We start from the raw sequence: 71,476 nt of genomic DNA on the forward strand, positions 1-71,476 counted from the left end.
ATTTCAAACTGGAACAACAAAAATGTGAAATGTTGAATCTGCCATTAAGAATGAATGGGGAAAAAAATGCCACAAAATCGTGAATTTTGTGAAAACGGAAAATTTTTCGAACAAAAAAAATGTAAGCAGCCGTGTCATGAATATTTGGAATAAGTGAAAAGTGGAACGGAGTGAATCGGTTGAAGTATGTGGAAGGAGTTAAGCGTCAAAAAAGTGAGCGGAATAAGTAGAATAATAATAACTAGAATTTGCAATTCCTGAAGAAATTGCGTGTGAAGGTGAAGAGGTTGAATAAATACTTGGGGAATGTTGCAGAATGATGTTGAAAAGAGTTGAATCGGTTGAAAAATGTAGAAATTACAAGGGAAAAAGGAAATTTGGGAAAATTGGGTGTGAGTTACAAAATTGAAAATTTGGAATTTTGGGTAAGTGGGAAGTTGTGGAATAGGTAGGAAAATGATGAACAGTTGAAAGGTCGAAATGGTTGAATAAGTTGAAAAATGTAGAAATTAGATTAGAAAAACAAAATTGTAGAGAATTTTTGGTAAGTGGGTAGTTGTGGAATAGGAAGGCAAAAGAAGAACAGTTCAAAGTTGGAACAAGTTGAATCGGTTAAAAAATGTAGAAGTTAGAGCAAATCTTGAATCCTAATAGAGAATGAATGGGAATTAAAAGAAAAAAAATTGCACCAAAATTTTTTGAAATTTGGAACAAAAGGAAAAAAAACAGCTTTAGGAGGTTCACTTTTGGGGTTAAAATGTTGAAATGGGTTTAATCGGGCAAAATTTGCAAAAGTTAGCGCAAATGTAGGTATTTAGGGCACTTAATGTTGAAATATGGTCACTTCCGGTTTGATTTGGGTCACTTCCGGTCTATTTGGGTCACTTCCGGTTTGATTAGAGGCACTTCCGGTCTAGCTGAGGTCACTTCCGGTTTATTTGGGGTCACTTCCGGTTTGATTTGGGGTCACTTCCGGTTTGATTTGGGGTCACTTCCGGTTTACCTGAGGTCACTTCCGGTTCATTTGGGGTCAATTCCGGTTTGATTTGGGGCACTTCCAGTTCATTCCGGGTTCATTGGGGCACTTCAGGGTCAATCCAAGATGGCCGCCACTCTGGAAGTGGGGGTCAAGGGTTGAATTGTGGAAGTGGGGGTGAAGGGGGTGAATATGGTAAGCATAAGGTGAACAAAGTGAATAAAGTTGGAATGGGTTGAATCGGTTGAAAAATGTAGAAATTAGAAGGGAAAAACTAAATTTTGGGAAAATTTGGTGTGAATTTCAAAATTGAAAATTTGGAAATTTTGCTAAGTGGGAAGGTGTGGAATAGGTAGGCAAAAGATGAACAGTTGAAAGTTGGAACGAGTTGAATCGGTGGAAAAATGTAGAAACTAGAAGTGAAAAACTAAATTTTGTGAAATTTTGCAAAATTTTGTGCAAATTTTAAAAGTGAAAACGTGAAATTTTTGAATTTGGCAAGTTTGGGAATGTCCCCAATGTGATTTGAATGTGTTGAAATAAGTGAATTTCAAACTGGAACAACAAAAATGTGAAATGTTGAATCTGCCATTAAGAATGAATGGGGAAAAAAATGCCACAAAATCGTGAATTTTGTGAAAACGGAAAATTTTTCGAACAAAAAAAATGTAAGCAGCCGTGTCATGAATATTTGGAATAAGTGAAAAGTGGAACGGAGTGAATCGGTTGAAGTATGTGGAAGGAGTTAAGCGTCAAAAAAGTGAGCGGAATAAGTAGAATAATAATAATAACTAGAATTTGCAATTCCTGAAGAAATTGCGTGTGAAGGTGAAGAGGTTGAATAAATACTTGGGGAATGTTGCAGAATGATGTTGAAAAGAGTTGAATCGGTTGAAAAATGTAGAAATTACAAGGGAAAAAGGAAATTTGGGAAAATTGGGTGTGAATTTCAAAATTGAAAATTTGGAATTTTGGGTAAGTGGGAAGTTGTGGAATAGGTAGGAAAATGATGAACAGTTGAAAGGTGGAATGGGTTGAATAAGTTGAAAATGTAGAAATTAGAGTAGAAAAACAAAATTGTAGAGAATTTTTGGTAAGTGGGAAGTTGTGGAATAGGAAGGCAAAAGAGGAACAGTTGAAAGTTGGAACGAGTTGAATCGGTTAAAAAATGTAGAAGTTAGAGCAAATCTTGAATCCTAATAGAGAATGAATGGGAATTAATAGAAAAAAAAATGCACCAAAAGTTTCTGAAATTTGGAACAAAAGGAAAGAAACGGCTTCAGGAGGTTCACTTTTGGGGTTAAAATGTTGAAATGGGTTTAATCGGGCAAAATTTGCAAAAGTTAGCGCAAATGTAGGTATTTAGGGCACTTAATGTTGAAATATGGTCATTTCCGGTTTGATTTGGGTCACTTCCGGTTTGATTAGAGGCACTTCCGGTCCAGCTGAGGTCACTTCCGGTTTATTTGGGGTCACTTCCGGTTGAAAAAGGTCACTTCCGGTTGAAAAAGGTCACTTCCGGTTTGATTTGGGGTCACTTCCGGTTTGATTTGGGGTCACTTCCGGTTTACCTGAGGTCACTTCCGGTTCATTTGGGGTCAATTCCGGTTTGATTTGGGGCACTTCCAGTTCATTCCGGGTTCATTGGGGCACTTCAGGGTCAATCCAAGATGGCCGCCACTCTGGAAGTGGGGGTCAAGGGTTGAATTGTGGAAGTGGGGGTGAAGGGGGTGAATATGGTAAGCATAAGGTGAACAAAGTGAATAAAGTTGGAATGGGTTGAATCGGTTGAAAAATGTAGAAATTAGAAGGGAAAAACTAAATTTTGGGAAAATTTGGTGTGAATTTCAAAATTGAAAATTTGGAAATTTTGCTAAGTGGGAAGGTGTGGAATAGGTAGGCAAAAGATGAACAGTTGAAAGTTGGAACGAGTTGAATCGGTGGAAAAATGTAGAAACTAGAAGTGAAAAACTAAATTTTGTGAAATTTTGCAAAATTTTGTGCAAATTTTAAAAGTGAAAACGTGAAATTTTTGAATTTGGCAAGTTTGGGAATGTCCCCAATGTGATTTGAATGTGTTGAAATAAGTGAATTTCAAACTGGAACAACAAAAATGTGAAATGTTGAATCTGCCATTAAGAATGAATGGGGAAAAAAATGCCACAAAATCGTGAATTTTGTGAAAACGGAAAATTTTTCGAACAAAAAAAATGTAAGCAGCCGTGTCATGAATATTTGGAATAAGTGAAAAGTGGAACGGAGTGAATCGGTTGAAGTATGTGGAAGGAGTTAAGCGTCAAAAAAGTGAGCGGAATAAGTAGAATAATAATAATAATAATAATAATAATAATAAAGGACAGCAATAACAATAGTGTGAAGGTCTTCACCTTCACACTAACTAGAATTTGCAATTCCTGAAGAAATTGCATGTGAAGGTGAAGAGGTTGAATAAATACTTGGGGAATGTTGCAGAATGATGTTGAAAAGAGTTGAATCGGTCGAAAATGTAGAAATTACAAGGGAAAAAGGAAATTTGGGAAAATTGGGTGTGAATTTCAAAATTGAAAATTTGGAATTTTGGGTAAGTGGGAAGTTGTGGAATAGGTAGGAAAATGATGAACAGTTGAAAGGTGGAATGGGTTGAATAAGTTGAAAATGTAGAAATTAGAGTAGAAAAACAAAATTGTAGAGAATTTTTGGTAAGTGGGAAGTTGTGGAATAGGAAGGCAAAAGAGGAACAGTTGAAAGTTGGAACGAGTTGAATCGGTTAAAACATGTAGAAGTTAGAGCAAATCTTGAATCCTAATGGAGAATGAATGGGAATTAAAAGAAAAAAAAATTGCACCAAAAGTTTCTGAAATTTGGAACAAAAGGAAAGAAACGGCTTCAGGAGGTTCACTTTTGGGGTTAAAATGTTGAAATGGGTTTAATCGGGCAAAATTTGCAAAAGTTAGCGCAAATGTAGGTAATTAGGGCACTTAATGTTGAAATATGGTCATTTCCGGTTTGATTTGGGTCACTTCCGGTTTGATTAGAGGCACTTCCGGTCTAGCTCAGGTCACTTCCGGTTTATTTGGGGTCACTTCCGGTTTAAAAAGGTCACTTCCGGTTGAAAAAGGTCACTTCCGGTTTGATTTGGGGTCACTTCCGGTTTGATTTGGGGTCACTTCCGGTTTACCTGAGGTCACTTCCGGTTCATTTGGGGTCAATTCCGGTTTGATTTGGGGCACTTCCAGTTCATTCCGGGTTCATTGGGGCACTTCAGGGTCAATCCAAGATGGCCGCCACTCTGGAAGTGGGGGTCAAGGGTTGAATTGTGGAAGTGGGGGTGAAGGGGGTGAATATGGTAAGCATAAGGTGAACAAAGTGAATAAAGTTGGAATGGGTTGAATCGGTTGAAAAATGTAGAAATTAGAAGGGAAAAAACTAAATTTTGGGAAAATTTGGTGTGAATTTCAAAATTGAAAATTTGGAAATTTTGCTAAGTGGGAAGGTGTGGAATAGGTAGGCAAAAGATGAACAGTTGAAAGTTGGAACGAGTTGAATCGGTGGAAAAATGTAGAAACTAGAAGTGAAAAACTAAATTTTGTGAAATTTTGCAAAATTTTGTGCAAATTTTAAAAGTGAAAACGTGAAATTTTTGAATTTGGCAAGTTTGGGAATGTCCCCAATGTGATTTGAATGTGTTGAAATAAGTGAATTTCAAACTGGAACAACAAAAATGTGAAATGTTGAATCTGCCATTAAGAATGAATGGGGAAAAAAATGCCACAAAATCGTGAATTTTGTGAAAACGGAAAATGTTTCGAACAAAAAAAATGTAAGCAGCCGTGTCATGAATATTTGGAATAAGTGAAAAGTGGAACGGAGTGAATCGGTTGAAGTATGTGGAAGGAGTTAAGCGTCAAAAAAGTGAGCGGAATAAGTAGAATAATAATAATAATAACTAGAATTTGCAATTCCTGAAGAAATTGCGTGTGAAGGTGAAGAGGTTGAATAAATACTTGGGGAATGTTGCAGAATGATGTTGAAAAGAGTTGAATCGGTTGAAAAATGTAGAAATTACAAGGGAAAAAGGAAATTTGGGAAAATTGGGTGTGAATTTCAAAATTGAAAATTTGGAATTTTGGGTAAGTGGGAAGTTGTGGAATAGGTAGGAAAATGATGAACAGTTGAAAGGTGGAATGGGTTGAATAAGTTGAAAATGTAGAAATTAGAGTAGAAAAACAAAATTGTAGAGAATTTTTGGTAAGTGGGAAGTTGTGGAATAGGAAGGCAAAAGAGGAACAGTTGAACGTTGGAACGAGTTGAATCGGTTAAAAAATGTAGAAGTTAGAGCAAATCTTGAATCCTAATAGAGAATGAATGGGAATTAAAAGAAAAAAAAATTGCACCAAAAGTTTCTGAAATTTGGAACAAAAGGAAAGAAACGGCTTCAGGAGGTTCACTTTCGGGGTTAAAATGTTGAAATGGGTTTAATCGGGCAAAATTTGCAAAAGTTAGCGCAAATGTAGGTATTTAGGGCACTTAATGTTGAAATATGGTCATTTCCGGTTTGATTTGGGTCACTTCCGGTTTGATTAGAGGCACTTCCGGTCCAGCTGAGGTCACTTCCGGTGTATTTGGGGTCACTTCCGGTTGAAAAAGGTCACTTCCGGTTGAAAAAGGTCACTTCCGGTTTGATTTGGGGGCACTTCCGGTTTGATTTGGGGTCACTTCCGGTTTACCTGAGGTCACTTCCGGTTCATTTGGGGTCAATTCCGGTTTGATTTGGGGCACTTCCAGTTCATTCCGGGTTCATTGGGGCACTTCAGGGTCAATCCAAGATGGCCGCCACTCTGGAAGTGGGGGTCAAGGGTTGAATTGTGGAAGTGGGGGTGAAGGGGGTGAATATGGTAAGCATAAGGTGAACAAAGTGAATAAAGTTGGAATGGGTTGAATCGGTTGAAAAATGTAGAAATTAGAAGGGAAAAACTAAATTTTGGGAAAATTTGGTGTGAATTTCAAAATTGAAAATTTGGCAATTTTGCTAAGTGGGAAGGTGTGGAATAGGTAGGCAAAAGATGAACAGTTGAAAGTTGGAACGAGTTGAATCGGTGGAAAAATGTAGAAACTAGAAGTGAAAAACTAAATTTTGTGAAATTTTGCAAAATTTTGTGCAAATTTTAAAAGTGAAAACGTGAAATTTTTGAATTTGGCAAGTTTGGGAATGTCCCCAATGTGATTTGAATGTGTTGAAATAAGTGAATTTCAAACTGGAACAACAAAAATGTGAAATGTTGAATCTGCCATTAAGAATGAATGGGGAAAAAAATGCCACAAAATCGTGAATTTTGTGAAAACGGAAAATTTTTCGAACAAAAAAAATGTAAGCAGCCGTGTCATGAATATTTGGAATAAGTGAAAAGTGGAACGGAGTGAATCGGTTGAAGTATGTGGAAGGAGTTAAGCGTCAAAAAAGTGAGCGGAATAAGTAGAATAATAATAATAACAAGAAAGCTATTTTTATACTTAACAAAAACCTCTTTGCTGTGTCCCAACAGGGTATCAATACCAAATGCAAAAATAAATATTTCAAGAAAGCAACGTTGCCGTTTACCTTAGCTGGTTAAAGGGGTTAGCATATGGAGCTAAAAGCTTAAGTGTAACCGGAAACCAACAAACAGCACGACACAAATAAAAATAATACATACCTAAATAAAACCACAAGGTATACTTAAGAGGCCCCCAGTTCGATCAAAAAATCAAACGGGATTCAGCAGAAAAAGTACAAGATTTGCTGGTCAGTATCCACAGCCACTTCCGATATAATGTTTTCAAAATAAAGGAGCTTGTACGACCACCCAGAAACAGCAAATTGTGAAAATTATTGTCTAAAAGTAAATAAATATTGACAAATTGTTGATAATTTTCACCAAAAGTATATTTCAGATATCTTTTTATATTTCTTGTTCTTTACAAATTTATGAGACTCCAAAGAAACATCCCCAGGTGTCAAACATACCTTAAAACATGGAGTAATTTTAAAAAAATGGCTTTGTGAATGTTAAGTTTCCCTAATAGAATAAAGAGACCAACAATGTTGAAACAAAAAGTATTTAATTGTATATAGAAGTATTTTTTTTTACCTTCACTCTGTGAAGAGTAGTTGTGAAGAAGTGAGTTTATTTTGTGTTTATTTTTACTGTTATATATATTTAGTTGTTTTTATTTCCATGTATTTCTTAAATTACATTGTCAATTATATTTTTAGATTAGTTTTATTTTTGATTTTGGAAATTTTGCTCTTGCAAAGTAGAAGGAAATTTTATTCAAAAGAGAGGGCAGTCCTAAGTGTGTCTTGGGTTAAACTAATCGCCTATGTTCATGCAGCCGTTATTACTTACTCTTCGCTTAATAGCAATGTTATACTAGAATTTGCAATTCCTGAAGAAATTGCGTGTGAAGGTGAAGAGGTTGAATAAATACTTGGGGAATGCTGCAGAATGATGTTGAAAAGAGTTGAATCGGTTGAAAAATGTAGAAATTACAAGGGAAAAGGAAATTTGGGAAAATTGGGTGTGAATTTCAAAACTGAAAATTTGGAATTTTGGGTAAGTGGGAAGTTGTGGAATAGGTAGGAAAATGATGAACAGTTGAAAGGTGGAATGGGTTGAATAAGTTGAATGGGTTGAATAAGTTGAAAAAAGTAGAAATTAGAGTAGAAAACCAAAATTGAACGGTTGAAAGTTGGAACGAGTTGAATCGGTTAAAAAATGTAGAAGTTAGAGCAAATCTTGAATCCTAATAAAGAATGAATGGGAATTAAAAGAAAAAAAAATTGCGCCAAAATCTTTTGAAATTTGGAACAAAAGGAAAAAAACGGCTTCAGGAGGTTCACTTTTGGGGTTAAAATGTAGAAACGGGTTTAATCGGTCAAAATTTGCAAAAGTTAGCGCAAATGTAGGTATTTTGGGCACTTAATGTTGAAATATGGTCACTTCCGGTTTGATTTGGGTCACTTCCGGTCTATTTGAGTCACTTCCGGTTTGAATAGAGGCACTTCCGGTCTAGCTGAGGTCACTTCCGGTTTATTTATGGTCACTTCTGGTTTAAACAGGGCACTTCCGGTTTAAAAAGGTCACTTCCGGTTTGATTTGGGGTCACTTCCGGTTTACCTGAGGTCACTTCCGGTTCATTCGGGGTCACTTCCGGTTTGATTTGGGTCACTTCCGGTCTATTTAGGTCACTTCCGGTTTGATTAGAGGCACTTCCGGTCTATTTGGGTCACTTCCGGTTTGATTAGAGGCACTTCCGGTCTAGCTGAGGTCACTTCCGGTTTATTTGGGGTCACTTCCGGTTTAAAAAGGTCACTTCCGGTTTGATTTGGGGTCACTTCCGGTTTGATTTGGGGTCACTTCCGGTTTACCTGAGGTCACTTCCGGTTCATTTGGGGTCAATTCCGGTTTGATTTGGGGCACTTCCAGTTCATTCCGGGTTCATTGGGGCACTTCAGGGTCAATCCAAGATGGCCGCCACTCTGGAAGTGGGGGTCAAGGGTTGAATTGTGGAAGTGGGGGTGAAGGGGGTGAATATGGTAAGCATAAGGTGAACAAAGTGAATAAAGTTGGAATGGGTTGAATCGGTTGAAAAATGTAGAAATTAGAAGGGAAAAACTAAATTTTGGGAAAATTTGGTGTGAATTTCAAAATTGAAAATTTGGAAATTTTGCTAAGTGGGAAGGTGTGGAATAGGTAGGCAAAAGATGAACAGTTGAAAGTTGGAACGAGTTGAATCGGTGGAAAAATGTAGAAACTAGAAGTGAAAAACTAAATTTTGTGAAATTTTGCAAAATTTTGTGCAAATTTTAAAAGTGAAAATGTGAAATTTTTGAATTTGGCAAGTTTGGGAATGTCCCCAATGTGATTTGAATGTGTTGAAATAAGTGAATTTCAAACTGGAACAACAAAAATGTGAAATGTTGAATCTGCCATTAAGAATGAATGGGGAAAAAAATGCCACAAAATCGTGAATTTTGTGAAAACGGAAAATTTTTCGAACAAAAAAAATGTAAGCAGCCGTGTCATGAATATTTGGAATAAGTGAAAAGTGGAACGGAGTGAATCGGTTGAAGTATGTGGAAGGAGTTAAGCGTCAAAAAAGTGAGCGGAATAAGTAGAATAATAATAATAATAATAATAATAATAATAAAGGACAGCAATAACAATAGTGTGAAGGTCTTCACCTTCACACTAATAATAATAATAATAATAAAGGACAGCAATAACAATAGTGTGAAGGTCTTCACCTTCACACTAATAATAATAAAGGACAGCAATAACAATAGTGTGAAGGTCTTCACCTTCACACTAATAATAATAATAATAATAATAAAGGACAGCAATAACAATAGTGTGAAGGTCTTCACCTTCACACTAATAATAATAATAATAATAATAAAGGACAGCAATAACAATAGTGTGAAGGTCTTCACCTTCACACTAACTAGAATTTGCAATTCCTGAAGAAATTGCGTGTGAAGGTGAAGAGGTTGAATAAATACTTGGGGAATGTTGCAGAATGATGTTGAAAAGAGTTGAATCGGTTGAAAAATGTAGAAATTACAAGGGAAAAAGGAAATTTGGGAAAATTGGGTGTGAGTAACAAAATTGAAAATTTGGAATTTTGGGTAAGTGGGAAGTTGTGGAATAGGTAGGAAAATGATGAACAGTTGAAAGGTCGAATGGGTTGAATAAGTTGAAAAATGTAGAAATTAGATTAGAAAAACAAAATTGTAGAGAATTTTTGGTAAGTGGGTAGTTGTGGAATAGGAAGGCAAAAGAAGAACAGTTCAAAGTTGGAAACAGTTGAATCGGTTAAAAAATGTAGAAGTTAGAGCAAATCTTGAATCCTAATAGAGAATGAATGGGAATTAAAAGAAAAAAAATTGCACCAAAATTTTTTGAAATTTGGAACAAAAGGAAAAAAACAGCTTTAGGAGGTTCACTTTTGGGGTTAAAATGTTGAAATGGGTTTAATCGGGCAAAATTTGCAAAAGTTAGCGCAAATGTAGGTATTTAGGGCACTTAATGTTGAAATATGGTCACTTCCGGTTTGATTTGGGTCACTTCCGGTCTATTTGGGTCACTTCCGGTTTGATTAGAGGCACTTCCGGTCTAGCTGAGGTCACTTCCGGTTTATTTTGGGTCACTTCCGGTTTAAAAAGGTCACTTCCGGTTTGATTTGGGGTCACTTCCGGTTTGATTTGGGGTCACTTCCGGTTTACCTGAGGTCACTTCCGGTTCATTTGGGGTCAATTCCGGTTTGATTTGGGGCACTTCCAGTTCATTCCGGGTTCATTGGGGCACTTCAGGGTCAATCCAAGATGGCCGCCACTCTGGAAGTGGGGGTCAAGGGTTGAATTGTGGAAGTGGGGGTGAAGGGGGTGAATATGGTAAGCATAAGGTGAACAAAGTGAATAAAGTTGGAATGGGTTGAATCGGTTGAAAAATGTAGAAATTAGAAGGGAAAAACTACATTTTGGGAAAATTTGGTGTGAATTTCAAAATTGAAAATTTGGAAATTTTGCTAAGTGGGAAGGTGTGGAATAGGTAGGCAAAAGATGAACAGTTGAAAGTTGGAACGAGTTGAATCGGTGGAAAAATGTAGAAACTAGAAGTGAAAAACTAAATTTTGTGAAATTTTGCAAAATTTTGTGCAAATTTTAAAAGTGAAAACGTGAAATTTTTGAATTTGGCAAGTTTGGGAATGTCCCCAATGTGATTTGAATGTGTTGAAATAAGTGAATTTCAAACTGGAACAACAAAAATGTGAAATGTTGAATCTGCCATTAAGAATGAATGGGGAAAAAAATGCCACAAAATCGTGAATTTTGTGAAAACGGAAAATTTTTCGAACAAAAAAAATGTAAGCAGCCGTGTCATGAATATTTGGAATAAGTGAAAAGTGGAACGGAGTGAATCGGTTGAAGTATGTGGAAGGAGTTAAGCGTCAAAAAAGTGAGCGGAATAAGTAGAATAATAATAATAACTAGAATTTGCAATTCCTGAAGAAATTGCGTGTGAAGGTGAAGAGGTAGAATAAATACTTGGGGAATGTTGCAGAATGATGTTGAAAAGAGTTGAATCGGTTGAAAAATTTAGAAATTACAAGGGAAAAAAATTTGGGAAAATTGGGTGTGAATTCTAAAATTGAAAATTTGGAATTTTGGGTAAGTGGGAAGTTGTGGAATAGGTAGGAAAATGATGAACAGTTGAAAGGTGTAATGGGTTGAATAAGTTGAAAAATGTAGAAATTAGAGTAGAAAAACAAAATTGTAGAGAATTTTTGGTAAGTGGGAAGTTGTGGAATAGGAAGGCAAAAGAGGAACAGTTGAAAGTTGGAACGAGTTGAATCGGTTAAAAAAAGTAGAAGTTAGAGCAAATCTTGAATCCTAATAGAGAATGAATGGGAATTAAAAGAAAAAAAAATGCACCAAAATTTATTGAAATTTGGAACAAAAGGAAAAAAAACAGCTTTAGGAGTTTCACTTTTGGGGTTAAAATGTTGAAATGGGTTTAATCGGGCAAAATTTGCAAAAGTTAGCGCAAATGTAGGTATTTAGGGCACTTAATGTTGAAATACGGTCACTTCCGGTTTGATTTGGGTCACTTCCGGTCTATTTGGGTCACTTCCGGTTTGATTAGAGGCACTTCCGGTCTAGCTGAGGTCACTTCCGGTTTATTTGGGGTCACTTCCGGTTTAAAAAGGTCACTTCCGGTTTGATTTGGGGTCACTTCCGGTTTGATTTGGGGTCACTTCCGGTTTGCCTGAGGTCACTTCCGGTTCATTTGGGGTCAATTCCGGTTTGATTTGGGGCACTTCCAGTTCATTCCGGGTTCATTGGGGCACTTCAGGGTCAATCCAAGATGGCCGCCACTCTGGAAGTGGGGGTCAAGGGTTGAATTGTGGAAGTGGGGGTGAAGGGGGTGAATATGGTAAGCATAAGGTGAACAAAGTGAATAAAGTTGGAATGGGTTGAATCGGTTGAAAAATGTAGAAATTAGAAGGGAAAAACTAAATTTTGGGAAAATTTGGTGTGAATTTCAAAATTGAAAATTTGGAAATTTTGCTAAGTGGGAAGGTGTGGAATAGGTAGGCAAAAGATGAACAGTTGAAAGTTGGAACGAGTTGAATCGGTGGAAAAATGTAGAAACTAGAAGTGAAAAACTAAATTTTGTGAAATTTTGCAAAATTTTGTGCAAATTTTAAAAGTGAAAACGTGAAATTTTTGAATTTGGCAAGTTTGGGAATGTCCCCAATGTGATTTGAATGTGTTGAAATAAGTGAATTTCAAACTGGAACAACAAAAATGTGAAATGTTGAATCTGCCATTAAGAATGAATGGGGAAAAAAATGCCACAAAATCGTGAATTTTGTGAAAACGGAAAATTTTTCGAACAAAAAAAATGTAAGCAGCCGTGTCATGAATATTTGGAATAAGTGAAAAGTGGAACGGAGTGAATCGGTTGAAGTATGTGGAAGGAGTTAAGCGTCAAAAAAGTGAGCGGAATAAGTAGAATAATAATAATAAAGGACAGCAATAACAATAGTGTGAAGGTCTTCACCTTCACACTAATAACTAGAATTTGCAATTCCTGAAGAAATTGCGTGTGAAGGTGAAGAGGTTGAATAAATACTTGGGGAATGCTGCAGAATGATGTTGAAAAGAGTTGAATCGGTTGAAAAATGTAGAAATTACAAGGGAAAAAGGAAATTTGGGAAAATTGGGTGTGAATTTCAAAATTGAAAATTTGGAATTTTGGGTAAGTGGGAAGTTGTGGAATAGGTAGGAAAATGATGAACAGTTGAAAGGTGGAATGGCTTGAATAAGTTGAAAAATGTAGAAATTAGAGTAGAAAAACAAAATTGCAGAGAATTTTTGGTAAGTGGGAAATTGTGGAATAGGAAGGCAAAAGATGAACAGTTGAAAGTTGGAACGAATTGAATCGGTTAAAAAATGTAGAAGTTAGAGCAAAACTTGAATCCTAATAGAGAATGAATGGGAATTAAAAGAAAAAAAAATTGCACCAAAATTTTTTGAAATTTGGGACAAAAGGAAAAAAAAGGCTTCAGGAGGTTCACTTTTGGGGTTAAAATGTTGAAACGGGTTTAATCGGGCAAAATTTGCGAAAGTTAGTGCAAATGTATGTATTTAGGGCACTTACTGTTGAAATATGGTCACTTCCGGTTTGATTTGGGTCACTTCCGGTCTATTTGGGTCACTTCCGGTTTGATTAGAGGCACTTCCGGTCTAGCTGAGGTCACTTCCGGTTTATTTGGGGTCACTTCCGGTTGAAAAAGGTCACTTCCGGTTTGATTTGGGGTCACTTCCGGTTTGATTTGGGGTCACTTCCGGTTTACCTGAGGTCACTTCCGGTTCATTTGGGGTCAATTCCGGTTTGATTTGGGGCACTTCCAGTTCATTCCGGGTTCATTGGGGCACTTCAGGGTCAATCCAAGATGGCCGCCACTCTGGAAGTGGGGGTCAAGGGTTGAATTGTGGAAGTGGGGGTGAAGGGGGTGAATATGGTAAGCATAAGGTGAACAAAGTGAATAAAGTTGGAATGGGTTGAATCGGTTGAAAAATGTAGAAATTAGAAGGGAAAAACTAAATTTTGGGAAAATTTGGTGTGAATTTCCAAATTGAAAATTTGGAAATTCTGCTAAGTGGGAAGGTGTGGAATAGGTAGGCAAAAGATGAACAGTTGAAAGTTGGAACGAGTTGAATCGGTGGAAAAATGTAGAAACTAGAAGTGAAAAACTAAATTTTGTGAAATTTTGCAAAATTTTGTGCAAATTTTAAAAGTGAAAACGTGAAATTTTTGAATTTGGCAAGTTTGGGAATGTCCCCAATGTGATTTGAATGTGTTGAAATAAGTGAATTTCAAACTGGAACAACAAAAATGTGAAATGTTGAATCTGCCATTAAGAATGAATGGGGAAAAAAATGCCACAAAATCGTGAATTTTGTGAAAACGGAAAATTTTTCGAACAAAAAAAATGTAAGCAGCCGTGTCATGAATATTTGGAATAAGTGAAAAGTGGAACGGAGTGAATCGGTTGAAGTATGTGGAAGGAGTTAAGCGTCAAAAAAGTGAGCGGAATAAGTAGAATAATAATAATAATAATAATAACTAGAATTTGCAATTCCTGAAGAAATTGCGTGTGAAGGTGAAGAGGTTGAATAAATACTTGGGGAATGTTGCAGAATGATGTTGAAAAGAGTTGAATCGGTTGAAAAATGTAGAAATTACAAGGGAAAAAGGAAATTTGGGAAAATTGGGTGTGAATTTCAAAATTGAAAATTTGGAATTTTGGGTAAGTGGGAAGTTGTGGAATAGGTAGGAAAATGATGAACAGTTGAAAGGTGGAATGGGTTGAATAAGTTGAAAATGTAGAAATTAGAGTAGAAAAACAAAATTGTAGAGAATTTTTGGTAAGTGGGAAGTTGTGGAATAGGAAGGCAAAAGAGGAACAGTTGAAAGTTGGAACGAGTTGAATCGGTTAAAAAATGTAGAAGTTAGAGCAAATCTTGAATCCTAATAGAGAATGAATGGGAATTAAAAGAAAAAAAAATTGCACCAAAAGTTTCTGAAATTTGGAACAAAAGGAAAGAAACGGCTTCAGGAGGTTCACTTTTGGGGTTAAAATGTTGAAATGGGTTTAATCGGGCAAAATTTGCAAAAGTTAGCGCAAATGTAGGTATTTAGGGCACTTAATGTTGAAATATGGTCACTTCCGGTTTGATTTGGGTCACTTCCGGTTTGATTAGAGGCACTTCCGGTCTAGCTGAGGTCACTTCCGGTTTATTTGGGGTCACTTCCGGTTTAAAAAGGTCACTTCCGGTTTGCTTTGGGGTCACTTCCGGTTTGATTTGGGGTCACTTCCGGTTTACCTGAGGTCACTTCCGGTTCATTTGGGGTCAATTCCGGTTTGATTTGGGGCACTTCCAGTTCATTCCGGGTTCATTGGGGCACTTCAGGGTCAATCCAAGATGGCCGCCACTCTGGAAGTGGGGGTCAAGGGTTGAATTGTGGAAGTGGGGGTGAAGGGGGTGAATATGGTAAGCATAAGGTGAACAAAGTGAATAAAGTTGGAATGGGTTGAATCGGTTGAAAAATGTAGAAATTAGAAGGGAAAAACTAAATTTTGGGAAAATTTGGTGTGAATTTCCAAATTGAAAATTTGGAAATTTTGGTAAGCGGGAAGGTGTGGAATAGGTAGGCAAAAGATGAACAGTTGAAAGTTGGAACGAGTTGAATCGGTGGAAAAATGTAGAAACTAGAAGTGAAAAACTAAATTTTGTGAAATTTTGCAAAATTTTGTGCAAATTTTAAAAGTGAAAACGTGAAATTTTTGAATTTGGCAAGTTTGGGAATGTCCCCAATGTGATTTGAATGTGTTGAAATAAGTGAATTTCAAACTGGAACAACAAAAATGTGAAATGTTGAATCTGCCATTAAGAATGAATGGGGAAAAAAATGCCACAAAATCGTGAATTTTGTGAAAACGGAAAATTTTTCGAACAAAAAAAATGTAAGCAGCCGTGTCATGAATATTTGGAATAAGTGAAAAGTGGAACGGAGTGAATCGGTTGAAGTATGTGGAAGGAGTTAAGCGTCAAAAAAGTGAGCGGAATAAGTAGAATAATAATAATAATAATAATAATAATAATAAAGGACAGCAATAACAATAGTGTGAAGGTCTTCACCTTCACACTAATAATAAAGGACAGCAATAACAATAGTGTGAAGGTCTTCACCTTCACACTAATAATAATAATAATAATAATAAAGGACAGCAATAACAATAGTGTGAAGGTCTTCACCTTCACACTAATAAAGGACAGCAATAACAATAGTGTGAAGGTCTTCACCTTCACACTAATAAAGGACAGCAATAACAATAGTGTGAAGGTCTTCACCTTCACACTAACTAGAATTTGCAATTCCTGAAGAAATTGCGTGTGAAGGTGAAGAGGTTGAATAAATACTTGGGGAATGTTGCAGAATGATGTTGAAAAGAGTTGAATCGGTTGAAAAATGTAGAAATTACAAGGGAAAAAGGAAATTTGGGAAAATTGGGTGTGAATTTCAAAATTGAAAATTTGGAATTTTGGGTAAGTGGGAAGTTGTGGAATAGGTAGGAAAATGATAAACAGTTGAAAGGTGGAATGGGTTGAATAAGTTGAAAATGTAGAAATTAGAGTAGAAAAACAAAATTGTAGAGAATTTTTGGTAAGTGGGAAGTTGTGGAATAGGAAGGCAAAAGAGGAACAGTTGAAAGTTGGAACGAGTTGAATCGGTTAAAAAATGTAGAAGTTAGAGCAAATCTTGAATCCTAATAGAGAATGAATGGGAATTAAAAGAAAAAAAAATTGCACCAAAAGTTTCTGAAATTTGGAACAAAAGGAAAAAAACGGCTTCAGGAGGTTCACTTTTGGGGTTAAAATGTTGAAATGGGTTTAATCGGGCAAAATTTGCAAAAGTTTGCGCAAATGTAGGTATTTAGGGCACTTAATGTTGAAATATGGTCATTTCCGGTTTGATTTGGGTCACTTCCGGTTTGATTAGAGGCACTTCCGGTCTAGCTGAGGTCACTTCCGGTTTATTTGGGGTCACTTCCGGTTTAAAAAGGTCACTTCCGGTTGAAAAAGGTCACTTCCGGTTTGATTTGGGGTCACTTCCGGTTTACCTGAGGTCACTTCCGGTTCATTTGGGGTCACTTCCGGTTTGATTTGGGTCACTTCCGGTCTATTTAGGTCACTTCCGGTTTGATTAGAGGCACTTCCGGTCTATTTAGGTCACTTCCGGTTTGATTAGAGGCACTTCCGGTCTAGCTGAGGTCACTTCCGGTTTATTTGGGGTCACTTCCGGTTTAAAAAGGTCACTTCCGGTTGAAAAAGGTCACTTCCGGTTTGATTTGGGGTCACTTCCGGTTTGATTTGGGGTCACTTCCGGTTTACCTGAGGTCACTTCCGGTTCATTTGGGGTCAATTCCGGTTTGATTTGGGGCACTTCCAGTTCATTCCGGGTTCATTGGGGCACTTCAGGGTCAATCCAAGATGGCCGCCACTCTGGAAGTGGGGGTCAAGGGTTGAATTGTGGAAGTGGGGGTGAAGGGGGTGAATATGGTAAGCATAAGGTGAACAAAGTGAATAAAGTTGGAATGGGTTGAATCGGTTGAAAAATGTAGAAATTAGAAGGGAAAAACTAAATTTTGGGAAAATTTGGTGTGAATTTCAAAATTGAAAATTTGGAAATTCTGCTAAGTGGGAAGGTGTGGAATAGGTAGGCAAAAGATGAACAGTTGAAAGTTGGAACGAGTTGAATCGGTGGAAAAATGTAGAAACTAGAAGTGAAAAACTAAATTTTGTGAAATTTTGCAAAATTTTGTGCAAATTTTAAAAGTGAAAACGTGAAATTTTTGAATTTGGCAAGTTTGGGAATGTCCCCAATGTGATTTGAATGTGTTGAAATAAGTGAATTTCAAACTGGAACAACAAAAATGTGAAATGTTGAATCTGCCATTAAGAATGAATGGGGAAAAAAATGCCACAAAATCGTGAATTTTGTGAAAACGGAAAATTTTTCGAACAAAAAAAATGTAAGCAGCCGTGTCATGAATATTTGGAATAAGTGAAAAGTGGAACGGAGTGAATCGGTTGAAGTATGTGGAAGGAGTTAAGCGTCAAAAAAGTGAGCGGAATAAGTAGAATAATAATAATAATAATAATAATAATAAAGGACAGCAATAACAATAGTGTGAAGGTCTTCACCTTCACACTAATAATAATAATAATAATAATAAAGGACAGCAATAACAATAGTGTGAAGGTCTTCACCTTCACACTAATAAAGGACAGCAATAACAATAGTGTGAAGGTCTTCACCTTCACACTAATAAAGGACAGCAATAACAATAGTGTGAAGGTCTTCACCTTCACACTAACTAGAATTTGCAATTCCTGAAGAAATTGCGTGTGAAGGTGAAGAGGTTGAATAAATACTTGGGGAATGTTGCAGAATGATGTTGAAAAGAGTTGAATCGGTTGAAAAATGTAGAAATTACAAGGGAAAAAGGAAATTTGGGAAAATTGGGTGTGAATTTCAAAATTGAAAATTTGGAATTTTGGGTAAGTGGGAAGTTGTGGAATAGGTAGGAAAATGATAAACAGTTGAAAGGTGGAATGGGTTGAATAAGTTGAAAATGTAGAAATTAGAGTAGAAAAACAAAATTGTAGAGAATTTTTGGTAAGTGGGAAGTTGTGGAATAGGAAGGCAAAAGAGGAACAGTTGAAAGTTGGAACGAGTTGAATCGGTTAAAAAATGTAGAAGTTAGAGCAAATCTTGAATCCTAATAGAGAATGAATGGGAATTAAAAGAAAAAAAAATTGCACCAAAAGTTTCTGAAATTTGGAACAAAAGGAAAAAAACGGCTTCAGGAGGTTCACTTTTGGGGTTAAAATGTTGAAATGGGTTTAATCGGGCAAAATTTGCAAAAGTTTGCGCAAATGTAGGTATTTAGGGCACTTAATGTTGAAATATGGTCATTTCCGGTTTGATTTGGGTCACTTCCGGTTTGATTAGAGGCACTTCCGGTCTAGCTGAGGTCACTTCCGGTTTATTTGGGGTCACTTCCGGTTTAAAAAGGTCACTTCCGGTTGAAAAAGGTCACTTCCGGTTTGATTTGTGGTCACTTCCGGTTTTATTTGGGGTCACTTTCGGTTTACCTGAGGTCACTTCCGGTTCATTTGGGGTCACTTCCGGTTTGATTTGGGTCACTTCCGGTCTATTTAGGTCACTTCCGGTTTGATTTGGGTCACTTCCGGTCTATTTGGGTCACTTCCGGTTTGATTAGAGGCACTTCCGGTCTAGCTGAGGTCACTTCCGGTTTATTTTGGGTCACTTCCGGTTTAAAAAGGTCACTTCCGGTTTGATTTGGGGTCACTTCCGGTTTGATTTGGGGTCACTTCCGGTTTACCTGAGGTCACTTCCGGTTCATTTGGGGTCAATTCCGGTTTGATTTGGGGCACTTCCAGTTCATTCCGGGTTCATTGGGGCACTTCAGGGTCAATCCAAGATGGCCGCCACTCTGGAAGTGGGGGTCAAGGGTTGAATTGTGGAAGTGGGGGTGAAGGGGGTGAATATGGTAAGCATAAGGTGAACAAAGTGAATAAAGTTGGAATGGGTTGAATCGGTTGAAAAATGTAGAAATTAGAAGGGAAAAACTAAATTTTGGGAAAATTTGGTGTGAATTTCAAAATATAAAATTTGGAAATTTTGCTAAGTGGGAAGGTGTGGAATAGGTAGGCAAAAGATGAACAGTTGAAAGTTGGAACGAGTTGAATCGGTGGAAAAATGTAGAAAATAGAAGTGAAAAACTAAATTTTGTGAAATTTTGCAAAATTTTGTGCAAATTTTAAAAGTGAAAACGTGAAATTTTTGAATTTGGCAAGTTTGGGAATGTCCCCAATGTGATTTGAATGTGTTGAAATAAGTGAATTTCAAACTGGAACAACAAAAATGTGAAATGTTGAATCTGCCATTAAGAATGAATGGGGAAAAAAATGCCACAAAATCGTGAATTTTGTGAAAACGGAAAATTTTTCGAACAAAAAAAATGTAAGCAGCCGTGTCATGAATATTTGGAATAAGTGAAAAGTGGAACGGAGTGAATCGGTTGAAGTATGTGGAAGGAGTTAAGCGTCAAAAAAGTGAGCGGAATAAGTAGAATAATAATAATAACTAGAATTTGCAATTCCTGAAGAAATTGCGTGTGAAGGTGAAGAGGTTGAATAAATACTTGGGGAATGTTGCAGAATGATGTTGAAAAGAGTTGAATCGGTTGAAAAATGTAGAAATTACAAGGGAAAAAGGAAATTTGGGAAAATTGGGTGTGAGTTACAAAATTGAAAATTTGGAATTTTGGGTAAGTGGGAAGTTGTGGAATAGGTAGGAAAATGATGAACAGTTGAAAGGTCGAATGGGTTGAATAAGTTGAAAAATGTAGAAATTAGATTAGAAAAACAAAATTGTAGAGAATTTTTGGTAAGTGGGTAGTTGTGGAATAGGAAGGCAAAAGAAGAACAGTTCAAAGTTGGAACAAGTTGAATCGGTTAAAAAATGTAGAAGTTAGAGCAAATCTTGAATCCTAATAGAGAATGAATGGGAATTAAAAGAAAAAAAATTGCACCAAAATTTTTTGAAATTTGGAACAAAAGGAAAAAAACAGCTTTAGGAGGTTCACTTTTGGGGTTAAAATGTTAAAATGGGTTTAATCGGGCAAAATTTGCAAAAGTTAGCGCAAATGTAGGTATTTAGGGCACTTAATGTTGAAATATGGTCACTTCCGGTTTGATTTGGGTCACTTCCGGTCTATTTGGGTCACTTCCGGTTTGATTAGCGGCACTTCCGGTCTAGCTGAGGTCACTTCCGGTTTATTTGGGGTCACTTCCGGTTGAAAAAGGTCACTTCCGGTTTGATTTGGGGTCACTTCCGGTTTGATTTGGGGTCACTTCCGGTTTACCTGAGGTCACTTCCGGTTCATTTGGGGTCAATTCCGGTTTGATTTGGGGCACTTCCAGTTCATTCCGGGTTCATTGGGGCACTTCAGGGTCAATCCAAGATGGCCGCCACTCTGGAAGTGGGGGTCAAGGGTTGAATTGTGGAAGTGGGGGTGAAGGGGGTGAATATGGTAAGCATAAGGTGAACAAAGTGAATAAAGTTGGAATGGGTTGAATCGGTTGAAAAATGTAGAAATTAGAAGGGAAAAACTAAATTTTGGGAAAATTTGGTGTGAATTTCAAAATTGAAAATTTGGAAATTTTGCTAAGTGGGAAGGTGTGGAATAGGTAGGCAAAAGATGAACAGTTGAAAGTTGGAACGAGTTGAATCGGTGGAAAAATGTAGAAACTAGAAGTGAAAAACTAAATTTTGTGAAATTTTGCAAAATTTTGTGCAAATTTTAAAAGTGAAAACGTGAAATTTTTGAATTTGTCAAGTTTGGGAATGTCCCCAATGTGATTTGAATGTGTTGAAATAAGTGAATTTCAAACTGGAACTACAAAAATGTGAAATGTTGAATCTGCCATTAAGAATGAATGGGGAAAAAAATGCCACAAAATCGTGAATTTTGTGAAAACGGAAAATTTTTCGAACAAAAAAAATGTAAGCAGCCGTGTCATGAATATTTGGAATAAGTGAAAAGTGGAACGGAGTGAATCGGTTGAAGTATGTGGAAGGAGTTAAGCGTCAAAAAAGTGAGCGGAATAAGTAGAATAATAATAATAATAACTAGAATTTGCAATTCCTGAAGAAATTGCGTGTGAAGGTGAAGAGGTTGAATAAATACTTGGGGAATGCTGCAGAATGATGTTGAAAAGAGTTGAATCGGTTGAAAAATGTAGAAATTACAAGGGAAAAGGAAATTTGGGAAAATTGGGTGTGAATTTCAAAACTGAAATTTTGGAATATTGGGTAAGTGGGAAGTTGTGGAATAGGTAGGAAAATGATGAACAGTTGAAAGGTGGAATGGGTTGAATAAGTTGAATGGGTTGAATAAGTTGAAAAAAGTAGAAATTAGAGTAGAAAGCCAAAATTGAACAGTTGAAAGTTGGAACGAGTTGAATCGGTTAAAAAATGTAGAAGTTAGAGCAAATCTTGAATCCTAATAAAGAATGAATGGGAATTAAAAGAAAAAAAAATTGCGCCAAAATCTTTTGAAATTTGGAACAAAAGGAAAAAAACGGCTTCAGGAGGTTCACTTTTGGGGTTAAAATGTAGAAACGGGTTTAATCGGTCAAAATTTGCAAAAGTTAGCGCAAATGTAGGTATTTTGGGCACTTAATGTTGAAATATGGTCACTTCCGGTTTGATTTGGGTCACTTCCGGTCTATTTGGGTCACTTCCGGTTTGATTAGAGGCACTTCCGGTCCAGCTGAGGTCACTTCCGGTTTATTTGGGGTCACTCCCGGTTTAAAAAGGTCACTTCCGGTTTGATTTGGGGTCACTTCCGGTTTGATTTGGGGTCACTTCCGGTTTACCTGAGGTCACTTCCGGTTCATTTGGGGTCAATTCCGGTTTGATTTGGGGCACTTCCGGTTCATTCCGGGTTCATTGGGGCACTTCAGGGTCAATCCAAGATGGCCGCCACTCTGGAAGTGGGGGTCAAGGGTTGAATTGTGGAAGTGGGGGTGAAGGGGGTGAATATGGTAAGCATAAGGTAAACAAAGTGAATAAAGTTGGAATGGGTTGAATCAGTTGAAAAATGTAGAAATTAGAAGGGAAAAACTAAATTTTGGGAAAATTTGGTGTGAATTTCAAAATTGAAAATTTGGAAATTTTGCTAAGTGGGAAGGTGTGGAATAGGTAGGCAAAAGATGAACAGTTGAAAGTTGGAACGAGTTGAATCGGTGGAAAAATGTAGAAACTAGAAGTGAAAAACTAAATTTTGTGAAATTTTGCAAAATTTTGTGCAAATTTTAAAAGTGAAAACGTGAAATTTTTGAATTTGGCAAGTTTGGGAATGTCCCCAATGTGATTTGAATGTGTTGAAATAAGTGAATTTCAAACTGGAACAACAAAAATGTGAAATGTTGAATCTGCCATTAAGAATGAATGGGGAAAAAAATGCCACAAAATCGTGAATTTTGTGAAAACGGAAAATTTTTCGAACAAAAAAAATGTAAGCAGCCGTGTCATGAATATTTGGAATAAGTGAAAAGTGGAACGGAGTGAATCGGTTGAAGTATGTGGAAGGAGTTAAGCGTCAAAAAAGTGAGCGGAATAAGTAGAATAATAATAATAATAATAAAGGACAGCAATAACAATAGTGTGAAGGTCTTCACCTTCACACTAATAAAGGACAGCAATAACAATAGTGTGAAGGTCTTCACCTTCACACTAACTAGAATTTGCAATTCCTGAAGAAATTGCGTGTGAAGGTGAAGAGGTTGAATAAATACTTGGGGAATGTTGCAAAATGATGTTGAAAAGAGTTGAATCGGTTGAAAAATGTAGAAATTACAAGGGAAAAAGGAAATTTGGGAAAATTGGGTGTGAATTTCAAAATTGAAAATTTGGAATTTTGGGTAAGTGGGAAGTTGTGGAATAGGTAGGAAAATGATGAACAGTTGAAAGGTGGAATGGGTTGAATAAGTTGAAAATGTAGAGATTAGAGTAGAAAAACAAAATTGTAGAGAATTTTTGGTAAGTGGGAAGTTGTGGAATAGGAAGGCAAAAGAGGAACAGTTGAAAGTTGGAACGAGTTGAATCGGTTAAAAAATGTAGAAGTTAGAGCAAATCTTGAATCCTAATAGAGAATGAATGGGAATTAAAAGAAAAAAAAATTGCACCAAAAGTTTCTGAAATTTGGAACAAAAGGAAAAAAACGGCTTCAGGAGGTTCACTTTTGGGGTTAAAATGTTGAAATGGGTTTAATCGGGCGAAATTTGCAAAAGTTAGCGCAAATGTAGGTATTTAGGGCACTTAATGTTGAAATATGGTCACTTCCGGTTTGATTTGTGTCACTTCCGGTTTGATTAGAGGCACTTCCGGTCTAGCTGAGGTCACTTCCGGTTTATTTGGGGTCACTTCCGGTTTAAAAAGGTCACTTCCGGTTGAAAAAGGTCACTTCCGGTTTGATTTGAGGTCACTTCCGGTTTGATTTGGGGTCACTTCCGGTTTACCTGAGGTCACTTCCGGTTCATTTGGGGTCAATTCCGGTTTGATTTGGGGCACTTCCAGTTCATTCTGCGTACATTGGGGCACTTCAGGGTCAATCCAAGATGGCCGCCACTCTGGAAGTGGGGGTCAAGGGTTGAATTGTGGAAGTGGGGGTGAAGGGGGTGAATATGGTAAGCATAAGGTGAACAAAGTGAATAAAGTTGGAATGGGTTGAATCGGTCGAAAAATATAGAAATTAGAAGGGAAAAACTAAATTTTTGGAAAATTTGGTGTGAATTTCAAAATTGAAAATTTGGAAATTTTGCTAAGTGGGAAGGTGTGGAATAGGTAGGCAAAAGATGAACAGTTGAAAGTTGGAACGAGTTGAATCGGTGGAAAAATTTAGAAATTAGAAGTGAAAAACTAAATTTTGTGAAATTTTGCAAAATTTTGTGCAAATTTTAAAAGTGAAAACGTGAAATTTTCTAATTTGGCAAGTTTGGGAATGTCCCCAATGTGATTTGAATGTGTTGAATTAAGTGAATTTCAAACTGGAGCAACGTAAATGTGAAATGTTGAATCTGCCATTAAGAATGAATGGGGAAGAATTTGCCGGAATTTTGTGAATTTTGCGAAAACGGAAAATTTTTTGAACGAAAAAAATGTAAGCACCCGTGTCATGAATATTTGGAATCAGTGAAAAGTGGAATGGAGTGAATCGGTTGAAGTATGTGGAAGTAGTTAACGGACAAAAAAGTGAGCGGAATAAGTAGAATAATAATAATAACTAGAATTTGCAATTCCTGAAGAAATTGCGTGTGAAGGTGAAGAGGTTGAATAAAGACTTGGGGAATGCTGCAGAATGATGTTGAAAAGACTTGAATCGGTTGAAAAATGTAGAAATTACAAGGGAAAAAGGAAATTTGGGAAAATTGTGTGTGAATTTCAAAATTGAAAATTTGGAATTTTGGATAAGTGTGAAGTTGTGGAATAGGTAGGAAAATGATGAACAGTTGAAAGGTGGAATGGCTTGAATAATTTGAAAAATGTAGAAATTAGAGTAGAAAAACAGAATTGCAGAGAATTTTTGGTAAGTGGGAAGTTGTGGAATAGGAAGGCAAAATTTGAACAGTTGAAAGTTGGAACAAATTGAATCGGTTAAAAATTGTAGAAGTTAGAGCAAATCTTGAATCCTAATAGAGAATGAATGGGAATTAAAAGAAAAAAAATTGCAACAAAATGTTTTGAAATTTGGGACAAAAGGAAAAAAAAAGGCTTCAGGAGGTTCACTTTTGGGGTTAAAATGTTGAAACGGGTTTAATCGGCCAAACTTTGTAAAAGTTAGCCCAAATGTAGGTATTTAAGGCACCTAATGTTGAAATATGGTCACTTCCGGTTTGATTTGGGTCACTTCCGGTCTATTTGGGTCACTTCCGTTTTGATTAGAGGCACTTCCGGTCTAGCTGAGGTCACTTCCGGTTTATTTGGGGTCACTTCCGGTTTAAAAAGGTCACTTCCGGTTTGTTTTGGGGTCACTTCCGGTTTACTTGGGGTCACTTCCGGTTTACCTGAGGTCACTTCCGGTTCATTTTGGGTCAATTCCGGTTTGATTTGGGGCACTTCCGGTTCATTCCGAGTTCATTGGGGCACTTCAGGGTCAATCCAAGATGGCCGCCACTCTGGAAGTGGGGGTCAAGGGTTGAATTGTGGAAGTGGGGGTGAAGGGGGTGAATATGGTAAGCATAAGGTGAACAAAGTGAATAAAGTTGGAATGGGTTGAATCGGTTGAAAAATGTAGAAATTAGAAGGGAAAAACTAAATTTTTGGAAAATTTGGTGTGAATTTCAAAATTGAAAATTTGGAAATTTTGGTAAGTGGGAAGGTGTGGAATAGGTAGGCAAAAGATGAACAGTTGAAAGTTGGAACGAGTTGAATCGGTGGAAAAATGTAGAAATTAGAAGTGAAAAACTAAATTTTGTGAAATTTTGCAAAATTTTGTGCAAATTTTAAAAGTGAAAACGTGAAACTTTCTAATTTGGCAAGTTTGGGAATGTCCCCAATGTGATTTGAATGTGTTGAATTAAGTGAATTTCAAACTGGAGCAACGTAAATGTGAAATGTTGAATCTGCCATTAAGAATGAATGGGGAAGAATTTGCCGGAATTTTGTGAATTTTGCGAAAACGGAAAATTTTTTGAACGAAAAAAATGTAAGCACCCGTGTCATGAATATTTGGAATCAGTGAAAAGTGGAATGGAGTGAATCGGTTGAAGTATGTGGAAGTAGTTAACGGACAAAAAAGTGAGCGGAATAAGTAGAATAATAATAATAATAATAATAAAGGACAGCAATAACAATAGTGTGAAGGTCTTCACCTTCACACTAGTAATAATAATAAAGGACAGCAATAACAATAGTGTGAAGGTCTTCACCTTCACACTAATAACTAGAATTTGCAATTCCTGAAGAAATTGCGTGTGAAGGTGAAGAGGTTGAATAACTACTTGGGGAATGTTGCAGAATGATGTTGAAAAGAGTTGAATCGGTTGAAAAATGTAGAAATTACAAGGGAAAAAGGAAATTTGGGAAAATTGGGTGTGAATTTCAAAATTGAAAATTTGGAATTTTGGGTAAGTGGGAAGTTGTGGAATAGGTAGGAAAATGATGAACAGTTGAAAGGTAGAATGGGTTGAATAAATTGAAAATGTAGAAATTAGAGTAGAAAAACAAAATTGTAGAGAATTTTTGGTAAGTGGGAAGTTGTGGAATAGGAAGGCAAAAGAGGAACAGTTGAAAGTTGGAACGAGTTGAATCGGTTAAAAAATGTAGAAGTTAGAGCAAATCTTGAATCCTAATAGAGAATGAATGGGAATTAAAAGAAAAAAAATTGCACCAAAAGTTTCAGAAATTTGGAACAAAAGGAAAAAAACGGCTTCAGGAGGTTCACTTTTGGGGTTAAAATGTTGAAATGGGTTTAATCGGGCAAAATTTGCAAAAGTTAGCGCAAATGTAGGTAATTAGGGCACTTAATGTTGAAATATGGTCATTTCCGGTTTGATTTGGGTCACTTCCGGTTTGATTAGAGGCACTTCCGGTCTAGCTGAGGTCACTTCCGGTTTATTTGTGGTCACTTCCGGTTCAAAAAGGTCACTTCCGGTTTAAAAAGGTCACTTCCGGTTTGATTTGTGGTCACTTCCGGTTTACCTGAGGTCACTTCCGGTTTGATTTGGGTCACTTCCGGTCTATTTAGGTCACTTCCGGTTTGATTAGAGGCACTTCCGGTCCAGCTGAGGTCACTTCCGGTTTATTTGGGGTCACTTCCGGTTGAAAAAGGTCACTTCCGGTTGAAAAAGGTCACTTCCGGTTTGATTTGGGGTCACTTCCGGTTTGATTTGGGGTCACTTCCGGTTTACCTGAGGTCACTTCCGGTTCATTTGGGGTCAATTCCGGTTTGATTTGGGGCACTTCCAGTTCATTCCGGGTTCATTGGGGCACTTCAGGGTCAATCCAAGATGGCCGCCACTCTGGAAGTGGGGGTCAAGGGTTGAATTGTGGAAGTGGGGGTGAAGGGGGTGAATATGGTAAGCATAAGGTGAACAAAGTGAATAAAGTTGGAATGGGTTGAATCGGTTGAAAAATGTAGAAATTAGAAGGGAAAAACTAAATTTTGGGAAAATTTGGTGTGAATTTCAAAATTGAAAATTTGGAAATTTTGCTAAGTGGGAAGGTGTGGAATAGGTAGGCAAAAGATGAACAGTTGAAAGTTGGAACGAGTTGAATCGGTGGGAAAATGTAGAAACTAGAAGTGAAAAACTAAATTTTGTGAAATTTTGCAAAATTTTGTGCAAATTTTAAAAGTGAAAACGTGAAATTTTTGAATTTGGCAAGTTTGGGAATGTCCCCAATGTGATTTGAATGTGTTGAAATAAGTGAATTTCAAACTGGAACAACAAAAATGTGAAATGTTGAATCTGCCATTAAGAATGAATGGGGAAAAAAATGCCACAAAATCGTGAATTTTGTGAAAACGGAAAATTTTTCGAACAAAAAAAATGTAAGCAGCCGTGTCATGAATATTTGGAATAAGTGAAAAGTGGAACGGAGTGAATCGGTTGAAGTATGTGGAAGGAGTTAAGCGTCAAAAAAGTGAGCGGAATAAGTAGAATAATAATAATAATAACTAGAATTTGCAATTCCTGAAGAAATTGCGTGTGAAGGTGAAGAGGTTGAATAAATACTTGGGGAATGTTGCAGAATGATGTTGAAAAGAGTTGAATCGGTTGAAAAATGTAGAAATTACAAGGGAAAAAGGAAATTTGGGAAAATTGGGTGTGAATTTCAAAATTGAAAATTTGGAATTTTGGGTAAGTGGGAAGTTGTGGAATAGGGAGGAAAATGATGAACAGTTGAAAGGTGGAATGGTTGAATAAGTTGAAAATGTAGAAATTAGAGTAGAAAAACAAAATTGTAGAGAATTTTTGGTAAGTGGGAAGTTGTGGAATAGGAAGGCAAAAGAGGAACAGTTGAAAGTTGGAACGAGTTGAATCGGTTAAAAAATGTAGAAGTTAGAGCAAATCTTGAATCCTAATAGAGAATAAATGGGAATTAAAAGAAAAAAAAATTGCCCCAAAAGTTTCTGAAATTTGGAACAAAAGGAAAGAAACGGCTTCAGGAGGTTCACTTTTGGGGTTAAAATGTTGAAATGGGTTTAATCGGGCAAAATTTGCAAAAGTTAGCGCAAATGTAGGTATTTAGGGCACTTAATGTTGAAATATGGTCATTTCCGGTTTGATTTGGGTCACTTCCGGTTTGATTAGAGGCACTTCCGGTCCAGCTGAGGTCACTTCCGGTTTATTTGGGGTCACTTCCGGTTGAAAAAGGTCACTTCCGGTTTAAAAAGGTCACTTCCGGTTTGATTTGGGGTCACTTCCGGTTTACCTGAGGTCACTTCCGGTTCATTTGGGGTCACTTCCGGTTTGATTTGGGTCTTTTCCGGTCTATTTAGGTCACTTCCGGTTTGATTAGAGGCACTTCCGGTCTATTTAGGTCACTTCCGGTTTGATTAGAGGCACTTCCGGTCTAGCTGAGGTCACTTCCGGTTTATTTGGGGTCACTTCCGGTTTAAAAAGGTCACTTCCGGTTTGATTTGGGGTCACTTCCGGTTTGATTTGGGGTCACTTCCGGTTTACCTGAGGTCACTTCCGGTTCATTTGGGGTCAATTCCGGTTTGATTTGGGGCACTTCCAGTTCATTCCGAGTTCATTGGGGCACTTCAGGGTCAATCCAAGATGGCCGCCACTCTGGAAGTGGGGGTCAAGGGTTGAATTGTGGAAGTGGGGGTGAAGGGGGTGAATATGGTAAGCATAAGGTGAACAAAGTGAATAAAGTTGGAATGGGTTGAATCGGTTGAAAAATGTAGAAATTAGAAGGGAAAAACTAAATTTTGGGAAAATTTGGTGTGAATTTCAAAATTGAAAATTTGGAAATTTTGCTAAGTGGGAAGGTGTGGAATAGGTAGGCAAAAGATGAACAGTTGAAAGTTGGAACGAGTTGAATCGGTGGAAAAATGTAGAAACTGGAAGTGAAAAACTAAATTTTGTGAAATTTTGCAAAATTTTGTGCAAATTTTAAAAGTGAAAACGTGAAATTTTTGAATTTGGCAAGTTTGGGAATGTCCCCAATGTGATTTGAATGTGTTGAAATAAGTGAATTTCAAACTGGAACAACAAAAATGTGAAATGTTGAATCTGCCATTAAGAATGAATGAGGAAAAAAATGCCACAAAATCGTGAATTTTGTGAAAACGGAAAATTTTTCGAACAAAAAAAATGTAAGCAGCCGTGTCATGAATATTTGGAATAAGTGAAAAGTGGAACGGAGTGAATCGGTTGAAGTATGTGGAAGGAGTTAAGCGTCAAAAAAGTGAGCGGAATAAGTAGAATAATAATAATAAAGGACAGCAATAACAATAGTGTGAAGGTCTTCACCTTCACACTAACTAGAATTTGCAATTCCTGAAGAAATTGCGTGTGAAGGTGAAGAGGTTGAATAAATACTTGGGGAATGTTGCAGAATGATGTTGAAAAGAGTTGAATCGGTTGAAAAATGTAGAAATTACAAGGGAAAAAGGAAATTTGGGAAAATTGGGTGTGAGTTACAAAATTGAAAATTTGGAATTTTGGGTAAGTGGGAAGTTGTGGAATAGGTAGGAAAATGATGAACAGTTGAAAGGTCGAATGGGTTGAATAAGTTGAAAAATGTAGAAATTAGATTAGAAAAACAAAATTGTAGAGAATTTTTGGTAAGTGGGTAGTTGTGGAATAGGAAGGCAAAAGAAGAACAGTTCAAAGTTGGAACAAGTTGAATCGGTTAAAAAATTTAGAAGTTAGAGCAAATCTTGAATCCTAATAGAGAATGAATGGGAATTAAAAGAAAAAAAATTGCACCAAAATTTTTTGAAATTTGGAACAAAAGGAAAAAAACAGCTTTAGGAGGTTCACTTTTGGGGTTAAAATGTTGAAATGGGTTTAATCGGGCAAAATTTGCAAAAGTTAGCGCAAATGTAGGTATTTAGGGCACTTAATGTTGAAATATGGTCACTTCCGGTTTGATTTGGGTCACTTCCGGTCTATTTTGGTCACTTCCGGTTTGATTAGAGGCACTTCCGGTCTAGCTGAGGTCACTTCCGGTTTATTTGGGGTCACTTCCGGTTTAAAAAGGTCACTTCCGGTTTGATTTGGGGTCACTTCCGGTTTGATTTGGGGTCACTTCCGGTTTACCTGAGGTCACTTCCGGTTCATTTGGGGTCAATTCCGGTTTGATTTGGGGCACTTCCAGTTCATTCCGGGTTCATTGGGGCACTTCAGGGTCAATCCAAGATGGCCGCCACTCTGGAAGTGGGGGTCAAGGGTTGAATTGTGGAAGTGGGGGTGAAGGGGGTGAATATGGTAAGCATAAGGTGAACAAAGTGAATAAAGTTGGAATGGGTTGAATCGGTTGAAAAATGTAGAAATTAGAAGGGAAAAACTAAATTTTGGGAAAATTTGGTGTGAATTTCAAAATTGAAAATTTGGAAATTTTGCTAAGTGGGAAGGTGTGGAATAGGTAGGCAAAAGATGAACAGTTGAAAGTTGGAACGAGTTGAATCGGTGGAAAAATGTAGAAACTAGAAGTGAAAAACTAAATTTTGTGAAATTTTGCAAAATTTTGTGCAAATTTTAAAAGTGAAAACGTGAAATTTTTGAATTTGGCAAGTTTGGGAATGTCCCCAATGTGATTTGAATGTGTTGAAATAAGTGAATTTCAAACTGGAACAACAAAAATGTGAAATGTTGAATCTGCCATTAAGAATGAATGGGGAAAAAAATGCCACAAAATCGTGAATTTTGTGAAAACGGAAAATTTTTCGAACAAAAAAAATGTAAGCAGCCGTGTCATGAATATTTGGAATAAGTGAAAAGTGGAACGGAGTGAATCGGTTGAAGTATGTGGAAGGAGTTAAGCGTCAAAAAAGTGAGCGGAATAAGTAGAATAATAATAATAATAATAATAATAATAAAGGACAGCAATAACAATAGTGTGAAGGTCTTCACCTTCACACTAATAATAATAATAATAAAGGACAGCAATAACAATAGTGTGAAGGTCTTCACCTTCACACTAATAATAAAGGACAGCAATAACAATAGTGTGAAGGTCTTCACCTTCACACTAACTAGAATTTGCAATTCCTGAAGAAATTGCGTGTGAAGGTGAAGAGGTTGAATAAATACTTGGGGAATGTTGCAGAATGATGTTGAAAAGAGTTGAATCGGTTGAAAAATGTAGAAATTACAAGGGAAAAAGGAAATTTGGGAAAATTGGGTGTGAATTTCAAAATTGAAAATTTGGAATTTTGGGTAAGTGGGAAGTTGTGGAATAGGTAGGAAAATGATGAACAGTTGAAAGGTGGAATGGGTTGAATAAGTTGAAAATGTAGAAATTAGAGTAGAAAAACAAAATTGTAGAGAATTTTTGGTAAGTGGGAAGTTGTGGAATAGGAAGGCAAAAGAGGAACAGTTGAAAGTTGGAACGAGTTGAATCGGTTAAAAAATGTAGAAGTTAGAGCAAATCTTGAGTCCTAATAGAGAATGAATGGGAATTAAAAGAAAAAAAAATTGCACCAAAAGTTTCTGAAATTTGGAACAAAAGGAAAGAAACGGCTTCAGGAGGTTCACTTTTGGGGTTAAAATGTTGAAATGGGTTTAATCAGGCAAAATTTGCAAAAGTTAGCGCAAATGTAGGTATTTAGGGCACTTAATGTTGAAATATGGTCATTTCCGGTTTGATTTGGGTCACTTCCGGTTTGATTAGAGGCACTTCCGGTCCAGCTGAGGTCACTTCCGGTTTATTTGGGGTCACTTCCGGTTGAAAAAGGTCACTTCCGGTTGAAAAAGGTCACTTCCGGTTTGATTTGGGGTCACTTCCGGTTTACCTGAGGTCACTTCCGGTTCATTTGGGGTCAATTCCGGTTTGATTTGGGGCACTTCCAGTTCATTCCGGGTTCATTGGGGCACTTCAGGGTCAATCCAAGATGACCGCCACTCTGGAAGTGGGGGTCAAGGGTTGAATTGTGGAAGTGGGGGTGAAGGGGGTGAATACGGTAAGCATAAGGTGAACAAAGTGAATAAAGTTGGAATGGGTTGAATCGGTTGAAAAATGTAAAAATTAGAAGGGAAAAACTAAATTTTGGGAAAATTTGGTGTGAATTTCAAAATTGAAAATTTGGAAATTTTGCTAAGTGGGAAGGTGTGGAATAGGTAGGCAAAAGATGAACAGTTGAAAGTTGGAACGAGTTGAATCGGTGGAAAAATGTAGAAACTAGAAGTGAAAAACTAAATTTTGTGAAATTTTGCAAAATTTTGTGCAAATTTTAAAAGTGAAAATGTGAAATTTTTGAATTTGGCAAGTTTGGGAATGTCCCCAATGTGATTTGAATGTGTTGAAATAAGTGAATTTCAAACTGGAACAACAAAAATGTGAAATGTTGAATCTGCCATTAAGAATGAATGGGGAAAAAAATGCCACAAAATCGTGAATTTTGTGAAAACGGAAAATTTTTCGAACAAAAAAAATGTAAGCAGCCGTGTCATGAATATTTGGAATAAGTGAAAAGTGGAACGGAGTGAATCGGTTGAAGTATGTGGAAGGAGTTAAGCGTCAAAAAAGTGAGCGGAATAAGTAGAATAATAATAATAATAATAATAATAATAAAGGACAGCAATAACAATAGTGTGAAGGTCTTCACCTTCACACTAATAATAAAGGACAGCAATAACAATAGTGTGAAGGTCTTCACCTTCACACTAATAACTAGAATTTGCAATTCCTGAAGAAATTGCGTGTGAAGGTGAAGAGGTTGAATAAATACTTGGGGAATGTTGCAGAATGATGTTGAAAAGAGTTGAATCGGTTGAAAAATGTAGAAATTACAAGGGAAAAAGGAAATTTGGGAAAATTGGGTGTGAATTTAAAAATTGAAAATTTGGAATTTTGGGTAAGTGGGAAGTTGTGGAATAGGTAGGAAAATGATGAACAGTTGAAAGGTGGAATGGGTTGAATAAGTTGAAAATGTAGAAATTAGAGTAGAAAAACAAAATTGTAGAGAATTTTTGGTAAGTGGGAAGTTGTGGAATAGGAAGGCAAAAGAGGAACAGTTGAAAGTTGGAACGAGTTGAATCGGTTAAAAAATGTAGAAGTTAGAGCAAATCTTGAATCCTAATAGAGAATGAATGGGAATTAAAAGAAAAAAAATTGCACCAAAAGTTTCTGAAATTTGGAACAAAAGGAAAGAAACGGCTTCAGGAGGTTCACTTTTGGGGTTAAAATGTTGAAATGGGTTTAATCGGGCAAAATTTGCAAAAGTTAGCGCAAATGTAGGTATTTAGGGCACTTAATGTTGAAATATGGTCATTTCCGGTTTGATTTGGGTCACTTCCGGTTTGATTAGAGGCACTTCCGGTCTAGCTGAGGTCACTTCCGGTTTATTTGGGGTCACTTCCGGTTTAAAAAGGTCACTTCCGGTTTGATTTGGGGTCACTTCCGGTTTGATTTGGGGTCACTTCCGGTTTACCTGAGGTCACTTCCGGTTCATTTGGGGTCAATTCCGGTTTGATTTGGGGCACTTCCAGTTCATTCCGGGTTCATTGGGGCACTTCAGGGTCAATCCAAGATGGCCGCCACTCTGGAAGTGGGGGTCAAGGGTTGAATTGTGGAAGTGGGGGTGAAGGGGGTGAATATGGTAAGCATAAGGTGAACAAAGTGAATAAAGTTGGAATGGGTTGAATCGGTTGAAAAATGTAGAAATTAGAAGGGAAAAACTAAATTTTGGGAAAATTTGGTGTGAATTTCAAAATTGAAAATTTGGAAATTTTGCTAAGTGGGAAGGTGTGGAATAGGTAGGCAAAAGATGAACAGTTGAAAGTTGGAACGAGTTGAATCGGTGGAAAAATGTAGAAACTAGAAGTGAAAAACTAAATTTTGTGAAATTTTGCAAAATTTTGTGCAAATTTTAAAAGTGAAAACGTGAAATTTTTGAATTTGGCAAGTTTGGGAATGTCCCCAATGTGATTTGAATGTGTTGAAATAAGTGAATTTCAAACTGGAACAACAAAAATGTGAAATGTTGAATCTGCCATTAAGAATGAATGGGGAAAAAAATGCCACAAAATCGTGAATTTTGTGAAAACGGAAAATTTTTCGAACAAAAAAAATGTAAGCAGCCGTGTCATGAATATTTGGAATAAGTGAAAAGTGGAACGGAGTGAATCGGTTGAAGTATGTGGAAGGAGTTAAGCGTCAAAAAAGTGAGCGGAATAAGTAGAATAATAATAATAATAATAATAATAACTAGAATTTGCAATTCCTGAAGAAATTGCGTGTGAAGGTGAAGAGGTTGAATAAATACTTGGGGAATGTTGCAGAATGATGTTGAAAAGAGTTGAATCGGTTGAAAAATGTAGAAATTACAAGGGAAAAAGGAAATTTGGGAAAATTGGGTGTGAGTAACAAAATTGAAAATTTGGAATTTTGGGTAAGTGGGAAGTTGTGGAATAGGTAGGAAAATGATGAACAGTTGAAAGGTCGAATGGGTTGAATAAGTTGAAAAATGTAGAAATTAGATTAGAAAAACAAAATTGTAGAGAATTTTTGGTAAGTGGGTAGTTGTGGAATAGGAAGGCAAAAGAAGAACAGTTCAAAGTTGGAAACAGTTGAATCGGTTAAAAAATGTAGAAGTTAGAGCAAATCTTGAATCCTAATAGAGAATGAATGGGAATTAAAAGAAAAAAAATTGCACCAAAATTTTTTGAAATTTGGAACAAAAGGAAAAAAACAGCTTTAGGAGGTTCACTTTTGGGGTTAAAATGTTGAAATGGGTTTAATCGGGAGAAATTTGCAAAAGTTAGCGCAAATGTAGGTATTTAGGGCACTTAATGTTGAAATATGGTCACTTCCGGTTTGATTTGGGTCACTTCCGGTCTATTTGGGTCACTTCCGGTTTGATTAGAGGCACTTCCGGTCTAGCTGAGGTCACTTCCGGTTTATTTGGGGTCACTTCCGGTTTAAAAAGGTCACTTCCGGTTTGATTTGGGGTCACTTCCGGTTTGATTTGGGGTCACTTCCGGTTTACCTGAGGTCACTTCCGGTTCATTTGGGGTCAATTCCGGTTTGATTTGGGGCACTTCCAGTTCATTCCGGGTTCATTGGGGCACTTCAGGGTCAATCCAAGATGGCCGCCACTCTGGAAGTGGGGGTCAAGGGTTGAATTGTGGAAGTGGGGGTGAAGGGGGTGAATATGGTAAGCATAAGGTGAACAAAGTGAATAAAGTTGGAATGGGTTGAATCGGTTGAAAAATGTAGAAATTAGAAGGGAAAAACTAAATTTTGGGAAAATTTGGTGTGAATTTCAAAATTGAAAATTTGGAAATTTTGCTAAGTGGGAAGGTGTGGAATAGGTAGGCAAAAGATGAACAGTTGAAAGTTGGAACGAGTTGAATCGGTGGAAAAATGTAGAAACTAGAAGTGAAAAACTAAATTTTGTGAAATTTTGCAAAATTTTGTGCAAATTTTAAAAGTGAAAACGTGAAATTTTTGAATTTGGCAAGTTTGGGAATGTCCCCAATGTGATTTGAATGTGTTGAAATAAGTGAATTTCAAACTGGAACAACAAAAATGTGAAATGTTGAATCTGCCATTAAGAATGAATGGGGAAAAAAATGCCACAAAATCGTGAATTTTGTGAAAACGGAAAATTTTTCGAACAAAAAAAATGTAAGCAGCCGTGTCATGAATATTTGGAATAAGTGAAAAGTGGAACGGAGTGAATCGGTTGAAGTATGTGGAAGGAGTTAAGCGTCAAAAAAGTGAGCGGAATAAGTAGAATAATAATAATAATAATAACTAGAATTTGCAATTCCTGAAGAAATTGCGTGTGAAGGTGAAGAGGTTGAATAAATACTTGGGGAATGTTGCAGAATGATGTTGAAAAGAGTTGAATCGGTTGAAAAATGTAGAAATTACAAGGGAAAAAGGAAATTTGGGAAAATTGGGTGTGAATTTCAAAATTGAAAATTTGGAATTTTGGGTAAGTGGGAAGTTGTGGAATAGGTAGGAAAATGATGAACAGTTGAAAGGTGGAATGGGTTGAATAAGTTGAAAATGTAGAAATTAGAGTAGAAAAACAAAATTGTAGAGAATTTTTGGTAAGTGGGAAGTTGTGGAATAGGAAGGCAAAAGAGGAACAGTTGAAAGTTGGAACGAGTTGAATCGGTTAAAAAATGTAGAAGTTAGGTCAAATCTTGAATCCTAATAGAGAATGAATGGGAATTAAAAGAAAAAAAAATGCATCAAAAGTTTCTGAAATTTGGAACAAAAGGAAAAAAACGGCTTCAGGAGGTTCACTTTTGGGGTTAAAATGTTGAAATGGGTTTAATCGGGCAAAATTTGCAAAAGTTAGCGCAAATGTAGGTATTTAGGGCACTTAATGTTGAAATATGGTCATTTCCGGTTTGATTTGGGTCACTTCCGGTTTGATTAGAGGCACTTCCGGTCTAGCTGAGGTCACTTCCGGTTTATTTGAGGTCACTTCCGGTTTAAAAAAGGTCACTTTCGGTTTAAAAAGGGCACTTCCGGTTTGATTCGGGGTCACTTCCGGTTTGATTTGGGGTCACTTCCGGTTTACCTGAGGTCACTTCCGGTTCATTTGGGGTCAATCCCGGTTTGATTTGGGGCACTTCCAGTTCATTCCGCGTACATTGGGGCACTTCAGGGTCAATCCAAGATGGCCGCCACTCTGGAAGTGGGGGTCAAGGGTTGAATTGTGGAAGTGGGGGTGAAGGGGGTGAATATGGTAAGCATAAGGTGAACAAAGTGAATAAAGTTGGAATGGGTTGAATCGGTCGAAAAATATAGAAATTAGAAGGGAAAAACTAAATTTTTGGAAAATTTGGTGTGAATTTCAAAATTGAAAATTTGGAAATTTTGCTAAGTGGGAAGGGGTGGAATAGGTAGGCAAAAGATGAACAGTTGAAAGTTGGAACGAGTTGAATCGGTGGAAAAATGTAGAAATTAGAAGTGAAAAACTAAATTTAGTGAAATTTTGCAAAATTTTGTGCAAATTTTAAAAGTGAAAACGTGAATTTTTTTAATTTGGCAAGTTTGGGAATGTCCCCAATGTGATTTGAATGTGTTGAAATAAGTGAATTTCAAACTGGAACAACAAAAATGTGAAATGTTGAATCTGCCATTAAGAATGAATGGGGAAGAATTTGCCGGAATTTTGTGAATTTTGCGAAAACGGAAAATTTTTTGAACGAAAAAAATGTAAGCACCCGTGTCATGAATATTTGGAATCAGGGAAAAGTGGAATGGAGTGAATCGGTTGAAGTATGTGGAAGTAGTTAACGGACAAAAAAGTGAGCGGAATAAGTAGAATAATAATAATAATAATAAAGGACAGCAATAACAATAGTGTGAAGGTCTTCACCTTCACACTAATAATAATAATAATAAAGGACAGCAATAACAATAGTGTGAAGGTCTTCACCTTCACACTAATAATAATAATAAAGGACAGCAATAACAATAGTGTGAAGGTCTTCACCTTCACACTAATAATAATAATAATAATAATAATAATAAAGGACAGCAATAACAATAGTGTGAAGGTCTTCACCTTCACACTAATAAAGGACAGCAATAACAATAGTGTGAAGGTCTTCACCTTCACACTAATAAAGGACAGCAATAACAATAGTGTGAAGGTCTTCACCTTCACACTAATAACTAGAATTTGCAATTCCTGAAGAAATTGCGTGTGAAGGTGAAGAGGTTGAATAAATACTTGGGGAATGTTGCAGAATGATGTTGAAAAGAGTTGAATCGGTTGAAAAATGTAGAAATTACAAGGGAAAAAGGAAATTTGGGAAAATTGGGTGTGAATTTCAAAATTGAAAATTTGGAATTTTGGGTAAGTGGGAAGTTGTGGAATAGGTAGGAAAATGATAAACAGTGGAATGGGTTGAATAAGTTGAAAATGTAGAAATTAGAGTAGAAAAACAAAATTGTAGAGAATTTTTGGTAAGTGGGAAGTTGTGGAATAGGAAGGCAAAAGAGGAACAGTTGAAAGTTGGAACGAGTTGAATCGGTTAAAAAATGTAGAAGTTAGAGCAAATCTTGAATCCTAATAGAGAATGAATGGGAATTAAAAGAAAAAAAAATTGCACCAAAAGTTTCTGAAATTTGGAACAAAAGGAAAGAAACGGCTTCAGGAGGTTCACTTTTGGGGTTAAAATGTTGAAATGGGTTTAATCGGGCAAAATTTGCAAAAGTTAGCGCAAATGTAGGTATTTAGGGCACTTAATGTTGAAATATGGTCATTTCCGGTTTGATTTGGGTCACTTCCGGTTTGATTAGAGGCACTTCCGGTCCAGCTGAGGTCACTTCCGGTTTATTTGGGGTCACTTCCGGTTGAAAAAGGTCACTTCCGGTTGAAAAAGGTCACTTCCGGTTTGATTTGGGGTCACTTCCGGTTTGATTTGGGGTCACTTCCGGTTTACCTGAGGTCACTTCCGGTTCATTTGGGGTCAATTCCGGTTTGATTTGGGGCACTTCCAGTTCATTCCGGGTTCATTGGGGCACTTCAGGGTCAATCCAAGATGGCCGCCACTCTGGAAGTGGGGGTCAAGGGTTGAATTGTGGAAGTGGGGGTGAAGGGGGTGAATATGGTAAGCATAAGGTGAACAAAGTGAATAAAGTTGGAATGGGTTGAATCGGTTGAAAAATGTAGAAATTAGAAGGGAAAAACTAAATTTTGGGAAAATTTGGTGTGAATTTCAAAATTGAAAATTTGGAAATTTTGCTAAGTGGGAAGGTGTGGAATAGGTAGGCAAAAGATGAACAGTTGAAAGTTGGAACGAGTTGAATCGGTGGAAAAATGTAGAAACTAGAAGTGAAAAACTAAATTTTGTGAAATTTTGCAAAATTTTGTGCAAATTTTAAAAGTGAAAACGTGAAATTTTTGAATTTGGCAAGTTTGGGAATGTCCCCAATGTGATTTGAATGTGTTGAAATAAGTGAATTTCAAACTGGAACAACAAAAATGTGAAATGTTGAATCTGCCATTAAGAATGAATGGGGAAAAAAATGCCACAAAATCGTGAATTTTGTGAAAACGGAAAATTTTTCGAACAAAAAAAATGTAAGCAGCCGTGTCATGAATATTTGGAATAAGTGAAAAGTGGAACGGAGTGAATCGGTTGAAGTATGTGGAAGGAGTTAAGCGTCAAAAAAGTGAGCGGAATAAGTAGAATAATAATAATAACTAGAATTTGCAATTCCTGAAGAAATTGCGTGTGAAGGTGAAGAGGTTGAATAAATACTTGGGGAATGTTGCAGAATGATGTTGAAAAGAGTTGAATCGGTTGAAAAATGTAGAAATTACAAGGGAAAAAGGAAATTTGGGAAAATTGGGTGTGAATTTCAAAATTGAAAATTTGGAATTTTGGGTAAGTGGGAAGTTGTGGAATAGGTAGGAAAATGATGAACAGTTGAAAGGTGGAATGGGTTGAATAAGTTGAAAATGTAGAAATTAGAGTAGAAAAACAAAATTGTAGAGAATTTTTGGTAAGTGGGAAGTTGTGGAATAGGAAGGCAAAAGAGGAACAGTTGAAAGTTGGAACGAGTTGAATCGGTTAAAAAATGTAGAAGTTAGAGCAAATCTTGAATCCTAATAGAGAATGAATGGGAATTAAAAGAAAAAAAAATTGCACCAAAAGTTTCTGAAATTTGGAACAAAAGGAAAGAAACGGCTTCAGGAGGTTCACTTTTGGGGTTAAAATGTTGAAATGGGTTTAATCGGGCAAAATTTGCAAAAGGTAGCGCAAATGTAGGTATTTAGGGCACTTAATGTTGAAATATGGTCATTTCCGGTTTGATTTGGGTCACTTCCGGTTTGATTAGAGGCACTTCCGGTCTAGCTGAGGTCACTTCCGGTTTATTTGGGGTCACTTCCGGCTTAAAAAGGTCACTTCCGGTTGAAAAGGGTCACTTCCGGTTTGATTTGGGGTCACTTCCGGTTTGATTTGGGGTCACTTCCGGTTTACCTGAGGTCACTTCCGGTTCATTTGGGGTCAATTCCGGTTTGATTTGGGGCACTTCCAGTTCATTCCGGGTTCATTGGGGCACTTCAGGGTCAATCCAAGATGGCCGCCACTCTGGAAGTGGGGGTCAAGGGTTGAATTGTGGAAGTGGGGGTGAAGGGGGTGAATATGGTAAGCATAAGGTGAACAAAGTGAATAAAGTTGGAATGGGTTGAATCGGTTGAAAAATGTAGAAATTAGAAGGGAAAAAACTAAATTTTGGGAAAATTTGGTGTGAATTTCAAAATTGAAAATTTGGAAATTTTGCTAAGTGGGAAGGTGTGGAATAGGTAGGCAAAAGATGAACAGTTGAAAGTTGGAACGAGTTGAATCGGTGGAAAAATGTAGAAACTAGAAGTGAAAAACTAAATTTTGTGAAATTTTGCAAAATTTTGTGCAAATTTTAAAAGTGAAAACGTGAAATTTTTGAATTTGGCAAGTTTGGGAATGTCCCCAATGTGATTTGAATGTGTTGAAATAAGTGAATTTCAAACTGGAACAACAAAAATGTGAAATGTTGAATCTGCCATTAAGAATGAATGGGGAAAAAAATGCCACAAAATCGTGAATTTTGTGAAAACGGAAAATTTTTCGAACAAAAAAAATGTAAGCAGCCGTGTCATGAATATTTGGAATAAGTGAAAAGTGGAACGGAGTGAATCGGTTGAAGTATGTGGAAGGAGTTAAGCGTCAAAAAAGTGAGCGGAATAAGTAGAATAATAATAATAATAATAATAACTAGAATTTGCAATTCCTGAAGAAATTGCGTGTGAAGGTGAAGAGGTTGAATAAATACTTGGGGAATGTTGCAGAATGATGTTGAAAAGAGTTGAATCGGTTGAAAAATGTAGAAATTACAAGGGAAAAAGGAAATTTGGGAAAATTGGGTGTGAATTTCAAAATTGAAAATTTGGAATTTTGGGTAAGTGGGAAGTTGTGGAATAGGTAGGAAAATGATGAACAGTTGAAAGGTGGAATGGGTTGAATAAGTTGAAAATGTAGAAATTAGAGTAGAAAAACAAAATTGTAGAGAATTTTTGGTAAGTGGGAAGTTGTGGAATAGGAAGGCAAAAGAGGAACAGTTGAAAGTTGGAACGAGTTGAATCGGTTAAAAAATGTAGAAGTTAGAGCAAATCTTGAATCCTAATAGAGAATGAATGGGAATTAAAAGAAAAAAAAATTGCACCAAAAGTTTCTGAAATTTGGAACAAAAGGAAAGAAACGGCTTCAGGAGGTTCACTTTTGGGGTTAAAATGTTGAAATGGGTTTAATCGGGCAAAATTTGCAAAAGTTAGCGCAAATGTAGGTATTTAGGGCACTTAATGTTGAAATATGGTCATTTCCGGTTTGATTTGGGTCACTTCCGGTTTGATTAGAGGCACTTCCGGTCTAGCTGAGGTCACTTCCGGTTTATTTGGGGTCACTTCCGGTTTAAAAAGGTCACTTCCGGTTTGATTTGGGGTCACTTCCGGTTTGATTTGGGGTCACTTCCGGTTTACCTGAGGTCACTTCCGGTTCATTTGGGGTCAATTCCGGTTTGATTTGGGGCACTTCCAGTTCATTCCGGGTTCATTGGGGCACTTCAGGGTCAATCCAAGATGGCCGCCACTCTGGAAGTGGGGGTCAAGGGTTGAATTGTGGAAGTGGGGGTGAAGGGGGTGAATATGGTAAGCATAAGGTGAACAAAGTGAATAAAGTTGGAATGGGTTGAATCGGTTGAAAAATGTAGAAATTAGAAGGGAAAAACTAAATTTTGGGAAAATTTGCAAAATTTTGTGCAAATTTTAAAAGTGAAAACGTGAAATTTTTGAATTTGGCAAGTTTGGGAATGTCCCCAATGTGATTTGAATGTGTTGAAATAAGTGAATTTCAAACTGGAACAACAAAAATGTGAAATGTTGAATCTGCCATTAAGAATGAATGGGGAAAAAAATGCCACAAAATCGTGAATTTTGTGAAAACGGAAAATTTTTCGAACAAAAAAAATGTAAGCAGCCGTGTCATGAATATTTGGAATAAGTGAAAAGTGGAACGGAGTGAATCGGTTGAAGTATGTGGAAGGAGTTAAGCGTCAAAAAAGTGAGCGGAATAAGTAGAATAATAATAATAATAATAATAAAGGACAGCAATAACAATAGTGTGAAGGTCTTCACCTTCACACTAATAATAATAATAAAGGACAGCAATAACAATAGTGTGAAGGTCTTCACCTTCACACTAACTAGAATTTGCAATTCCTGAAGAAATTGCGTGTGAAGGTGAAGAGGTTGAATAAATACTTGGGGAATGTTGCAGAATGATGTTGAAAAGAGTTGAATCGGTTGAAAAATGTAGAAATTACAAGGGAAAAAGGAAATTTGGGAAAATTGGGTGTGAATTTCAAAATTGAAAATTTGGAATTTTGGGTAAGTGGGAAGTTGTGGAATAGGTAGGAAAATGATGAACAGTTGAAAGGTGGAATGGGTTGAATAAGTTGAAAATGTAGAAATTAGAGTAGAAAAACAAAATTGTAGAGAATTTTTGGTAAGTGGGAAGTTGTGGAATAGGAAGGCAAAAGAGGAACAGTTGAAAGTTGGAACGAGTTGAATCGGTTAAAAAATGTAGAAGTTAGAGCAAATCTTGAATCCTAATAGAGAATGAATGGGAATTAAAAGAAAAAAAATTGCACCAAAAGTTTCTGAAATTTGGAACAAAAGGAAAGAAACGGCTTCAGGAGGTTCACTTTTGGGGTTAAAATGTTGAAATGGGTTTAATCGGGCAAAATTTGCAAAAGTTAGCGCAAATGTAGGTATTTAGGGCACTTAATGTTGAAATATGGTCATTTCCGGTTTGATTTGGGTCACTTCCGGTTTGATTAGAGGCACTTCCGGTCTAGCTGAGGTCACTTCCGGTTTATTTGGGGTCACTTCCGGTTTAAAAAGGTCACTTCCGGTTTGATTTGGGGTCACTTCCGGTTTGATTTGGGGTCACTTCCGGTTTACCTGAGGTCACTTCCGGTTCATTTGGGGTCAATTCCGGTTTGATTTGGGGCACTTCCAGTTCATTCCGGGTTCATTGGGGCACTTCAGGGTCAATCCAAGATGGCCGCCACTCTGGAAGTGGGGGTCAAGGGTTGAATTGTGGAAGTGGGGGTGAAGGGGGTGAATATGGTAAGCATAAGGTGAACAAAGTGAATAAAGTTGGAATGGGTTGAATCGGTTGAAAAATGTAGAAATTAGAAGGGAAAAACTAAATTTTGGGAAAATTTGGTGTGAATTTCAAAATTGAAAATTTGGAAATTTTGCTAAGTGGGAAGGTGTGGAATAGGTAGGCAAAAGATGAACAGTTGAAAGTTGGAACGAGTTGAATCGGTGGAAAAATGTAGAAACTAGAAGTGAAAAACTAAATTTTGTGAAATTTTGCAAAATTTTGTGCAAATTTTAAAAGTGAAAACGTGAAATTTTTGAATTTGGCAAGTTTGGGAATGTCCCCAATGTGATTTGAATGTGTTGAAATAAGTGAATTTCAAACTGGAACAACAAAAATGTGAAATGTTGAATCTGCCATTAAGAATGAATGGGGAAAAAAATGCCACAAAATCGTGAATTTTGTGAAAACGGAAAATTTTTCGAACAAAAAAAATGTAAGCAGCCGTGTCATGAATATTTGGAATAAGTGAAAAGTGGAACGGAGTGAATCGGTTGAAGTATGTGGAAGGAGTTAAGCGTCAAAAAAGTGAGCGGAATAAGTAGAATAATAATAATAATAATAATAATAACTAGAATTTGCAATTCCTGAAGAAATTGCGTGTGAAGGTGAAGAGGTTGAATAAATACTTGGGGAATGTTGCAGAATGATGTTGAAAAGAGTTGAATCGGTTGAAAAATGTAGAAATTACAAGGGAAAAAGGAAATTTGGGAAAATTGGGTGTGAGTAACAAAATTGAAAATTTGGAATTTTGGGTAAGTGGGAAGTTGTGGAATAGGTAGGAAAATGATGAACAGTTGAAAGGTCGAATGGGTTGAATAAGTTGAAAAATGTAGAAATTAGATTAGAAAAACAAAATTGTAGAGAATTTTTGGTAAGTGGGTAGTTGTGGAATAGGAAGGCAAAAGAAGAACAGTTCAAAGTTGGAAACAGTTGAATCGGTTAAAAAATGTAGAAGTTAGAGCAAATCTTGAATCCTAATAGAGAATGAATGGGAATTAAAAGAAAAAAAATTGCACCAAAATTTTTTGAAATTTGGAACAAAAGGAAAAAAACAGCTTTAGGAGGTTCACTTTTGGGGTTAAAATGTTGAAATGGGTTTAATCGGGAGAAATTTGCAAAAGTTAGCGCAAATGTAGGTATTTAGGGCACTTAATGTTGAAATATGGTCACTTCCGGTTTGATTTGGGTCACTTCCGGTCTATTTGGGTCACTTCCGGTTTGATTAGAGGCACTTCCGGTCTAGCTGAGGTCACTTCCGGTTTATTTGGGGTCACTTCCGGTTTAAAAAGGTCACTTCCGGTTTGATTTGGGGTCACTTCCGGTTTGATTTGGGGTCACTTCCGGTTTACCTGAGGTCACTTCCGGTTCATTTGGGGTCAATTCCGGTTTGATTTGGGGCACTTCCAGTTCATTCCGGGTTCATTGGGGCACTTCAGGGTCAATCCAAGATGGCCGCCACTCTGGAAGTGGGGGTCAAGGGTTGAATTGTGGAAGTGGGGGTGAAGGGGGTGAATATGGTAAGCATAAGGTGAACAAAGTGAATAAAGTTGGAATGGGTTGAATCGGTTGAAAAATGTAGAAATTAGAAGGGAAAAACTAAATTTTGGGAAAATTTGGTGTGAATTTCAAAATTGAAAATTTGGAAATTTTGCTAAGTGGGAAGGTGTGGAATAGGTAGGCAAAAGATGAACAGTTGAAAGTTGGAACGAGTTGAATCGGTGGAAAAATGTAGAAACTAGAAGTGAAAAACTAAATTTTGTGAAATTTTGCAAAATTTTGTGCAAATTTTAAAAGTGAAAACGTGAAATTTTTGAATTTGGCAAGTTTGGGAATGTCCCCAATGTGATTTGAATGTGTTGAAATAAGTGAATTTCAAACTGGAACAACAAAAATGTGAAATGTTGAATCTGCCATTAAGAATGAATGGGGAAAAAAATGCCACAAAATCGTGAATTTTGTGAAAACGGAAAATTTTTCGAACAAAAAAAATGTAAGCAGCCGTGTCATGAATATTTGGAATAAGTGAAAAGTGGAACGGAGTGAATCGGTTGAAGTATGTGGAAGGAGTTAAGCGTCAAAAAAGTGAGCGGAATAAGTAGAATAATAATAATAATAATAACTAGAATTTGCAATTCCTGAAGAAATTGCGTGTGAAGGTGAAGAGGTTGAATAAATACTTGGGGAATGTTGCAGAATGATGTTGAAAAGAGTTGAATCGGTTGAAAAATGTAGAAATTACAAGGGAAAAAGGAAATTTGGGAAAATTGGGTGTGAATTTCAAAATTGAAAATTTGGAATTTTGGGTAAGTGGGAAGTTGTGGAATAGGTAGGAAAATGATGAACAGTTGAAAGGTGGAATGGGTTGAATAAGTTGAAAATGTAGAAATTAGAGTAGAAAAACAAAATTGTAGAGAATTTTTGGTAAGTGGGAAGTTGTGGAATAGGAAGGCAAAAGAGGAACAGTTGAAAGTTGGAACGAGTTGAATCGGTTAAAAAATGTAGAAGTTAGGTCAAATCTTGAATCCTAATAGAGAATGAATGGGAATTAAAAGAAAAAAAAATGCATCAAAAGTTTCTGAAATTTGGAACAAAAGGAAAAAAACGGCTTCAGGAGGTTCACTTTTGGGGTTAAAATGTTGAAATGGGTTTAATCGGGCAAAATTTGCAAAAGTTAGCGCAAATGTAGGTATTTAGGGCACTTAATGTTGAAATATGGTCATTTCCGGTTTGATTTGGGTCACTTCCGGTTTGATTAGAGGCACTTCCGGTCTAGCTGAGGTCACTTCCGGTTTATTTGAGGTCACTTCCGGTTTAAAAAAGGTCACTTTCGGTTTAAAAAGGGCACTTCCGGTTTGATTCGGGGTCACTTCCGGTTTGATTTGGGGTCACTTCCGGTTTACCTGAGGTCACTTCCGGTTCATTTGGGGTCAATCCCGGTTTGATTTGGGGCACTTCCAGTTCATTCCGCGTACATTGGGGCACTTCAGGGTCAATCCAAGATGGCCGCCACTCTGGAAGTGGGGGTCAAGGGTTGAATTGTGGAAGTGGGGGTGAAGGGGGTGAATATGGTAAGCATAAGGTGAACAAAGTGAATAAAGTTGGAATGGGTTGAATCGGTCGAAAAATATAGAAATTAGAAGGGAAAAACTAAATTTTTGGAAAATTTGGTGTGAATTTCAAAATTGAAAATTTGGAAATTTTGCTAAGTGGGAAGGGGTGGAATAGGTAGGCAAAAGATGAACAGTTGAAAGTTGGAACGAGTTGAATCGGTGGAAAAATGTAGAAATTAGAAGTGAAAAACTAAATTTAGTGAAATTTTGCAAAATTTTGTGCAAATTTTAAAAGTGAAAACGTGAATTTTTTTAATTTGGCAAGTTTGGGAATGTCCCCAATGTGATTTGAATGTGTTGAAATAAGTGAATTTCAAACTGGAACAACAAAAATGTGAAATGTTGAATCTGCCATTAAGAATGAATGGGGAAGAATTTGCCGGAATTTTGTGAATTTTGCGAAAACGGAAAATTTTTTGAACGAAAAAAATGTAAGCACCCGTGTCATGAATATTTGGAATCAGGGAAAAGTGGAATGGAGTGAATCGGTTGAAGTATGTGGAAGTAGTTAACGGACAAAAAAGTGAGCGGAATAAGTAGAATAATAATAATAATAATAAAGGACAGCAATAACAATAGTGTGAAGGTCTTCACCTTCACACTAATAATAATAATAATAAAGGACAGCAATAACAATAGTGTGAAGGTCTTCACCTTCACACTAATAATAATAATAAAGGACAGCAATAACAATAGTGTGAAGGTCTTCACCTTCACACTAATAATAATAATAATAATAATAATAATAAAGGACAGCAATAACAATAGTGTGAAGGTCTTCACCTTCACACTAATAAAGGACAGCAATAACAATAGTGTGAAGGTCTTCACCTTCACACTAATAAAGGACAGCAATAACAATAGTGTGAAGGTCTTCACCTTCACACTAATAACTAGAATTTGCAATTCCTGAAGAAATTGCGTGTGAAGGTGAAGAGGTTGAATAAATACTTGGGGAATGTTGCAGAATGATGTTGAAAAGAGTTGAATCGGTTGAAAAATGTAGAAATTACAAGGGAAAAAGGAAATTTGGGAAAATTGGGTGTGAATTTCAAAATTGAAAATTTGGAATTTTGGGTAAGTGGGAAGTTGTGGAATAGGTAGGAAAATGATAAACAGTGGAATGGGTTGAATAAGTTGAAAATGTAGAAATTAGAGTAGAAAAACAAAATTGTAGAGAATTTTTGGTAAGTGGGAAGTTGTGGAATAGGAAGGCAAAAGAGGAACAGTTGAAAGTTGGAACGAGTTGAATCGGTTAAAAAATGTAGAAGTTAGAGCAAATCTTGAATCCTAATAGAGAATGAATGGGAATTAAAAGAAAAAAAAATTGCACCAAAAGTTTCTGAAATTTGGAACAAAAGGAAAGAAACGGCTTCAGGAGGTTCACTTTTGGGGTTAAAATGTTGAAATGGGTTTAATCGGGCAAAATTTGCAAAAGTTAGCGCAAATGTAGGTATTTAGGGCACTTAATGTTGAAATATGGTCATTTCCGGTTTGATTTGGGTCACTTCCGGTTTGATTAGAGGCACTTCCGGTCCAGCTGAGGTCACTTCCGGTTTATTTGGGGTCACTTCCGGTTGAAAAAGGTCACTTCCGGTTGAAAAAGGTCACTTCCGGTTTGATTTGGGGTCACTTCCGGTTTGATTTGGGGTCACTTCCGGTTTACCTGAGGTCACTTCCGGTTCATTTGGGGTCAATTCCGGTTTGATTTGGGGCACTTCCAGTTCATTCCGGGTTCATTGGGGCACTTCAGGGTCAATCCAAGATGGCCGCCACTCTGGAAGTGGGGGTCAAGGGTTGAATTGTGGAAGTGGGGGTGAAGGGGGTGAATATGGTAAGCATAAGGTGAACAAAGTGAATAAAGTTGGAATGGGTTGAATCGGTTGAAAAATGTAGAAATTAGAAGGGAAAAACTAAATTTTGGGAAAATTTGGTGTGAATTTCAAAATTGAAAATTTGGAAATTTTGCTAAGTGGGAAGGTGTGGAATAGGTAGGCAAAAGATGAACAGTTGAAAGTTGGAACGAGTTGAATCGGTGGAAAAATGTAGAAACTAGAAGTGAAAAACTAAATTTTGTGAAATTTTGCAAAATTTTGTGCAAATTTTAAAAGTGAAAACGTGAAATTTTTGAATTTGGCAAGTTTGGGAATGTCCCCAATGTGATTTGAATGTGTTGAAATAAGTGAATTTCAAACTGGAACAACAAAAATGTGAAATGTTGAATCTGCCATTAAGAATGAATGGGGAAAAAAATGCCACAAAATCGTGAATTTTGTGAAAACGGAAAATTTTTCGAACAAAAAAAATGTAAGCAGCCGTGTCATGAATATTTGGAATAAGTGAAAAGTGGAACGGAGTGAATCGGTTGAAGTATGTGGAAGGAGTTAAGCGTCAAAAAAGTGAGCGGAATAAGTAGAATAATAATAATAACTAGAATTTGCAATTCCTGAAGAAATTGCGTGTGAAGGTGAAGAGGTTGAATAAATACTTGGGGAATGTTGCAGAATGATGTTGAAAAGAGTTGAATCGGTTGAAAAATGTAGAAATTACAAGGGAAAAAGGAAATTTGGGAAAATTGGGTGTGAATTTCAAAATTGAAAATTTGGAATTTTGGGTAAGTGGGAAGTTGTGGAATAGGTAGGAAAATGATGAACAGTTGAAAGGTGGAATGGGTTGAATAAGTTGAAAATGTAGAAATCAGAGTAGAAAAACAAAATTGTAGAGAATTTTTGGTAAGTGGGAAGTTGTGGAATAGGAAGGCAAAAGAGGAACAGTTGAAAGTTGGAACGAGTTGAATCGGTTAAAAAATGTAGAAGTTAGAGCAAATCTTGAATCCTAATAGAGAATGAATGGGAATTAAAAGAAAAAAAAATTGCACCAAAAGTTTCTGAAATTTGGAACAAAAGGAAAGAAACGGCTTCAGGAGGTTCACTTTTGGGGTTAAAATGTTGAAATGGGTTTAATCGGGCAAAATTTGCAAAAGGTAGCGCAAATGTAGGTATTTAGGGCACTTAATGTTGAAATATGGTCATTTCCGGTTTGATTTGGGTCACTTCCGGTTTGATTAGAGGCACTTCCGGTCTAGCTGAGGTCACTTCCGGTTTATTTGGGGTCACTTCCGGTTTAAAAAGGTCACTTCCGGTTGAAAAGGGTCACTTCCGGTTTGATTTGGGGTCACTTCCGGTTTGATTTGGGGTCACTTCCGGTTTACCTGAGGTCACTTCCGGTTCATTTGGGGTCAATTCCGGTTTGATTTGGGGCACTTCCAGTTCATTCCGGGTTCATTGGGGCACTTCAGGGTCAATCCAAGATGGCCGCCACTCTGGAAGTGGGGGTCAAGGGTTGAATTGTGGAAGTGGGGGTGAAGGGGGTGAATATGGTAAGCATAAGGTGAACAAAGTGAATAAAGTTGGAATGGGTTGAATCGGTTGAAAAATGTAGAAATTAGAAGGGAAAAAACTAAATTTTGGGAAAATTTGGTGTGAATTTCAAAATTGAAAATTTGGAAATTTTGCTAAGTGGGAAGGTGTGGAATAGGTAGGCAAAAGATGAACAGTTGAAAGTTGGAACGAGTTGAATCGGTGGAAAAATGTAGAAACTAGAAGTGAAAAACTAAATTTTGTGAAATTTTGCAAAATTTTGTGCAAATTTTAAAAGTGAAAACGTGAAATTTTTGAATTTGGCAAGTTTGGGAATGTCCCCAATGTGATTTGAATGTGTTGAAATAAGTGAATTTCAAACTGGAACAACAAAAATGTGAAATGTTGAATCTGCCATTAAGAATGAATGGGGAAAAAAATGCCACAAAATCGTGAATTTTGTGAAAACGGAAAATTTTTCGAACAAAAAAAATGTAAGCAGCCGTGTCATGAATATTTGGAATAAGTGAAAAGTGGAACGGAGTGAATCGGTTGAAGTATGTGGAAGGAGTTAAGCGTCAAAAAAGTGAGCGGAATAAGTAGAATAATAATAATAATAATAATAACTAGAATTTGCAATTCCTGAAGAAATTGCGTGTGAAGGTGAAGAGGTTGAATAAATACTTGGGGAATGTTGCAGAATGATGTTGAAAAGAGTTGAATCGGTTGAAAAATGTAGAAATTACAAGGGAAAAAGGAAATTTGGGAAAATTGGGTGTGAATTTCAAAATTGAAAATTTGGAATTTTGGGTAAGTGGGAAGTTGTGGAATAGGTAGGAAAATGATGAACAGTTGAAAGGTGGAATGGGTTGAATAAGTTGAAAATGTAGAAATTAGAGTAGAAAAACAAAATTGTAGAGAATTTTTGGTAAGTGGGAAGTTGTGGAATAGGAAGGCAAAAGAGGAACAGTTGAAAGTTGGAACGAGTTGAATCGGTTAAAAAATGTAGAAGTTAGAGCAAATCTTGAATCCTAATAGAGAATGAATGGGAATTAAAAGAAAAAAAAATTGCACCAAAAGTTTCTGAAATTTGGAACAAAAGGAAAGAAACGGCTTCAGGAGGTTCACTTTTGGGGTTAAAATGTTGAAATGGGTTTAATCGGGCAAAATTTGCAAAAGTTAGCGCAAATGTAGGTATTTAGGGCACTTAATGTTGAAATATGGTCATTTCCGGTTTGATTTGGGTCACTTCCGGTTTGATTAGAGGCACTTCCGGTCTAGCTGAGGTCACTTCCGGTTTATTTGGGGTCACTTCCGGTTTAAAAAGGTCACTTCCGGTTTGATTTGGGGTCACTTCCGGTTTGATTTGGGGTCACTTCCGGTTTACCTGAGGTCACTTCCGGTTCATTTGGGGTCAATTCCGGTTTGATTTGGGGCACTTCCAGTTCATTCCGGGTTCATTGGGGCACTTCAGGGTCAATCCAAGATGGCCGCCACTCTGGAAGTGGGGGTCAAGGGTTGAATTGTGGAAGTGGGGGTGAAGGGGGTGAATATGGTAAGCATAAGGTGAACAAAGTGAATAAAGTTGGAATGGGTTGAATCGGTTGAAAAATGTAGAAATTAGAAGGGAAAAACTAAATTTTGGGAAAATTTGCAAAATTTTGTGCAAATTTTAAAAGTGAAAACGTGAAATTTTTGAATTTGGCAAGTTTGGGAATGTCCCCAATGTGATTTGAATGTGTTGAAATAAGTGAATTTCAAACTGGAACAACAAAAATGTGAAATGTTGAATCTGCCATTAAGAATGAATGGGGAAAAAAATGCCACAAAATCGTGAATTTTGTGAAAACGGAAAATTTTTCGAACAAAAAAAATGTAAGCAGCCGTGTCATGAATATTTGGAATAAGTGAAAAGTGGAACGGAGTGAATCGGTTGAAGTATGTGGAAGGAGTTAAGCGTCAAAAAAGTGAGCGGAATAAGTAGAATAATAATAATAATAATAATAAAGGACAGCAATAACAATAGTGTGAAGGTCTTCACCTTCACACTAATAATAATAATAAAGGACAGCAATAACAATAGTGTGAAGGTCTTCACCTTCACACTAACTAGAATTTGCAATTCCTGAAGAAATTGCGTGTGAAGGTGAAGAGGTTGAATAAATACTTGGGGAATGTTGCAGAATGATGTTGAAAAGAGTTGAATCGGTTGAAAAATGTAGAAATTACAAGGGAAAAAGGAAATTTGGGAAAATTGGGTGTGAATTTCAAAATTGAAAATTTGGAATTTTGGGTAAGTGGGAAGTTGTGGAATAGGTAGGAAAATGATGAACAGTTGAAAGGTGGAATGGGTTGAATAAGTTGAAAATGTAGAAATTAGAGTAGAAAAACAAAATTGTAGAGAATTTTTGGTAAGTGGGAAGTTGTGGAATAGGAAGGCAAAAGAGGAACAGTTGAAAGTTGGAACGAGTTGAATCGGTTAAAAAATGTAGAAGTTAGAGCAAATCTTGAATCCTAATAGAGAATGAATGGGAATTAAAAGAAAAAAAAATTGCACCAAAAGTTTCTGAAATTTGGAACAAAAGGAAAGAAACGGCTTCAGGAGGTTCACTTTTGGGGTTAAAATGTTGAAATGGGTTTAATCGGGCAAAATTTGCAAAAGTTAGCGCAAATGTAGGTATTTAGGGCACTTAATGTTGAAATATGGTCATTTCCGGTTTGATTTGGGTCACTTCCGGTTTGATTAGAGGCACTTCCGGTCTAGCTGAGGTCACTTCCGGTTTATTTGGGGTCACTTCCGGTTGAAAAAGGTCACTTCCGGTTTAAAAAGGTCACTTCCGGTTTGATTTGGGGTCACTTCCGGTTTACCTGAGGTCACTTCCGGTTCATTTGGGGTCACTTCCGGTTTGATTTGGGTCACTTCCGGTCTATTTAGGTCACTTCCGGTTTGATTAGAGGCACTTCCGGTCTATTTAGGTCACTTCCGGTTTGATTAGAGGCACTTCCGGTCTAGCTGAGGTCACTTCCGGTTTATTTGGGGTCACTTCCGGTTTAAAAAGGTCACTTCCGGTTTGATTTGGGGTCACTTCCGGTTTGATTTGGGGTCACTTCCGGTTTACCTGAGGTCACTTCCGGTTCATTTGGGGTCAATTCCGGTTTGATTTGGGGCACTTCCAGTTCATTCCGGGTTCATTGGGGCACTTCAGGGTCAATCCAAGATGGCCGCCACTCTGGAAGTGGAGGTCAAGGGTTGAATTGTGGAAGTGGGGGTGAAGGGGGTGAATATGGTAAGCATAAGGTGAACAAAGTGAATAAAGTTGGAATGGGTTGAATCGGTTGAAAAATGTAGAAATTAGAAGGGAAAAACTAAATTTTGGGAAAATTTGGTGTGAATTTCAAAATTGAAAATTTGGAAATTTTGGTAAGTGGGAAGGTGTGGAATAGGTAGGCAAAAGATGAACAGTTGAAAGTTGGAATGGGTTGAATCGGTTGAAAAACGTAGAAGTTAGAGTAGAAAAACGAAATTTTGGAGAATTTGGTTGAATTTCAAATTTGAAATTTTGGAATTTTTGGTAGGTGAGAAGTTGTGGAATAGGCAGGCAAAAGATGAACAGTTGAAAATTGGAATGGGTTGAATCGGTTGAAAAATGTAGAAACTAGAGGTGAAAAACGAAATTTCGTGAAATTTTGTCGGAATTTTTAACGTGAAAACGTGAAATTTTTGAATTTGGGAATTTTGGGAATGTCGAGAATCATTCCGAATGTGGTTTGAATGTGCTGAATGAGGTGAATTTAAAAGGGGAATGACGTAAATGTGAAATGTAGAATCTGCCATTGAGAATGAATGGGGAAAAATTTGTCGTAAATTCGCGAATTTTGCGAAATCGGAAAATTTTCGGAACGAGAAAAATGGAAGCGCTCATCTCGTGAATATTTGGAATACGTCAAAAGTGGAACGGAGTGAATCGGATGAATTATGTGGAAGAAGAAGCGGGACAAAAAAGTGTGGAGAATAAAATATAATAATAATAATAACTAGAAAATGCAATTTCTGGAGAAATTGCGTGTGAAGGCGAAGACTTTGATTCACTTCTTGGGGAATGATGCCGAATGATGTTGAAATGAGTTGAATTTCTTGAGAAATGTGGAAAATAGAAGTGTAAAACTAAATTTTGGAGAATTTGGTTGAATTTCAAATTGGAATTTTGGAATTTTTGGTAAGTGGGAGGTTGTGGAATAGGTAGGTAAAAGATGAACAGTTGAAAGTTGGAACGGGTTGAAACGGTTAAAAAATGTAGAAGTTAGAGCAAATGTTGAATCCCCATAGAGAATGAATGGGAATTAAAAGAAAAAGCAATTGCGCCAAAATATTTTGAAATTTGGAACAAAAGGACAACAAACGGCTTCAGGAGGTTCCCTTTTGGGGTTAAAATGTTGAAACGGGCTTAATCGGACAAAAATTGCAAAAGTTAGCTAAAATGTAGCTATTTAGGGCACTTAATGTTGAAATAAGGTCACTTCCGGTTTGATTTGGGTCACTTCCGGTTTGATTAGAGGCACTTCCGGTCCAGCTGAGGTCACTTCCGTTTATTTGGGGTCACTTCCGGTTTAAAAAGGTCACTTCCGGTTTAAAAAGGTCACTTCCGGTGTGATTTGGGGTCACTTCCGGTTTACCTAAGGTCACTTCCTGTTTACCTAAGGTCACTTGCGGTTTGATATGGGGCACTTCCGGTACATTCTGGGTTCATTGGGGGCACTTCCGGGTCAATCCAAGATGGCCGCCACACTGGAAGTGGGGGTGAAGGAGGTGAATATGGTAAGCATAAGGTAAACAAAGTGAATAAAGTTGGAATGGGTTGAATCGGTTGAAAAATGTGGAAAAAAGAGTAGAAAAACGAAATTGTAGAGAATTTTTGGTAAGTGGAAAGTTGTGGAATAGGCAGGCAAAGGATGAACATTTGGATGTTGGAACGGGTTGAATCGGTTAAAAAATGTAGAAGTGAAAGCAAATGTTGAATCCCCATAGAGAATGAATGGGAATTAAAAGAAAAAGCAATTGCGCCAAAATATTTTGAAATTTGGAACAAAACGTAAAAAAACAACTTCAGGAGGTTCACTTTTGGGGTTAAAATGTTGAAACGGGTTCAAACGGACAAAAAATGCAAAAGTTAGCGCCTAATGTAGCTATTTATGGCAGTTAATGTTGAAATAAGTTCACGTCCGGGTTGATTTGGGTCACTTCCGGTCTATTTGGGTCACTTCCGGTCTGATTAGAGGCACTTCCGGTCCAGCTGAGGTCACTTCCGGTTTATTTAGGGTCACTTCCGGTTTAAAAAGGTCACTTCCGGTTTGACTTTGGGTCACTTCCGGTTTACCTGAGGTCACTTCCTGTTTACCTAAGGTCACTTGCGGTTTGATTTGGGGCACTTCCGGTTCATTCTAGGTTCATTGGGAGCAGTTCAGGGTCAATCCAAGATGGCCGCCACACTGGAAGTGGGGGTGAAGGAGGTGAATATGGTAAGCATAAGGTAAACAAAGTGAATAAAGTTGGAATGGGTTGAATCGGTTGAAAAATGTGGAAAAAAGAGTAGAAAAACGAAATTGTAGAGAATTTTTGGTAAGTGGAAAGTTGTGGAATAGGCAGGCAAAGGATGAACATTTGAATGTTGGAACGGGTTGAATCGGTTAAAAAATGTAGAAGTGAGAGCAAATGTTGAATCCCCATAGAGAATGAATGGGAATTAAAAGAAAAAGCAATTGCGCCAAAATATTTTGAAATTTGGAACAAAACGTAAAAAAACAACTTCAGGAGGTTCACTTTTGGGGTTAAAATGTTGAAACGGGTTCAATCGGACAAAAAATGCAAAAGTTAGCGCCTAATGTAGCTATTTATGGCAGTTAATGTTGAAATAAGTTCACTTCCGGGTTGATTTGGGTCACTTCCGGTCTAGTTGGGTCACTTCCGGTCTGATTAGAGGCACTTCCGGTCCAGCTGAGGTCACTTCCGGTTTATTTAGGGTCACTTCCGGTTTAAAAAGGTCACTTCCGGTTTGATTTGGGGTCACTTCCGGTTTACCTGAGGTCACTTCCTGTTTACCTAAGGTCACTTGCGGTTTGATTTGGGGCACTTCCGGTTCATTCTAGGTTCATTGGGAGCACTTCAGGGTCAATCCAAGATGGCCGCCACACTGGAAGTGGGGGTCAAGGGTTGAATTGTGAAAGCAAGTGGAAGTGGGGGTGAAGGGGTGAATATGGTAAGGATGAGGTGACCAAAGTGAATAGAGTTGGAATGGGTTGAATCGGTTGAAAAATGTAGAAATTAGAGTGGAAAAACGAAATTTTGTAGAATTTGGTTTGAATTTCCATCCATCCATCCATCCATCCATCTTCTTCCGCTTATCCGGGGTCGGGTCGCGGGGGCAACAGCTTCAGGAGGGACTCCCAGACTTCCCTCTCCCCAGCCACTTCATCCAGCTCATCCCGGGGGATCCCAAGGCGTTCCCAGGCCAGCTGAGAGACATAGTCTCTCCAGCGCGTCCTGGGTCGTCCCCGGGGTCTCCTACCGGTGGGACATGCCCGGAACACCTCCCCAGGGAGGCGTCCAGGAGGCATCCTGATAAGATGCCCGAGCCACCTCATCTGGCTCCTCTCAACGTGGAGGAGTAGCGACTCTACTCCGAGTCTCTCCCGGATGACCGAGCTTCTCACCCTATCTCTAAGGGAGAGCCCGGACATCCTGCGGAGAAAACTCATTTCGGCCGCTTGTATCCGAGATCTCGTTCTTTCGGTCACGACCCATAGCTCGTGACCATAGGTGAGGGTAGGAGCGTAAATCGACCGGTAAATTGAGAGCTTTGCCTTTTGGCTCAGCTCTCTCTTCACCACAACGGACCGGTACAGGGTCCGCATTACTGCCGACGCTGCACCGATCCGCCTGTCGATCTCACGCTCCATCCTCCCCTCACTCGTGAACAAGACTCCAAGATACTTGAACTCCTCCACTTGGGGCAGGATCTCATCCCCGATCCGGAGAGGGCATTCCACCCTTTTCCGATCGAGGACCATGGACTCGGATTTGGAGGTGCTGACCCTCATCCCGACCGCTTCGCACTCGGCTGCGAACCGTTCCAGCGAGAGCTGGAGATCACGGCCTGAAGAAGCCAACAGCACCACGTCATCTGCAAAAAGCAGAGACGCGATGCTGAGGTCCCCAAACCGGACCCCCTCAACGCCTCGGCTGCGCCTAGAAATTCTGTCCATAAAAATTATGAACAGAATCGGTGACAAAGGGCAGCCTTGGCGGAGTCCAACCCTCACTGGGAACGAATCCGACTTACTGCCGGAAATGCGGACCAGACTCTGGCATCGGTGATACAGGGACCGAACCGCCCTTATCAGTTGGCTCGGCACCCCGTACCCCCGAAGCACCCTCCACAGAACCTCCCGAGGGACACGGTCGAACGCCTTCTCCAAGTCCACAAAACACATGTGGACTGGTTGGGCAAACTCCCATGCACCCTCGAGGATCCTGCCGAGGGTGTAGAGCTGGTCCACTGTTCCACGGCCAGGACGAAAGCCACACTGCTCCTCCTGAATCCGAGGTTCGACCTCCCGACGGACCCTCCTCTCCAGCACCCCTGAATAGACCTTACCAGGGAGGCTGAGGAGTGTGATTCCCCTGTAATTGGAACACACCCTCCGGTCCCCCTTCTTAAAGAGGGGAACCACCACCCCAGCCTGCCAATCCAGAGGCACTGTCCCCGATGTCCACGCAACGTTGTAGAGGCGTGTCAGCCATGACAGCCCCACAACATCCAGAGCCTTTAAGAACTCTGGGCGGATCTCATCCACCCCCGGGGCCTTGCCACCGAGGAGTTTTTTAACTACCTCAGTGACTTCGACCCCAGAGATTGGAGAATCCGCCTCAGAGTCTCTAGGCCCTGCTTCCTCAATGGAAGGCGTGTAGGTGGAATTGAGGAGGTCTTCGAAGTATTCTCCCCACCGACTCACGACGTCCCGAGTCGAGGTCAGCAGCACGCCATCCCCACTGTAAACAGTGTTGACGTTGCACTGCTTCCCCCTCCTGAGACGCCGGATGGTGGACCAGAATTTCCTCGAAGCCGTCCGAAAGTCATTCTCCATGGCCTCACCGAACTCCTCCCACGCCCGGGTTTTTGCCTCAGCAACCGCCGAAGCCGCGTTCCGCTTGGCCATCCGGTACCTGTCAGCTGCCTCCGGAGTCCCGCAGGCCAAAACGGCCCGATAGGACTCCTTCTTCAGCTTGACGGCATCCCTTACCGCCGGTGTCCACCAGCGGGTTCGGGGGTTGCCGCCACGACAGGCACCAACGACCTTACGGCCACAGCTCCGGTCGGCCGCCTCAACAATGGAGGCGCGGAACATGGTCCACTCAGACTCAATGTCCCCCGCCTCCCCCGGGACGTGGGAAAAGCTCTGCCGGAGGTGGGAGTTGAAGCTCTTCCTGACAGGAGATTCTGCCAGACGTTCCCAGCAGACCCTCACAGAGCGTTTGGGTCTGCCAGGTCGGACCGGCATCTTCCCCCACCATCGGAGCCAACCCACCACCAGGTGGTGATCAGTTGACAGCTCCGCCCCTCTCTTCACCCGAGTGTCCAAAACATGCGGCCGCAAATCCGATGACACGACTACAAAGTCGATCATCGAACTGCGGCCTAGGGTGTCCTGGTGCCAAGTGCACACATGGACACCCTTATGTTTGAACATGGTGTTCATTATTGAAAATCCGTGTCGAGCACAGAAGTCCAACAATAGAACACCGCTCGGGTTCAGATCAGGGGGGCCGTTCCTCCCAATCACGCCCTTCCAGGTCTCACTGTCATTGCCCACGTGAGCATTGAAGTCACCCAGTAGAACGATAGAGTCCCCAGAAGGAGCGCTCTCCAGCACTTCCTCCAGGGACCCCAAGAAGGGTGGGTACTCTGAGATGCTGTTTGGTGCATAGACACAAACAACAGTCAGGACCCGTCCCCCCACCCGAAGGCGGAGGGAGGCTACCCTCTCGTTCACCGGGGTGAACCCCAATGTGCAGGCGCCCAGCCGGGGGGCAATAAGTATACCCACACCTGTTCGACGCCTCTCACCGTGGGCAACTCCAGAGTGGAAGAGAGTCCAGCCCCTCTCGAGAGGGCTTGTACCGGAACCCAAACTGTGTGTGGAGGCTAGTCCGACTATATCTAGTCGGAATCTTTCTGCCTCGCACACCAGCTCGGGCTCCTTTCCAGCCAGAGAGGTGACATTCCATGTCCCAAGAGCCAGCTTCTGCAGCCGGGGATCAGACCGCCAAGGTCCCCGCCTTTGGCTGCCGCCCAGCTCACATTGCACCCGACCCCTTCGGCCCCTCCCACAGGTGGTGAGCCCATGGGAAGGGGGACCCACGTTTCCATTTCGGGCTATGCCCGGCCGGGCCCCATGGGCGAAGGCCCGGCCACCAGACGCTCGCCTTCGAGCCCCGCCTCCAGGCCTGGCTCCAGAGGGAGGCCCCGGTGACCCGCGTCCGGGCGAGGGAAAACTAAGTCCATTTATGTTACTCATCATAAGGGGCTTGTGAGCCGTGCTTTGTCTGGCCCCTCACCTAGGACCCGTTTGCCATGGGTGACCCTACCAGGGGCAAGAAGCCCCCGACAACATGGCTCCTAGGATCATAGGGGCACGCAAAACCCCTCCACCACGATAAGGTGACGACCCACTTTGAATTTCAAAATAGAAAATTTGGAAATTTTGCTAAGTGGGAAGGTGTGGAATAGGTAGGAAAAAGATGAACAGTTGAAAGTTGGAATGGGTCGAATCGGTCAAAAAATGTAGAAATTAGAGGTGAAAAACGGAATTTCGTGAAATTTTGTCGAAATTTTTAACGTGAAAACGTGAAATTTTTGAATTTGGGAATTTTGGGAATGTCGAGAATCATTCCGAATGTGGTTTGAATGTGCTGAATGAGGTGAATTTAAAAGGGGAATGACGTAAAAGTGAAATGTCGAATCTGCCATTGAGAATGAATGGGGAAAAATTTGTCGTAAATTCGCGAATTTTGCGAAATCGGAAAATTTTCGGAACGAGAAAAATGGAAGCGCTCATCTCGTGAATATTTGGAATACGTCAAAAGTGGAACGGAGTGAATCGGATGAACTATGTGGAAGAAGAAGCGGGACAAAAAAGTGTGGAGAATAAAATAGAATAATAATAATAACTAGAAAATGCAATTTCTGGAGAAATTGCGTGTGAAGGCGAAGACTTTGAATCACTTCTTGGGGAATGCTGGCGAATTATGCTGAAACGAGTTTAATTACTTGAGAAATGCCGAAAATAGAGGTGAAAAACGGAATTTTGGAGAATTTGGTGGAATTACAGAATTTTGGAGAATTTGGTTGAGTTTAAAATCTTAAAATGTGGAATTTATGGCAAGTGGAAATTTGGGGAATAGGTAGGAAAAAGATGAAGAGTTGAAAGTTGGAATGGGTTGAATCGGTTGAACAATGTGAAAATTAGAGTAGAAAAACGAAATTTTGGAGAATTTGGTTGAATTTCAAATTTGGGATTTTTGGTAAGTGGGAAGTTGTGTAATACGTAGGCAAAAGATGAAGAGTCGAAAGTTGGAATGGGTTGAATCGGTTGAAAAACGTACAAATTAGAGTCGAAAAACGAAATTTTGCAGAATTTGGTTGAATTTCAAATTTGGAATTTTTGGTAAGTGGGAAGTTGTGAAATAGGTAAGCAAAAGATGAAAAGTTGAAAGTTGGAATGGATTGAATTGGTTGCACAATGTAAAGATTAGAGTAGAAAAACAAAATGTTTGAGAATTTGGTTGAATTTCAAATTTTTAATTTTTAATATTTGGTAAGTGGGAAGTTGTGGAATAGGTAGGCAAAAGATGAAGAGTTGAAAGTTGGAATGGGTTGAATCGGTTGAACAATGTAGAAATTACAGTAGAAAAACGAAATTTTGGAGATTTTGGTTGAATTTCAAATTTGGAATTTTTGGTAAGTTGGAAGTTGTGGAATAGGTAGGCAAAAGATGAAGAGTTGAAAGTTGGAATGGGTTGAATCGGTTGAACAATGTAGAAATTAGAGTAGAAAAACAAAATGTTGGAGAATTTGGTTGAATTTCAAATATGGAATTTTTGTTAAGTGGGAAGTTGTGGAATAGGTAGGCAAAAGATGAAGAGTTGAAAGTTGGAATGGGTTGAATCGGTTGAACAATGTAGAAATTAGATTAGAAAAACGAAATTTTGGAGAATTTGGTTGAATTTCAAATTTGGAATTTTTGGTAAACGGGAAGTTGTGGAATAGGTAGGCAAAACATGAACAGTTGAAAGTTGGAATGAGTTGAATCGGTTAAAAAATGTAGAAATTAGAGTAGAAAAACAAAAATTTTGAGAATTTGGTTGAATTCCAAATTTGGAATTTTTGGTAAGTGGGAAGTTCTGAAATAGGTAAGCAAAAGATGAAAAGTTGAAAGTTGGAATGGATTGAATCGGTTTCACAATGTAAAGATTAGAGAAGAAAAACCAAATGTTTGAGAATTTGGTTGAATTTCAAATTTGGAATTTTTGGTAAGTGGGAAGTTGTGGAATAGGTAGGCAAAAGATGAAGAGTTGAAAGTTGGAACGGGTTGAATCGGTTGAACAATGTAGAAATTAGAGTAGAAAAATGACATTTTGTAGATTTTGGTTGAATTTCAAATTTGGAATTTTTGGTAAGTCGGAAGTTGTGGAATAGGTAGGCAAAAGATGAAGAGTTGAAAGTTGGAATGGGTTGAATCGGTTGAACAATGTAGAAATTAGAGTAGAAAAACAAAATGTTGAAGAATTTGGTTGAATTTCAAATATGGAATTTTTGGTAAGTGGGAAGTTGTGGAATAGATAGGCAAAAGATGAACAGTTGAAAGTTGGAATGAGTTGAATCGGTTGAACAATGTAGAAATTAGAGTAGAAAAACGAAATTTAGAAAGATTTGGTTGAATTTCAAATTTGGAATTTTTGGTAAACGGGAAGTTGTGGAATAGGTAGGCAAAACATGAACAGTTGAAAGTTGGAATGAGTTGAATCGGTTGAAAAATGTAGAAATTAGAGTAGAAAAACAAAATTTTTGAGAATTTGGTTGAATTCCAAATTTGAAAATTTGGAATTTTTCATAAGTTGGAAGTTGTGGAATAGTTAGAAAAAGATGAACAGTTGAAAGTTGGAATGGGTTGAATCGGTTGAAAAACGTAAAAGTTAGAGTGGAAAAACGAAATTTTGGAGAATTTGGTTGAATTTCAAATTTGGAATTTTTGGTAAGTGGGAAGTTGTGGAATAGGTAGGCAAAAGATGAACAGTTGAAAGTTGGAATGAGTTGAATCGGTTGAACAATGTAGAAAAAAGTGGAATGATGTAAATGTGAAATGTCGAATCTGCCATTAAGAATGAATGGGGAAAAATTTGTCGTAAGTTCGCGAATTTTGCGAAATCGGAAAATTTTCGGAACGAGAAAAATGGAAGCGCTCATCTCGTGAATATTTGGAACACGTCAAAAGTGGAACGGAGTGAATCGGATGAACTATGTGGAAGAAGAAGCGGGACAAAAAAGTGTGGAGAATAAAATATAATAATAATAATAATAATAGAGAATGGTGTAGAATAACATATGTGTGAAGGCCATCGCCTTCACACAACTAGAAAATGCAATTTCTGGAGAAATTGCGTGTGAAGGCGAAGACTTTGAATCACTTCTTGGGGAATGCTGGCGAATTATGCTGAAACGAGTTGAATTACTTGAGAAATGTAGAAAATAGAGGTGAAAAACGGAATTTTGGAGAATTTGGTGGAATTTCAGAATTTTGGAGAATTTGGTTGAGTTTAAAATCTTAAAATGTGGAATTTTTGGCAAGTGGAAATTTGGGGAATAGGTAGGAAAAGGATGAAGAGTTGAAAGTTGGAATGAGTTGAATCGGTTGAACAATGTGAAAATTAGAGTAGAAAAACACATTTTTGGAGAATTTGGTTGAATTTCAAATTTCAAAATTTGGAATTTTTTGTAAGAGGAAGTTGTGGAATAGGTAAGCAAAAGATGAAGAGTTGAAAGTTGGAATGGGTTGAATCGGTAGAGAAATGTAGAAATGAGAGTAGAAAAACGAAATTTTGGAAAATTTGGTTGAATTTCAAATTTGGGATTTTTGGTAAGTGGGAAGTTGTGTAATATGTAGGCAAAAGATGAAGAGTTGAAAGTTGGAATGGGTTGAATCGGTTGAAAAATGTACAAATTAGAGTCAAAAAACGAAATTTTGCAGAATTTGGTTGAATTTCAAATTTTGAATTTTTGGTAAGTGGGAAGTTGTGGAATAGGTAGGCAAAAGATGAAGAGTTGAAAGTTGGAATGGGTTGAATCGGTTGAACAATGTAGAAATTACAGTAGAAAAACGAAATTTTGGAGATTTTGGTTGAATTTCAAATTTGGAATTTTTGGTAAGTCGGAAGTTGTGGAATAGGTAGGCCAAAGATGAAGAGTTGAAAGTTGGAATCGGTTGAATCGGTTGAACAATGTAGAAATTAGAGTAGAAAAACAAAATGTTGGAGAATTTGGTTGAATTTCAAATATGGAATTTTTGGTAAGTGGGAAGTTGTGGAATAGGTAGGCAAAAGATGAAGAGTTGAAAGTTGGAATGGGTTGAATCGGTTGAACAATGTAGAAATTAGATTAGAAAAACGAAATTTTGGAGAATTTGGTTGAATTTCAAATTTGGAATTTTTGGTAAACGGGAAGTTGTGGAATAGGTAGGCAAAACATGAACAGTTGAAAGTTGGAATGAGTTGAATCGGTTAAAAAATGTAGAAATTAGAGTAGAAAAACAAAATTTTTGAGAATTTGGTTGAATTCCAAATTTGGAATTTTTGGTAAGTCGGAAGTTGTGGAATAGGTAGGCAAAAGTTGAAGAGTTGAAAGTTGGAATGGGTTGAATCGGTTGAACAATGTAGAAATTAGAGTAGAAAAACAAAATGTTGGAGAATTTGGTTGAATTTCAAATATGGAATTTTTGGTAAGTGGGAAGTTGTGGAATAGGTAGGCAAAAGATGAAGAGTTGAAAGTTGGAATGGGTTGAATCGGTTGAACAATGTAGAAATTAGATTAGAAAAACGAAATTTTGGAGAATTTGGTTGAATTTCAAATTTGGAATTTTTGGTAAACGGGAAGTTGTGGAATAGGTAGGCAAAACATGAACAGTTGAAAGTTGGAATGAGTTGAATCGGTTAAAAAATGTAGAAATTAGAGTAGAAAAACAAAATGTTGGAGAATTTGGTTGAATTTCAAATATGGAATTTTTGGTAAGTGGGAAGTTGTGGAATAGGTAGGCAAAACATGAACAGTTGAAAGTTGGAATGAGTTGAATCGGTTGAAAAATGTAGAAATTAGAGTAGAAAAACAAAATTTTTGAGAATTTGGTTGAATTCCAAATTTGAAAATTTGGAATTTTTCATAAGTTGGAAGTTGTGGAATAGTTAGAAAAAGATGAACAGTTGAAAGTTGGAATGGGTTGAATCGGTTGAAAAACGTAAAAGTTAGAGTGGAAAAACGAAATTTTGGAGAATTTGGTTGAATTTCAAATTTGGAATTTTTGGTAAGTGGGAAGTTGTGGAATAGGTAGGCAAAAGATGAACAGTTGAAAGTTGGAATGAGTTGAATCGGTTGAAAAATGTAGAAAAAAGTGGAATGATGTAAATGTGAAATGTCGAATCTGCCATTAAGAATGAATGGGGAAAAATTTGTCGTAAGTTCGCGAATTTTGCGAAATCGGAAAATTTTCGGAACGAGAAAAATGGAAGCGCTCATCTCGTGAATATTTGGAACACGTCAAAAGTGGAACGGAGTGAATCGGATGAATTATGTGGAAGAAGAAGCGGGACAAAAAAGTGTGGAGAATAAAATATAATAATAATAACTAGAAAATGCAATTTCTGGAGAAATTGCGTGTGAAGGCGAAGACTTTGAATCACTTCTTGGGGAATGATGCCGAATGATGTTGAAATGAGTTGAATTTCTTGAGAAAATAGAAGTGTAATACTAAATTTTGGAGAATTTGGTTGAATTTCAAATTTGAAAGTTAGGAATTTTTGGTAAGTAGAAAGTTGTGGAATAGGTAGAAAAATGATGAACAGTTGAAAGTTGGAATGGGTAGAATCGGTTGAAAAATGTAGAAATTAGAGTAGAAAGACGAAATTTAGAAAAATTTGGTTGAATTTCAAATTTGGAATTTTTGGCAAATGGGAAGTTGTGGAATAGGTTGGCAAAAGATGAACAGTTGAAAGTTGGAATGAGTTGAATAAGTTGAAAAATGTAGAAATTAGAGTCGAAAAACGAAAATTTGGAGAATTTGGTTGAATTTCAAATTTGGAATTTTTGATCAGTGGGAAGTTGTGGAATAGGTAGGCAAAAGATGAACAGTTGAAAGTTGGAATGGGTAGAATTGGTTGAAAAATGTAGAAATTAGAGTAAAACGAAATTTTGAAAAATGTGGTTGAATTTCAAATTTGGAATTTTTGGTAAACGGGAAGTTGTGGAATAGGTAGGCAAAAGATGAACAGTTGAAAGTTGGAATGGGTTAAATCGGTTGAACAATGTAGAAATTAGAGTAGAAAAATGAAATTTTGGGTAATTTGGTTGAATTTGAAATTTGGAATTTTTGGTAGGTGGGACGTTGTGCAATAGGTAGGCAAAAGATGAACAGTTGAAAGTTGGAATGGGTAGAATCGGTTGAAAAATGTAGAAATTAGAGTAGAAAAACGAAATTTAGAAAAATTTGGTTGAATTTCAAATTTGGAATTTTTGGCAAATGGGAAGTTGTGGAATAGGTTGGCAAAAGATGAACAGTTGAAAGTTGGAATGAGTTGAATCGGTTGAAAAATGTAGAAGTTAGAGTAGAAGAACGAAATTTTGGAGAATTTGGTTGAATTTCAAATTTAAAAATTTGGAGTTTTTGGTAGGTGAGAAGTTGTGGAATAGGCAGGCAAAAGATGAACAGTTGAAAGTTGGAATGGGTTGAATCGGTTGAAAAACGTAGAAGTTAGAGTAGAAAAACGAAATTTTGGAGAATTTGGTTGAATTTCAAATTTGAAATTTTGGAATTTTTGGTAGGTGAGAAGTTGTGGAATAGGCAGGCAAAAGATGAACAGTTGAAAGTTGGAATGGGTTGAATCGGTTGAAAAATGTAGAAGTTAGAGTAGAAAAACGAAATTACGAAGAATTTGGTTGAATTTCAAATTTGAAAATTTGGAATTTTTTTGTAAGTGGGAAGTTGTGGAATAGGTAGGCAAAAGATGAACAGTTGGAAGTTGGAACGGGTTGAATCGGTCGAAAAATGTAGAAATTAGAGGTGAAAAACGAAATTTCGTGAAATTTTGTCGGAATTTTTAACGAGAAAACGTGAAATTTTTGAATTTGGGAATTTTGGGAATGTCGAGAATCATTCCGAATGTGGTTTGAATGTGCTGAATGAGGTGAATGTAAAAGGGGAATGACGTAAATGTGAAATGTCGAATCTGCCATTGAGAATGAATGGGGAAAAATTTGTCGTAAATTCGCGAATTTTGCGAAATCGGAAAATTTTCGGAACGAGAAAAATGGAAGCGCTCATCTCGTGAATATTTGGAATACGTCAAAAGTGGAACGGAGTGAATCGGATGAATTATGTGGAAGAAGAAGCGGGACAAAAAAGTGGCGGGAATAAAATAGAATAATAATAATAACTAGAAAATGCAATTTCTGGAGAAATTGCGTGTGAAGGCGAAGACTTTGAATCACTTCTTGGGGAATGCTGGCGAATTATGCTGAAACGAGTTGAATTACTTGAGAAATGCCGAAAATAGAGGTGAAAAACGGAATTTTGGAGAATTTGGTGGAATTTCAGAATTTTGGAGAATTTGGTTGAGTTTAAAATCTTAAAATGTGGAATTTATGGCAAGTGGAAATTTGGGGAATAGGTAGGAAAAAGATGAAGAGTTGAAAGTTGGAATGGGTTGAATCGGTTGAACAATGTGAAAATTAGAGTAGAAAAACGAAATTTTGGAGAATTTGGTTGAATTTCAAATTTGGGATTTTTGGTAAGTGGGAAGTTGTGTAATACGTAGGCAAAAGATGAAGAGTCGAAAGTTGGAATGGGTTGAATCGGTTGAAAAACGTACAAATTAGAGTCGAAAAACGAAATTTTGCAGAATTTGGTTGAATTTCAAATTTGGAATTTTTGGTAAGTGGGAAGTTGTGAAATAGGTAAGCAAAAGATGAAAAGTTGAAAGTTGGAATGGATTGAATTGGTTGCACAATGTAAAGATTAGAGTAGAAAAACAAAATGTTTGAGAATTTGGTTGAATTTCAAATTTTTAATTTTTAATTTTTGGTAAGTGGGAAGTTGTGGAATAGGTAGGCAAAAGATGAAGAGTTGAAAGTTGGAATGGGTTGAATCGGTTGAACAATGTAGAAATTACAGTAGAAAAACGAAATTTTGGAGATTTTGGTTGAATTTCAAATTTGGAATTTTTGGTAAGTTGGAAGTTGTGGAATAGGTAGGCAAAAGATGAAGAGTTGAAAGTTGGAATGGGTTGAATCGGTTGAACAATGTAGAAATTAGAGTAGAAAAACAAAATGTTGGAGAATTTGGTTGAATTTCAAATATGGAATTTTTGTTAAGTGGGAAGTTGTGGAATAGGTAGGCAAAAGATGAAGAGTTGAAAGTTGGAATGGGTTGAATCGGTTGAACAATGTAGAAATTAGATTAGAAAAACGAAATTTTGGAGAATTTGGTTGAATTTCAAATTTGGAATTTTTGGTAAACGGGAAGTTGTGGAATAGGTAGGCAAAACATGAACAGTTGAAAGTTGGAATGAGTTGAATCGGTTAAAAAATGTAGAAATTAGAGTAGAAAAACAAAAATTTTGAGAATTTGGTTGAATTCCAAATTTGGAATTTTTGGTAAGTGGGAAGTTCTGAAATAGGTAAGCAAAAGATGAAAAGTTGAAAGTTGGAATGGATTGAATCGGTTTCACAATGTAAAGATTAGAGAAGAAAAACCAAATGTTTGAGAATTTGGTTGAATTTCAAATTTGGAATTTTTGGTAAGTGGGAAGTTGTGGAATAGGTAGGCAAAAGATGAAGAGTTGAAAGTTGGAACGGGTTGAATCGGTTGAACAATGTAGAAATTAGAGTAGAAAAACGACATTTTGTAGATTTTGGTTGAATTTCAAATTTGGAATTTTTGGTAAGTCGGAAGTTGTGGAATAGGTAGGCAAAAGTTGAAGAGTTGAAAGTTGGAATGGGTTGAATCGGTTGAACAATGTAGAAATTAGAGTAGAAAAACAAAATGTTGAAGAATTTGGTTGAATTTCAAATATGGAATTTTTGGTAAGTGGGAAGTTGTGGAATAGATAGGCAAAAGATGAACAGTTGAAAGTTGGAATGAGTTGAATCGGTTGAACAATGTAGAAATTAGAGTAGAAAAACGAAATTTAGAAAGATTTGGTTGAATTTCAAATTTGGAATTTTTGGTAAACGGGAAGTTGTGGAATAGGTAGGCAAAACATGAACAGTTGAAAGTTGGAATGAGTTGAATCGGTTGAAAAATGTAGAAATTAGAGTAGAAAAACAAAATTTTTGAGAATTTGGTTGAATTCCAAATTTGAAAATTTGGAATTTTTCATAAGTTGGAAGTTGTGGAATAGTTAGAAAAAGATGAACAGTTGAAAGTTGGAATGGGTTGAATCGGTTGAAAAACGTAAAAGTTAGAGTGGAAAAACGAAATTTTGGAGAATTTGGTTGAATTTCAAATTTGGAATTTTTGGTAAGTGGGAAGTTGTGGAATAGGTAGGCAAAAGATGAACAGTTGAAAGTTGGAATGAGTTGAATCGGTTGAACAATGTAGAAAAAAGTGGAATGATGTAAATGTGAAATGTCGAATCTGCCATTAAGAATGAATGGGGAAAAATTTGTCGTAAGTTCGCGAATTTTGCGAAATCGGAAAATTTTCGGAACGAGAAAAATGGAAGCGCTCATCTCGTGAATATTTGGAATACGTCAAAAGTGGAACGGAGTGAATCGGATGAATTATGTGGAAGAAGAAGCGGGACAAAAAAGTGGCGGGAATAAAATAGAATAATAATAATAACTAGAAATTGCAATTTCTGGAGAAATTGCGTGTGAAGGCGAAGACTTTGAATCACTTCTTGGCGAATGCTGGCGAATTATGCTGAAACGAGTTGAATTACTTGAGAAATGTAGAAAATAGAGGTGAAAAACGGAATTTTGGAGAATTTGGTGGAATTTCAGAATTTTGGAGAATTTGGTTGAGTTTAAAATCTTAAAATGTGGAATTTATGGCAAGTGGAAATTTGGGGAATAGGTAGGAAAAAGATGAAGAGTTGAAAGTTGGAATGGGTTGAATCGGTTGAAAAATGTACAAATTAGAGTCGAAAAACGAAATTTTTCCGAATTTGGTTGAATTTCAAATTTGGAATTTTTGGTAAGTGGGAAGTTGTGAAATAGGTAAGCAAAAGATGAAAAGTTGAAAGTTGGAATGGATTGAATCGGTTGCACAATGTAAAGATTAGAGTAGAAAAACAAAATGTTTGAGAATTTGGTTGAATTTCAAATTTTTAATTTTTAATTTTTGGTAAGTGGGAAGTTGTGGAATAGGTAGGCAAAAGATGAAGAGTTGAAAGTTGGAATGGGTTGAATCGGTTGAACAATGTAGAAATTAGAGTAGAAAAACAAAATGTTGGAGAATTTGGTTGAATTTCAAATATGGAATTTTTGGTAAGTGGGAAGTTGTGGAATAGGTAGGCAAAAGAAGAAGAGTTGAAAGTTGGAATGGGTTGAATCGGTTGAACAATGTAGAAATTAGAGTAGAAAAACAAAATGTTGGAGAATTTGGTTGAATTTCAAATATGGAAATTTTGGTAAGTGGGAAGTTGTGGAATAGGTAGGCAAAAGATGAAGAGTTGAAAGTTGGAATGGGTTGAATCGGTTGAACAATGTAGAAATTAGATTAGAAAAACGAAATTTTGGAGAATTTGGTTGAATTTCAAATTTGGAATTTTTGGTAAACGGGAAGTTGTGGAATAGGTAGGCAAAACATGAACAGTTGAAAGTTGGAATGAGTTGAATCGGTTAAAAAATGTAGAAATTAGAGTAGAAAAACAAAATTTTTGAGAATTTGGTTGAATTCCAAATTTGGAAATTTTGGTAAGTGGGAAGTTGTGAAATAGGTAAGCAAAAGATGTAAAGTTGAAAGTTGGAATGGATTGAATCGGTTTCACAATGTAAAGATTAGAGAAGAAAAACCAAATGTTTGAGAATTTGGTTGAATTTCAAATTTGGAATTTTTGGTAAGTGGGAAGTTGTGGAATAGGTAGGCAAAAGATGAAGAGTTGAAAGTTGGAACGGGTTGAATCGGTTGAACAATGTAGAAATTAGAGTAGAAAAACGAAATTTTGGAGATTTTGGTTGAATTTCAAATTTGGAATTTTTGGTAAGTCGGAAGTTGTGGAATAGGTAGGCAAAAGATGAAGAGTTGAAAGTTGGAATGGGTTGAATCGGTTGAACAATGTAGAAATTAGAGTAGAAAAACAAAATGTTGGAGAATTTGGTTGAATTTCAAATATGGAATTTTTGGTAAGTGGGAAGTTGTGGAATAGATAGGCAAAAGATGAACAGTTGAAAGTTGGAATGAGTAGAATCGGTTGAACAATGTAGAAATTAGAGTAGAAAAACGAAATTTAGAAAGATTTGGTTGAATTTCAAATTTGGAATTTTTGGTAAACGGGAAGTTGTGGAATAGGTAGGCAAAACATGAACAGTTGAAAGTTGGAATGAGTTAAATCGGTTGAAAAATGTAGAAATTAGAGTAGAAAAACAAAATTTTTGAGAATTTGGTTGAATTCCAAATTTGAAAATTTGGAATTTTTCATAAGTTGGAAGTTGTGGAATAGTTAGAAAAAGATGAACAGTTGAAAGTTGGAATGGGTTGAATCGGTTGAAAAACGTAAAAGTTAGAGTGGAAAAACGAAATTTTGGAGAATTTGGTTGAATTTCAAATTTGGAATTTTTGGTAAGTGGGAAGTTGTGGAATAGGTAGGCAAAAGATGAACAGTTGAAAGTTGGAATGAGTTGAATCGGTTGAACAATGTAGAAAAAAGTGGAATGATGTAAATGTGAAATGTCGAATCTGCCATTAAGAATGAATGGGGAAAAATTTGTCGTAAGTTCGCGAATTTTGCGAAATCGGAAAATTTTCGGAACGAGAAAAATGGAAGCGCTCATCTCGTGAATATTTGGAACGCGTGAAAAGTGGAACGGAGTGAATCGGATGAACTATGTGGAAGAAGAAGCGGGACAAAAAAGTGGCGGGAATAAAATAGAAGAATAATAATAATAACTAGAAAATGCAATTTCTGGAGAAATTGCGT

General features: G+C 37.4%; 2 long non-coding RNA genes across 2 annotated transcripts; both read left to right on the top strand.

Annotated features, from left to right (window-relative positions):
* Positions 1 to 7,343: 7,343 nt before the first annotated feature.
* On the top strand, positions 7,344 to 40,227 carry LOC125975204 (uncharacterized). The gene is made up of 3 exons (XR_011087370.1): positions 7,344 to 22,857; positions 37,758 to 37,886; positions 37,983 to 40,227. It is a non-coding gene; the product is annotated as an uncharacterized lncRNA (long non-coding RNA).
* LOC137840608 (uncharacterized) lies at positions 25,718 to 35,104 on the top strand. Its single transcript, XR_011087371.1, has 3 exons — positions 25,718 to 31,266; positions 31,327 to 31,377; positions 32,961 to 35,104. It is a non-coding gene; the product is annotated as an uncharacterized lncRNA (long non-coding RNA).
* Positions 40,228 to 71,476: the final 31,249 nt, after the last annotated feature.

Source organism: Syngnathus scovelli, chromosome 9, assembly GCF_024217435.2.
Source record: "Syngnathus scovelli strain Florida chromosome 9, RoL_Ssco_1.2, whole genome shotgun sequence".
In the NCBI taxonomy this organism is placed as follows: domain Eukaryota; kingdom Metazoa; phylum Chordata; class Actinopteri; order Syngnathiformes; family Syngnathidae; genus Syngnathus; species Syngnathus scovelli.